Source organism: the organism of the source record quoted next, unplaced genomic scaffold (assembly GCF_019419815.1).
Source record: "Pyrus x bretschneideri cultivar Hongxiangsu unplaced genomic scaffold, Pyrus_bretschneideri_v1 Contig93, whole genome shotgun sequence".
NCBI classification, from domain to species: Eukaryota; Viridiplantae; Streptophyta; class Magnoliopsida; order Rosales; family Rosaceae; genus Pyrus; species Pyrus x bretschneideri.
Genome location: NW_025999835.1, coordinates 595,643 through 667,731, shown reverse-complemented (window position 1 = coordinate 667,731; position 72,089 = coordinate 595,643). Strand labels below are relative to the sequence as shown.

At 36.6% G+C, this 72,089-nt stretch overlaps 6 protein-coding genes, 1 long non-coding RNA gene and 1 pseudogene across 7 annotated transcripts; 7 read left to right on the top strand and 1 right to left on the bottom strand.

Moving 5' to 3' along the window:
• The first annotated feature begins 20,153 nt into the window (after positions 1-20,153).
• On the top strand, positions 20,154-20,872 carry LOC125473720. Its single transcript, XR_007255519.1, has 2 exons — positions 20,154-20,388; positions 20,494-20,872. It is a non-coding gene; the product is annotated as an uncharacterized LOC125473720 (long non-coding RNA).
• An 11,636-nt stretch (positions 20,873-32,508) lies between these two features.
• Positions 32,509-40,150, top strand: LOC103961842 (annotated as a pseudogene).
• A 2,394-nt stretch (positions 40,151-42,544) lies between these two features.
• On the bottom strand, positions 42,545-45,954 carry LOC125473723 (oxygen-dependent coproporphyrinogen-III oxidase, chloroplastic-like). The gene is made up of 8 exons (XM_048576939.1): positions 45,309-45,954; positions 45,128-45,203; positions 44,451-44,545; positions 44,232-44,315; positions 43,369-43,456; positions 43,132-43,256; positions 42,939-43,037; positions 42,545-42,823 (listed from the first exon to the last, which is right to left on the bottom strand). The coding sequence occupies exons 1-8, from the start codon at positions 45,837-45,839 to the stop codon at positions 42,755-42,757; spliced, it is 1,167 nt and encodes a 388-aa protein (XP_048432896.1). The 5' UTR covers positions 45,840-45,954; the 3' UTR covers positions 42,545-42,754.
• Positions 45,955-49,601: 3,647 nt separating this feature from the next.
• LOC103965473 (N-acetyl-D-glucosamine kinase) lies at positions 49,602-53,509 on the top strand. Its single transcript, XM_009378543.3, is given in 8 exon segments — positions 49,602-49,950; positions 50,055-50,068; positions 50,070-50,203; positions 50,367-50,558; positions 51,100-51,228; positions 51,826-51,995; positions 52,701-52,831; positions 53,178-53,509. Coding segments are annotated over 8 exon segments (1,065 nt in total). The 5' UTR covers positions 49,602-49,736; the 3' UTR covers positions 53,259-53,509.
• Positions 53,510-54,429: 920 nt separating this feature from the next.
• On the top strand, positions 54,430-54,931 carry LOC125473701 (non-specific lipid-transfer protein 1-like). The gene is made up of 2 exons (XM_048576900.1): positions 54,430-54,773; positions 54,922-54,931. Exons 1-2 carry the CDS (start codon positions 54,430-54,432, stop codon positions 54,929-54,931), a joined length of 354 nt encoding a protein of 117 aa, XP_048432857.1.
• A 3,276-nt stretch (positions 54,932-58,207) lies between these two features.
• Positions 58,208-65,090, top strand: LOC103965484 (auxin response factor 6). The gene is given in 15 exon segments (XM_018651961.2): positions 58,208-58,700; positions 59,222-59,334; positions 59,992-60,090; positions 60,170-60,226; positions 60,304-60,462; positions 60,566-60,650; positions 61,327-61,417; positions 61,528-61,692; positions 61,767-61,889; positions 62,020-62,095; positions 62,250-62,397; positions 62,498-62,715; positions 62,718-63,713; positions 63,907-64,097; positions 64,522-65,090. Coding segments are annotated over 15 exon segments (2,781 nt in total). The 5' UTR covers positions 58,208-58,645; the 3' UTR covers positions 64,727-65,090.
• A 416-nt stretch (positions 65,091-65,506) lies between these two features.
• On the top strand, positions 65,507-67,026 carry LOC125473677 (wall-associated receptor kinase-like 8). Its single transcript, XM_048576868.1, has one exon. The coding sequence runs from the start codon at positions 65,888-65,890 to the stop codon at positions 66,503-66,505; it is 618 nt and encodes a 205-aa protein (XP_048432825.1). The 5' UTR covers positions 65,507-65,887; the 3' UTR covers positions 66,506-67,026.
• Positions 66,640-69,176, top strand: LOC103965499 (putative wall-associated receptor kinase-like 11). The gene is made up of 3 exons (XM_009378570.3): positions 66,640-66,769; positions 67,523-67,591; positions 67,797-69,176. The coding sequence occupies exons 1-3, from the start codon at positions 66,658-66,660 to the stop codon at positions 69,002-69,004; spliced, it is 1,389 nt and encodes a 462-aa protein (XP_009376845.2). The 5' UTR covers positions 66,640-66,657; the 3' UTR covers positions 69,005-69,176.
• The last annotated feature ends 2,913 nt before the right edge of the window (positions 69,177-72,089 follow it).

Sequence of the window (72,089 nt, the reverse complement as noted above, 5' to 3'; positions counted from 1 at the left end):
ATGCATAAGACTTTGATCCTAGCAGCTGAGTCTATGCACGTTGATCATGATGTTGTCAAGTGTGCTAAAGAGGCCGAAATGGTGTTAGTGGCTCAACTTCGCTCAGCTGCTGAAAAGATCAAGAAGCTCGAATCTGAACTCGCTATTTTGAAGGGGTCTGATGTTTTTGCCCCCACCTCTGTGTGGCTAGAGATCGCTCATCAAGAGGCCGTCAACTTGAAGACTAGGCATAGTGCGACTCAAGCATTGTTGGAGGATGCAGAGAATGAAATCAGTCGTGTTTCTCTAGTGGTCGAGGACTTTGAGCATGTCAATTCGGAGCTACAATCTGCTTGTTTTGCCGAGGACGAGGAGTTTATCTTCATGGATACTGAAGTGTCTCGTCGCAATGAGGTTGCTAGTAAGCTTGAGTCCAAGGAAGTGGATTTGCAACATGTGATGTCTACTAGCGAGAACCTGAAAAAAGAACCAGATAAGCTGCATGGTGCTCACACTGGGTTTGTTGAGGAGAATGTGCAGCTGAAGAATGAGAAAGTTGGTCACAAAGTGGCGCTTGCTTCTTATCAGGCGATTTCTACAAGCTTGGCTATGTAGACCATCTTCAGGGCAAGCTGTCAGATTATGAGTTTTCCTAGAATGACTTCAAGACTTTCTCCATTTCTTCAGTTGATCCGCTTAATTTCTCGTTTGAAGCTGCCTTTGGTGGAGTAGTTAAGGGTTAGCTAGTCCAGGCAGGGATGGCTGAGGATAAGCTGATGGAAGCTTTGGCTACTAGGAACAATACAGCTGCTGAATGCGTGGTAGTCAAGAAACCAGTGGTTGCGCAGGCTACTAAGGAATAGAATTTTTGCTTAGACTTAGGAATTTTCTTCGTTTCCTTTTTTGTTATGCTTTATTTGAATTTTGTTGGCCTTCGAGTCGATTTATCAATTTGCTAGAAATTTAGTAAACAACTTTTCTTGTTTTGGTTCATCCTTCTATTTTGCCGTGCTTTTTGCAAAACTTTATTATTGGACGGTCGATTGGGTCAGCTGTCTTAAGGAAACAGCTGATCCCATGTTGCCATTTAGGTTTAAGTTTTGTCTTCGGGGCTTCTAGAGCTTTACCTGCAAAAGGAAAAATGCGAGATTTTTAACTTATAAAGCCGTCAGCCAGACTCATGCTTATCGTAGAAAGCAAATGAAGTCCACGTAGCTATTATAGTTGTGATACTCAAATTTAGTGGCTTCTTAAGCTTTGGCCCTTCTCGGTCATGTTGTGAGATTTTTAACTTATAGAGCCGTCGACTGGACTCATGCTTCTCTTTTTTAGAAGTAGAGGAGGTCCATATAGCTACTATAGTTGTGACATTCGACTTTAGTGGCTTTTTGAGCTTCGGCTCTCATGGGGCATGTTGCGAGATTTTTAACTTATAGAGCCATCAGCCGAACTCATGCTTCTCGTAGAAAGCAGAAGAGGTCTGCGTAGCTGCTATAGTCATAACATTCGACTTTGTCCCAACAAAACTTAAACCGTAGACCGTCGGCTGGAAGCACTGCTTTTAAGTAAGTAGACGAGTCCGCGTAGTCATAGCAGGTGTAAGTCTCGGCTTACGGATTACCTTGGGCTACTAGCCATTAGGTCGTCGGCCGAACGTCTTACTTACAGAAGCAGAAAACCCGCATGGCCACTTCAGGCATCGTCCTTGGCTCTAGGAGGTGTTTTAGGTGTGAAGTGTAGGTGGAATCGCGCCTCAGAAGCCACATCCTTCTGAGTTGCAACTTGATTCTGCAGGTCACTTAACTGGTATTGCAACACTTTAAAACCAAGTTACATTCATGAAGACTTGCACATTGAGGATGGACCATCTTGTCACGTGAACTCTTTCATGGGCAGGTGTCCTACACTTAGCGTCTTTTCTGGTTAGAGACCTGGGAACCTGTGGGATTGAATCCTTCAGTCGCCTAAGTCTATTCCAAGGGAATTACTATCTTGGCCAATTATAGGAGTCTTCTATCTCAAGTAGTCGCTGTATTCAGCATGAACTGAGCAGTCCCACCACCTATCCACGTCTAGATATTCCAGATTAGTTTACCCTCTCACGTTAGAGAGTTGACGTCATGTCTGCCAGGCAAAGGGCATCTTCTGCTTGTCACAGGGTTGGTCGGTTTGTTTATACATTTAGCTTGGGCTTGTGAATAATTCCTTCAATATTCATTAAGAATAAAGGCTTTTATTAACATTGCTCATAGGCAATAATAGCATAACAATTGATAATCCTCAGTATGCGAGGTCTTGTTTGTCGAGGTGCATGAGTCTTCAAACTTTTTACATCTTGAACGGTGTCCAAGGAATGGTGGGAGGTCACATGTAGTACTTTCTCAAGTTGTAGGCATTCCACTGCTTGTCGATTTCTTTGTCACTCATGGTGGTAAGGGTGTAGCTGCCACTTCCGCATACTCGGCTGATCTTGTACAGACCTTTCCAGATAGGAGCCATCTTTTTTTAGCCTTCTCGTCGGGCAATGATGAAGGCCTTTCTGAGGACTAACTCTCCTAGCTAGAATTGTCAGATTTTCACCCTCTTGTTATAGCTGGAGAAGAGTTTGTTAAATTTAAAAAGTGTTGATCAAAAATTATTTTTTATTTTCTTAAGGATAAGTTTACAAGGTTATTGGGGATAAGTTTACAGAAGCAGCGTACGTGCTGCCACTGCTGCATTGTTGCACTGTTACAGTGTTGTTTATTGGGGGATAAGTTTACAAGCTGATGCAGTGTTGCTATAGGGGTCAAAAAAATTTGAAGTAAGGATAAGCATACAATGTCATTGGGGTCAAGGGATGCCAATGCCCCCGCATTGGCTCCGCTTGTGTGTGTGTGTGTTTGTGTGTGTGTATTTGTTATCGTAGTACCAACTTAACTGCTTATATTGGAAGGGTGAAGCGTGTTAAAAGAATAAAAGAAAAGCAAGAGGAAGACAAAGCGGCTGTGACTCAACATTCTTTCAAGTTAGTTTAATGACTGTGTAACTTCCTCAATGATTTCTCTCTCCATTTTGAACTAAATGTTTTTCCTTATGGTGATCCAACCGTAGTTTGAAGACGATTGAACCTTCTATTGCATCCTCAAGGACAATTGATAGGATGAAACCCCTCAGATCTGCAAGTTCATCAGTGAAGGTTTGCTTAAGAGTTGCCTATTGTGAATGTTTATTGCTAATTATGTCTTTTAGATTGTATTGGAAATCCACTAACTAATGCTTCAAGTTCTATCGAAGTCATCTTGACTCTTAAGCTTTTAGCTACCCATTGAGAGTGAATCCTACATTGATAGGAGGGACCTTGCATGGGTTTATAAGTAAGTTGGATTACTCCCCATATTTGCAATTGGTTTATGGTTTATGGTGGAACCTCAACTTTTTTCATGGTATCAAAGCATGTTGTTGTACGTGTCAAATGATCAAACGCACTCCACATCACTCCAGTGTGTTGTCCACGTATTAGACTTAAAAATTCGCCAGACGTAAGGAGGCGTGTTAAGAATGAATACCACATTGGTAGAATGAGGGATCTTGCATAGGCTTATAAGTAAGTTAGGCAACTCCCCATATTGCCTAATTGGTTTTATAGTGGAACATCAACTTCTTCACTACCATGTCACCCTGTTGTGTTGTCCTACATGTTGGACTTGAAAATTCGTCACACATGAATGGCGTGTTGAGAATAAATCCCACTTTGATAAATGAGAGACTTTGCATGTGTTTATAAGTAAGTTGGACTACTCCGCATATTGCCAATTAGTTTTATGATGGAACGTCAACTTTCTTTACCTGCCATGTTACTGTAGGAGGTTTTTCAAACAAAGTTATTACTGAATCTTTGTTAGTAAATGGTTTGCGATGTGATTGAACTTGACTTCTGATATGTAGTGATCGAGTGACAAGCCATACCTACTAGTAAAATTGACTGTTTGATATAACTCTCAAATGAAAATAAACAGAGATTGATATTAATGAATGTCCTTTCTCCTATCTGATTGATGAGAAATTACCAGGACTTGTTTTATGGCTATTCTGTTATTTTGTTATACTGTAACAAATTGTTCCCACTGTTTCCTCAATACTGGTTTAGGAATGTCTCGAGTCAGATCTCAAACCCAATGTTGTCCGTTAGAGGCCAAATGCTGGTTGCACCTAGAATAAGTTGTAACTTTCATGTTGTTCAGATCTGATTGCTGAAACCAATGCCATTTAAGCCGATTGATTGCATTTGACTCTGAAATACATGTTTGCATGCAGTCATATTTGATTTGCCGACTTTGACCTCTCAGATGGTTGATTTTGTCAAATTTTTCCCTCCTATGCTCAAAACGTAGAGGATCCGATCACGAGCCTTTGCACATATTTTCATATTTTTCGCACTTGTAAATTAATTATTATAATTTTCTAACGTGTTTTTTACTTTTAAATTACTTGATACTCCTATTTTTAATGTGTTTATAATTTTTTAATCTCATTCTTTGTCTATAGTATACCATAAAAATAAATAAATAAATAAAACTTAAATTTTTAAAAATTATTTAGAATAATAATACAATAATACATATTTGATATACAATATGTACATACACTATGACTATTGTATTCTATAGTAAGTTTTTTAAGTAATTTAAAAAATTAAAATCATCAAAATAACTTTTTTCTTAACGTGTCAAAACAAGTTACCCACATGTCATCTGCGTATAAACCTATTAAGGACTCGTTATTAACAGTTCTTATTGTGTGACTCGATCCCGATTAGTTATCATGCTGACCCAAAGCATGATAGGTTTCTTGGGAGATAAATGGGATTACTCTATGTTGAGCTTGGACTTCGGTGTCCAAAGTAAACGAAAGTCTCCATTATCGAATAGTTTCATGGGCCTTGTGTACCTTCCTAGCTTTCCACACATCAACCCCTCAAGCAAGTACTGTGAAACCACATGTCTTGGATCATGTGAGTTTGGTAGGTGTTGGGTTTAAACGAATGAGTTCGACACGACGTGATATATTTCCTTGTTTGGCTTGTTATGATAATTAATCAACTTGTGTAAAACTTGCTTAACTACTAACTTTTATATAAATAAGCATAATATAAATAGGATTATCATGAAATTGTAAGACAATCCTAGAACGTTTGGGCAGTGCCGGTTCTGGGAGTAGCCCGAGTAGGCGGGTGCCTAGGGCCCCCACTTCGTGGGGGGCCCCAAAATTTTTTTTTTTTATTTATATATAGAGAAGTGTTATTAACACTTTAAAAATCTCGTCCTACACTTTTTACAAGTATATTTTTTTTCCAAATATAGAAAGTTTGGAACGTACTCTACTAGAATTTTGGAATGCCAATAACAATTTTATATATATAATTTTGTAGTTTGAGTAAAATATCTCAATATGAAATTATAAATAAAAAAATTTGGAACTTGTTGTGTAGCTTTTGGCCTTGGGAAGGATCGGAAGGACCAAAATATTTCTTAAGTATGTGTATATAATATATATATATATATATATATATATATATATTTAGAGTTTGAACTTAATAAAATATTTAAGTATAAAATCATATAATAGTCTTGAAAGTTGAAACTTGGTGTACAAAGTGTCTTGGGTGGGGTGCAGAGCTTCAGCAACAATTCAACCTTTTCTTTGGGATTTAACGCAGCAACTAGCGAGGCAATCTGTACCTCTGCTCTTGCCGGTCCTGCCCTGCGAATGCAGAGAATCAGTTCTTTCCCACTTGTAGAGGATAGGTAACCTCATTGATCAATGCTTCTATTCTCTTATGCCTTTTTTTTCTACAATTTAATTTGTAAGTGTTTGTAAATATAATTAGGATTTTTTATTTTTCTAGGGTTTAAGATTTGTTTATTTTAATGCTTATTGTTGATGCGAAATTAGAGTATTCACTTGTCAAGTGTCCATATTGCAGTTATAAAATTCGAACTTGTGGATGCACTTAACAAAGTGGTTAAACCCCTTCAAGAAGATAATTGGATTATGGATGCACTTAACAAGGTTGGTTACTTTTGCTTCCTAACTAGTTTTGGTTCAAGATAATTCAAAGTTTCAATATTGAATTTTATCGTATTTTTTATGCGCCTCATTTTGTGTTGTGTCATTTGTATCAAACTTTTGTGTTGGGTAATGGGTGAAATTTGAATTTTAGTTTGTTTCTCTAGTCAATTTGTTGTTTACAGAATATTGAGTTGATTGTTGATTGTGGGGTTGTGATTTCCTGATTGAAAAGGAGTTGATTATCATGTCTTCTATTAGAAATAGTAAGCCCACTGACAGAAACAGAAAGTATCTCTTTGGATCTCAAAAAAGAAGAAATAAGGAAAAGGAAGAAGCATTAATAAAGTCTCAAGCTGGATCTCTTAGTAAGTTTTTCAAGAAACAGATGACAGTTCAGTGAGTGAGGAACAAGGAAATCATGACAATAATGGGGAAAAAGATGAATTCATGACTGAGACTAATAACAAAGAGCAAGATGAGCGATGTGAGCCTATATCTGACGGTAGTAGTAAAGAGCAAGAAGATGAACCTCTGATTGAGACTGACATTGAAGAACATGATCAAGCTAATGAGAACGATAAAGATAATGAAATTGTCTTTCCTTTGAATATTGATGATCCAGGGAATTGAGATAAGATTGATCAAAATCTTAGGGACATGTTAGTGGAAAGAGGTCCTAAAAGAGTTGATGATGTCGTATTTCCAAAAGATAATTCAAATAGGCATTTTTCTTCTGTACATTACATTAGAAAATTGCCTAATGGGGAGACGCAAGATAGGAAGTGGCTAGTGTACTCATGTTCTTTGGATACAGTAATTTGTTTTTGTTGCAAGTTATTCAAGCAAATTGGAATCAAGACTTACCTGGATAATGAGGGTTTTAAAGATTGGAAGAATATTGGTCACAGGCTTACAACTCGTGAAACTAGCAAGGAACACATTCACTACATGAGTGAATGGATTGAATTGGAAAGAAGATTGCAAAAATGTAAAACAATTGATGAAAGTGTGCAACAACAAATCAGCAAAGAGAAAGAACATTGGAGACAAGTGTTATGGAGGATAATTGATGTTGTGAAAAGACTTGCAAAAGTTACTTTGGCATTTCGTGGAGACAATGAGAAGCTTTATGAAAAGAATAATGGAAATTTTTTAAATATGATTGAAATGATTGCTAATTTAATCCTACAATGCAAGAGCATATTTGGCGTATTGATACACATTAGACTCATTACCATTATCTTGGTCACAAGATTCAAAATGAATTAATACAACTGTTGGCAAGTGAGGTCAAAAGTGAAATCGTAGCAAGAATCAGAGAAGCAAAGTATTTTTCAGTGATACTTGATTGCACTCCAGATGCGAGTCACGAAGATCAAATGTCTCTTATAATAAGGTGTGTGGATGTTACAAAAACTCCAATAAAGGTTGAAGAATTCTTTTTGGAATTTCTGAATGTACATGACTTAACAGGACATTCACTATTTGATGTGCTTTTAGGTGCATTGAGCACTCTTGAACTTGATGTTGATGACATAAGGGGACAAAGTTATGACAATGGTTCAAATATGAAAGGCAAAAATAAAGGCGTGCAAAGCAGAGTACTTGAAATAAATCCTAGAGCATTCTACACTCCATGTGGCTGTCATAGCCTTAATCTTGCACTTTGTGATATTGTCAACTATTGTCCTAAAGCTATGTCTTTTTTTGGAGTGGTACAACGTATATATACATTATTCTCATCCTTAACAAAGCAATGGAAAGTTTTTATAGATCATGTGCAAGGAAGTCACACCCTTAAACCATTGTCACAATCTTGTTGGGAAAATCATATTGAAAGTGTTAAACCCATAAGAGAAAGTGCTCAACAGATAAGAGATGCTTTGATTCACTTGGCAAATACTAGTAAAGATCCTAAGTCAAAAAGTGAAGCCGAATCCCTAGCAATCCATGAGCTGGAGAATTTTGAGTTCTTGTTATGTATGGTTATTTGGCATGAATTGTTGTTTGCTATTAATACTGTTAGCAAAACTCTTCAAAAAGAAGACATGCATATTGATGTTGCTATTGATCAATTGAAAGGACTTATATCTGTTCTTGATCGGTATAAAGAAACTGGATTTGAAGAGGCAATGAGTGAAGCTAAGAAAATAGCAAGTGAGATGGAGATTGAACCTGTTTTTCGTGAGAAACGCATCATTCGAAGAGAGAAACAGTTTGATGAAAGTGCTCGTGAAGTGGCAACACAATCAGTAATTGAAGCTTTTAGAGTTGATTACTTCATTTATATAGTTGATCAAGCTCAGACTTCACTTCATGTCAGGTTTGAACAATTTCAGAAATACGAAGAAACTTTTGGGCTTTTATTTAATTTGAAGAAGTTAAAAGATGTAGACAATGATAGCTTAAAGAGTTTTTGTACCAATCTTGAAGGATTTCTGAAACATGGTGAGCATTCTGATATTAACGGAAATGACTTATTTATAGAGCTAAGAATCTTGAGAGAAACTTTGCCGAAGGAAATAAATCGAGCAATGGAAGTCCTAAAATATATAAGACAAATGGATGGTTGTTTCCCGAATGCATGGGTTGCTTATCGTATTTTGTTAACCATACCAGTTACAGTGGCCTCTGCAGAAAGAAGTTTCTCAAAATTAAAGTTGATAAAATCGTATCTTCGATCAACTATGTCACAAGAAAGATTAAATGGGATGGCTATTTTGTCAATTGAAAAAGAATTAGTTGAAGAGTTAGATTATGTAAACTTAATTAGTACATTTACGTCTAAAAACATGAGACATGTAATATTTAAGTAATGTTTGCATATCTTGCTTCTTTGAATATGAATTCTATTGATTTTAGATGTAGAAATGAACTTTTTCATGTATTTAGCGAAACCTTTTCTTAGACATATAAATGTACAACGAGTCGGGTGTCAAAGAACTTTAGGGCCCCCATTCGAAGGCTCGCCTAGGGCCCCTAATTTCTCAGGGCTGGCCCTGCGTTTGGGCTTTCAATCCTCTTGGATCTTCTGGGGAATTGTGTGAAATTTTGGGCCTCAGCATGTTTCCCTTCTCCGGTCATCCTAACAGGCCAACCCCATCACCAATTCTTCTCTTCTCCGACAACCCACCTCCAATCCCTCTGTTCTGTATTAACTGTGACTTGTCATCCTTCTTCGAGGACAACAATGATTACTGAGGACGGCCACCCACAATGAATCGACGTCGTCGTTCCAGAGTGTATTGCCCCACGATTGCTAAAGTCTAGAGCTTGGATTTTGCAAATGATGGCAAAGTCAGCAAAGTAGCCGTGGTCGCAGACTTGTTGTGGTTGTGGAGGATGGAAGAGAACTTGGAGGACATGAGGGGGATGGTGGTGGGGCCAACGGAGGATAGATGAATTGGTGGGTAATATCTACCATGGAAAAAATGAGAGGAAGAATATGTTGTTTGGTTAGGAACATAAGATGAAGGATGTGTGTTTGGGGTATTCCAATAGCAATTGTTGGGAGAGGTTTCAAATGATATGTGTCTGTCTGTATTCAATTCATCCACGTAAGGGTTGAGTAAAATTAGTGTGCTGATTGGTCAACACTCAAATAATCTCCTTAAATTAGTATATAAAGGTAGACCTGGTAATTTCTTACCCGACACGAAAATAACGGGTTTCGGATTAACACGATAACTAATCGAGTCGTTATCGGGTCACACGATAAGAATCCGATAATAACAGGTCCTTAACAGGTTTATGATAGGAGCATATTCATGCGACTTAAATGGCTTGTTCTCGTGCATTTACGTTATGTTTCTCTAGTTATTTTAGTCCTTTATGCTTCTTTTGTGTGTTTTCAGGTTCTAAGGGCTTAAGGAAGAAAAAAGATGCATTTTGGAGCAAAATTGGGCTTGGAATGGATGGCATATGATTGGAGCCAAAATGTTGGACGAATTTGAAGGCCTTGTATTCACTTTGGACATAAAACAAAGGGCCTAGCCCATTCTCTCTTAAACCAAGCCCTTTGCCATGCATTTCCTTCCAATTCCAAAGCCCACAATCAATTCAAATGCCATGCAAATCCATATTCAACACCCTAAACTACAAGCATGCATCATCTCACCAAGCAATCAAACAAGCCACATGCATGTCCCTTTAATCATTCAACCACATTCCCACTTTCCTAGCTAACCCTACATGCATTCTTTATTCACTCTTCATCATTGCACCACAAATCATTCACCCACATGCACTCATATTCCCATTTCCTTTCCAACATCTCACATGCATTTCCACCTTCCTACTTCATCATTTCACCACATTCTCCCTCTTTAATTCCACATGCATTCACTTCATCATTACACCACCACTCATTCTTTAATTCCACATGCAATTCTTCATCATTCCTTCACACAAATGCTTAAACAAACATCCATATGTTCCCTCCACTCCTCCTATAAATACCCTTGCATTCCCATTCATTCAAATCATCTCATTCACAACACAACAACACACCACAAACACATTCCTTTCTCCCTTAGAATCCAAAAACCATCTTCCATTTCCACCAATCCTCATCCATTTCCATAATTCCCCAACACTTCCATCCCCCCAACCAACCTATCCTTAAACCTTGTGCTACAACAACGAGGAAGAGAAGAGTGCCTAAACGTTCATACAATTCAAGTTTTGAGTTGTTGGAATGTTTAGGTGTTTCTTTGATTTCAAAGTTTCATTTTAATTCTCTTTGTTTTGTACGTATGAGAAATGGAAGAAAAGAGTGCTTAAACGTTCATACAATTCAAAGTTTTGAGTTGTTGGAATGTTTAGGTGTTTCTTTGATTTCAAAGTTATGAGGAACTAAACCCCCTTTAGCTAGGGGGTGATTCGAAACTATGTTTATGTTTGTAATATGATTTGATTACTTTTAATTACGTTTCATAAGTTGTGAATTCAATTTGTTTAACTGTTTGATTGATAACCTATTTATGTATGTTTATTAAGAATGAACGCTTAATTTTCATGCATGAATTTGACGCTAGAATATAAGTGAGTTTCACGTAATAGTTATGAACTTATATTCACAAGTAGTGGAGATTGCTTATAAACAATCGTGTTAAACATATTCTTGGCATAAGTTTCATGCAATCATAGTAACGAATGCCTCGTCAACACTTATAGTTTTCATGATGCTTAATGATTCTTGCTTGTATCTCTATTATGCAATTCATGTAGGGAACTTGTGAGGAATGCTTTGGATTGTCGTATGCAATCATCCAATTCATTAACTTAAGGAAAACTTGACGGTTAATTTAAGCGGACCTAATTAACCCGGGGCGTTGAGAATTCATGGTTTATTGAAATGCAATTAGAAATCTTTTTATTATGCAAGTGTAACATGTGTGGAGATAAACCCCTTGGCTAGCATCCATTCATTCCATTTCATTAATTTCATATTTACATTATGTTTTAATTGCAATTTGTTCATTTAGTTTAATTCCGTCCAAAACTCAATCCCCCTTTACTTTATTGTTCAATTTAGTTAGAAATCATTTTAGTTTGTGTTTTTAAAGCATTTTGAGTCTTTTGTTTTGTCTTAGTGTTTTAACGTTTAGTTTCACATTCTTTGAGTCTAGTTTAGTGTTTTATCTTGTTTTTACGTTTTTGAAGTCAAATCCAAGTGGTTAACAATCCCTCCTAATCCCCGGTCCAGAACGATCCCTACTTACATCCATACTACAATTGTCAAAAAGAGGGTTTAATTTGTGCGCGTATAATTCTCGCATCAAATTTTCTCGCATCAAATTTTGGCGCCGTTGCCGGGGATTAGCAACTTTGCTAATCCCTTGGATTGTTTTATTTTCGTTTGTGTGTATATATTTTTAGTTTTATTTTGTTGATTTTAGAAGCACAACATGGCATTTGATAATGCTTATCTTTTGTCACAGCTCATGGAAAGGTCCCAAATGCAAAACGTTGATATAGTTGATCTTCAATCAAGGAATAACGTGTTTTCCAATACTTACAATTCGGATTGGAGTGATCATTCAACTTCTATGTGGTGGGAACCTCAAAATGTTCAACAAGAAAGATATTGGGAGCCACCTCATATTCAATATGCCCAACCAAACTCAAATTCGTCAATAGATTATAATCAAATTCTTAATGAATTAAACTCTTTGGTGCAGGGTTCACAAAATCAAGCTAAGGAGACTCACCAAGAAACATATTGGCAACCATATGAGGATTCATATGCACCACCACAGCCTTCCCCTCAATCTTCATATCCAAATTCAGGTATATCAAATTATTATAATGAAGTTATTCAACAACTGAATTCTGTGGAGCAGGGCAGGGAAGCTCAACCATTTCAACAAGACGCATTTTGGCGACCAATTGAGGATTTCTATCAAGCAAAAAAGTTGGCTGAGTGGAACAGTCAATTTAGGCAGAATGCAGAATGCATGGAACAAATTCAAGAACAAATGGTTGAAGATGAGCCCATGGATGAATTGCTACTGCTCGAAGAGGAGGAGGATGCACAAGGCACGGCAAGGGAAGAACAACCCTTGCCGCAACCTCCCAATATTCCTACACCACCCCATTCAAGTAAGGTTATTCCAAATTTAATTATTTCTAACTTTGTTCCCCCAAATGCACCCTTCCCTGGCAGGTTCATGCAATCCATGAAAGATGAGGGGAAGAAAGACATCTTGGACACCTTTCCAACAATTCACGAGGAAAAAGTGGTTGAGGAGCATCTTGAATTCATCAAGGAGGAAATTGGAGTGGATCACACAGCCACAACCTTCAAAATGTCCAATCTGAATGAAAACATCCCTTGTGCATTTGTTGAATGTGCTGCGACTTTAGAGCCAATATTGCAGCCCATAGGTAAGCCACCAACTCAAAATCCAAAGTCGTTTTTGACTAATATGTTGTTGATGTCAATGATTAGGGCACCCACTCTTGAAATTCAACCATTGCCGGAACATTTCAAGTATCATCATCCATTCAATGATCAACTCCATGCCGTGGGTTCCATTAAGGCATGATTGTGTTCTTCGTCCGGCTACAAGACGTTAAAGAAAGCGCTATTTGGGAGGCAACCCAATACAGTAAATAAAACTTTTGCTTGTTCATTGATTTTTTTCGATAAATTACAATTGTATCTAAACATGGCAGAAAGATGGAGCCTTTACAAAGGTTGTGTACGTGAGGCCCCACTACGTGGCAACACTCTCGGAGCAAGAGGTCTCGGAGCAGGAGGCATCGGAGCAGGAGGCATAGGAGCAGGAGGCATCGGAGCAGGAGGCATAGGAGCGGGAGGCACCGAGGATAGATCATTCAAGGCCCCAAACCTTGGTGGAACGCTGGATGACCCAGGAAAGAGGTGCCTCTGGAAGAAAGCTGCAAACCGTTGACGGTCATCAAGCTCATCAAGCTTCCTCTTCATGCCTGATGAATAATTATTTGCAAGCACGTGCAAAGTTCTATTCTCGTGCTTAAGTTGTTTTATCTCTTGCTTCAGGTTCTCCACCTCCGCCATCAATGATTCAACCTGACGGGAGCGAGCAAGGAGGCGTTGGCCCATGTTTGACACAGAACCAGCGCACTGAACGCTGAGAGCCAGGGACTCTTGAACGGCCAACTCATCGGACCGTCCTGAAAGCAGCTGACTATCTCTGGGAGTGAGGAGGTTCCGAGCTACTATCGTAGCTGTTGTGGCGTCCTGCATCACGGAATCTTCACCTGTAAGAGGACCGTTAGAAGATAAGAAAGAAGGGCGCCATACGTTACCTTGAAGCGGCACGCCCGTATCACTGCGGAGACTCAATTCTAAGCTAAGGTTTGATGGGTTTGCCATTTTTTTTAAAAAAAGTGTTCAAAGAGAAGGGGTGGACGGAGTAAATTTTCAAAGGGCCGGAAACGAGTTTCAAGAATGGGAAATCTTTAGAGTGTGTAAGTTGGCGGTGATCGATAGCTCTATAAAAAGCCAAGGCAACGCGTCCACCGATTCAAAAAGCCGGAATTTGAGGCGTAAAGTTCGGCGACGCTCCCTCAGCTTTTCAGAAAACGCGTTCAACACGTGGAGGCCATCATCGCAGCTACACGTCTTTAGCCGACAAGCGCAAAGTTCGGCGACGCTTTCTCTGCTTTTCAGAAAGCGCCTGCTCAGAAATCGAAGAGGCGTCTTCAAATATCGAAGAGTCGTCACTATTTCAAAAGGCCGGATTTGCGGGATCAAAACGTTTGTCGACAAGGGTAAGAGAACAGTACCACCACTTGCTATCCCTATATTTGTCGACTTTCATCTTTTATGGCAAGGCAAACCTGAAGAAAATGCCCAACTCTTTCTCACCTCTGAGGGCGCACTCCCAGCAAAGCCTTTCGAAACACTCACTTGTTTCTTCTTCCCCAAAGATGATACCAGATGCCTGGAGTACAGATGACCCAGGAGGAAGCAGCACAACAAATACATGTGCTGATTCATTCACCGCTTCTTCAAAAGCAAAGGTATCTCATATCATCAAGGTCAAAAGCAAAAGTATCCCATATCATGCTCTTTCCCTGTCTTTTCCTTTGTCTTTGTTATTAATCGCATAGCAAAGTGAAAGAAGCAATCAGCCGGCACTTGGAGTCTATCTAGACTCTATTCCCTGGTTGCTTACCTAGCTTTGCTGAGCTATCCTCTAACCCTCTTCAATACGAATTGGAGAGATTGAACAAAGAAATAGATAAGAGAATGAAGCTCAGACCTTCGGGGGAGACCAAAGGAAGCCTGCTGCCCAGTTCAAGAGTAGCACAAAGGAAAATCAACGATGGGAGCAGCGCAGTTCAAGAGTAAGCCTGTGGAATCACAAAGATCCAAGCCTCACTGCAATCACCAAGGAGAAGATGGAACGAAAACTCCATAACCAGATTTGCATCTCTAAACTCTTCTCTTTGTTAGATACATTCTGCCATGTTTAGTATGTTTAATTGCTGTTTATATGTTTGTTTGTGTTTAGTGTGGTTTTTAACATTGAGGACAATGTTTGATTTAAGTGTGGGGGAGATACTAAAGTGTTTTGATGCAAATTCGTAGGGTTTTATCCACCATAACTTCAAATGTTGTTTCTTGCTGTTTTTAAGTGTGTTTAGTGTGTTTTGACTTAAAAATTCGAAAATCACATAAAAATTTGAAAAACATGTTTTGAAAAGCCTAAAAAGAGTGTTTTGAGTCGTTTTTGTGTCGTAGGTACCTTCCAACACAATGATAAGGATTTGGTTTGTAAGTGCATGACTGTTAAAAAGAGTTATAAACATAGAGAAAAGTTTGATTTACTCTTGGTATATGCTTGGTTATGGTTATAATGTATGACTTCACATGCAATCATAAAAGAAAAATTCGTTTTTGTAACATGCTTGAAGGAAGGAACTCAAACAAACGCTACAACCCTGAGAGACTTGAGCCTATAACGTTCTTTGGAGAGTATAATCTGTGATTTCTTGTTTTCTAAAGTCGTTGCATGATCTCATTATTCTTTGCTTGGTTACTACTTAGAAGGCGTTTCATCATATAGTTCCAAATGCTAGAACTCATGCCCATTTCATTCAAAGCATATTATTGATTTGCATAACACATATTCAAGATGAAGTTGTGTAGTGACCACCATCAAAGCCAAAAAGCCATGTGCCCTTAACTCATTTTGTGTTTAAGTTTAACCCCATTGAGCCGTGTTAGCCCATGTTCTTTGTTAACCCACTTTATCCTCACCTAACCTAGAATATGACCGTCCTTACCCTTGTTCTTGAAGCATAGTAAGCAATGAATTCCTTTTGATTAAGGTATTGTAAGAAAATGAGTGTGGGGGAAGGAATGCTTGTTCTTACGTTTATATGTATGTTTTGAGATTCAAAAAAAAAAAAAAAAAAAAAAAAAAGTGAAAATAAGTAAGAATGAACTCACGAGCGTTGATGGTTGAAGAAAGGGTCCAAAAAGTGAATATGGCCCTAAAGTTTTGTGTGACTTTCCCTTGGGTGTTCAAAGTTGACTTCTGCGTTCTTAAGGGAATTCTAAGTGCCTGATTCAATACTTTGCTCACTATTGCTTTAAGAATGTTTGTTTACCCTTCACCTTTCATTGTTAGCCAATACCCTAGCCCCGTTACAACCCTTTGACTTCTATCTTGAGTGTTATGTATTTCAATTGTGGAGTTTGAATTTGGTATGAGCATATGGTGTCACTGGTTCTCGCGTCTAAGTAGTAGCATTCCATTCATGAGATCATATCTAAACATGCTTATTAACTCCAGAAATTGCGTTCTTTGTGATACATATATGTGAGTGTCGTTTTCATGTTTACATCAATCTTCTCACATATGACTAGATTAGGGTGTGTAGTTAGAAATTCTGAGTGAAAATCGAGTGCATATCTTGTAAGGAATTGAGCAAATTCTCTAAGGCATGTTACTACATTCAAAACATGGTTTTAAATGCTTAATTGTGAACTAGTATATGGTGACTATGATTAAGAATGTACTTAAGTGTGAAGATGACTAAAATCTGTGGGAATGATGATTTTTAACTTGTCATGTGCATTGGAAATCCCTAAGACGGTTGTTGGAAGGTTTAGGTGTGTTTTACTTGTTTTGTTTCGTTTCGTTTTGTTTTGTTTTTCTTTCTGTTTTGCTCGAGGACTAGCAAAAGATAAGTGTGGGGGAGTTTGATAGGAGCATATTCATGCGACTTAAATGGCTTGTTCTCGTGCATTTACGTTATGTTTCTCTAGTTATTTTAGTCCTTTATGCTTCTTTTGTGTGTTTTCAGGTTCTAAGGGCTTAAGGAAGAAAAAAGATGCATTTTGGAGCAAAATTGGGCTTGGAATGGATGGCATATGATTGGAGCCAAAATGTTGGACGAATTTGAAGGCCTTGTATTCACTTTGGACATAAAACAAAGGGCCTAGCCCATTCTCTCTTAAACCAAGCCCTTTGCCATGCATTTCCTTCCAATTCCAAAGCCCACAATCAATTCAAATGCCATGCAAATCCATATTCAACACCCTAAACTACAAGCATGCATCATCTCACCAAGCAATCAAACAAGCCACATGCATGTCCCTTTAATCATTCAACCACATTCCCACTTTCCTAGCTAACCCTACATGCATTCTTTATTCACTCTTCATCATTGCACCACAAATCATTCACCCACATGCACTCATATTCCCATTTCCTTTCCAACATCTCACATGCATTTCCACCTTCCTACTTCATCATTTCACCACATTCTCCCTCTTTAATTCCACATGCATTCACTTCATCATTACACCACCACTCATTCTTTAATTCCACATGCAATTCTTCATCATTCCTTCACACAAATGCTTAAACAAACATCCATATGTTCCCTCCACTCCTCCTATAAATACCCTTGCATTCCCATTCATTCAAATCATCTCATTCACAACACAACAACACACCACAAACACATTCCTTTCTCCCTTAGAATCCAAAAACCATCTTCCATTTCCACCAATCCTCATCCATTTCCATAATTCCCCAACACTTCCATCCCCCCAACCAACCTATCCTTAAACCTTGTGCTACAACAACGAGGAAGAGAAGAGTGCCTAAACGTTCATACAATTCAAGTTTTGAGTTGTTGGAATGTTTAGGTGTTTCTTTGATTTCAAAGTTTCATTTTAATTCTCTTTGTTTTGTACGTATGAGAAATGGAAGAAAAGAGTGCTTAAACGTTCATACAATTCAAAGTTTTGAGTTGTTGGAATGTTTAGGTGTTTCTTTGATTTCAAAGTTATGAGGAACTAAACCCCCTTTAGCTAGGGGGTGATTCGAAACTATGTTTATGTTTGTAATATGATTTGATTACTTTTAATTACGTTTCATAAGTTGTGAATTCAATTTGTTTAACTGTTTGATTGATAACCTATTTATGTATGTTTATTAAGAATGAACGCTTAATTTTCATGCATGAATTTGACGCTAGAATATAAGTGAGTTTCACGTAATAGTTATGAACTTATATTCACAAGTAGTGGAGATTGCTTATAAACAATCGTGTTAAACATATTCTTGGCATAAGTTTCATGCAATCATAGTAACGAATGCCTCGTCAACACTTATAGTTTTCATGATGCTTAATGATTCTTGCTTGTATCTCTATTATGCAATTCATGTAGGGAACTTGTGAGGAATGCTTTGGATTGTCGTATGCAATCATCCAATTCATTAACTTAAGGAAAACTTGACGGTTAATTTAAGCGGACCTAATTAACCCGGGGCGTTGAGAATTCATGGTTTATTGAAATGCAATTAGAAATCTTTTTATTATGCAAGTGTAACATGTGTGGAGATAAACCCCTTGGCTAGCATCCATTCATTCCATTTCATTAATTTCATATTTACATTATGTTTTAATTGCAATTTGTTCATTTAGTTTAATTCCGTCCAAAACTCAATCCCCTTTACTTTATTGTTCAATTTAGTTAGAAATCATTTTAGTTTGTGTTTTTAAAGCATTTTGAGTCTTTTGTTTTGTCTTAGTGTTTTAACGTTTAGTTTCACATTCTTTGAGTCTAGTTTAGTGTTTTATCTTGTTTTTACGTTTTTGAAGTCAAATCCAAGTGGTTAACAATCCCTCCTAATCCCCGGTCCAGAACGATCCCTACTTACATCCATACTACAATTGTCAAAAAGAGGGTTTAATTTGTGCGCGTATAATTCTCGCATCAATTTACACGATAATGACACGCGGGTAACCTATTTCGACACGATAAGAAAAAAGTTATTTTGATGATTTTAATTTTTTAAACTATTAAAACAATTACTATAAAATACAATAGATATACTGGATATGTATATATAGTTTATTAATTATTATTGTATTTATTATTCTATATAAATTTTAAAAATTTAAATTATTTATTTATTTTATAGTATACTATAGGTAAAAAGTGAGATTAAAAAAATTATAATAATTAATTTACAAGTGCGAAAAATGTGAAAAAATATGCAAACGCTTGTAATTGCATCCTCTACACTTTGAGAATGGGTACATCGTCGTTTGAATTTTTAAAACCATACAAACCCTCAGGAATAATATTTTTAAGGGAGTTCAAAATAAATAAAATTCATAATCATTAATGTATAAGTCTGAAAAATGTGAAAGCATATATAAACCCTCGTAATTGCATCATCTACACTTAAATGATGGTTACATAGTTGTTTAGATTTTTAAAATCCTCCAAATCTCATGAATAGTGTTTTTTTATTTGAGTGCAAAATTAATAATTATTATTGTAGAAGTTTGAAAATGTAAAAAAAATGTATAGAACCACTCATAATGACAAGCTTTACAACTTTCTTGAAAGGGTCAACTCCGAAATCTGACACCATAATCCATAAACCTTAGATTTAAATTTAACCGTTCATTGTTATTTACGCTTTATTCTACTCATCGAATTTCATTTTTTAGATTTTCTTTTTTGTAAAGTAATCTTTAAGCTGATGTAGAAAAATGAACAGTTCGGATCGTTGATTTAACATTCTGATATTTATGGCTAACTAAAATATGAGAAGATGTTATATAGTTTCTAGAGACTTTATAAACTTTGATCTATATTTTCACTAATGGTAAAACTCTGAACGTAATATTAACGATCCGAACCATTCATCTTCTTGCATCTTCTAAGAGATCATGTTTTCAAAAAAGAAAATCCGAAAAAAAAAAAAAATTTGGTGAGAAGAATGGAGCATAAATGTAAACGATAATCAACGGTTAAATTTAGATCTATAGTTTTTGTGATTATAGTGGCGTATTTTGGAGTTGAGTCTTTCATGAAAATTGTAAAGTTTGTCATTACGAGCGTTTGTATATATTTTTTATATTTTTCAGATTTTTACATTAATTAAAAAACCTTACTTAAACAATAGCCATAGATTTAATCTCATTTATGTGAGATTAAATCTTTACCATTGGGTTCTATCTCACTTATATTATTATATTTTTTGGGACAAAAATACCCCTCCCCTTTTCAATATTTTCACCATCTAATCCTAGAAAAACCTGATCTTCTATAATCTCATCACATTTCACAGCCATACTCCGCAGCCGCAGTCGTAGGGGGACGGAATCTCAACGTCTCTACATCTCCACATCTTCCTCACTTTGCCCCTCCCATCTACTTCATCTTCCTCGCTTCACCTATCCCACTAATCTTGTCTCGAGTTTTTCGCCCTTCGGAGAAAACCCAAATACCACAGCCCAATTGAAAATCGGCCTGCGAGATCAAGGGTCGGTCGTCCTCAACGTTGAAGATCAGCAGTAGCAGCAGCGGCTTTGCTCTCAACGTTGAAAGTATAGTTTTTGCTTTTACGCACAAGTGTTCAATCGTATTTTGATAGATTATGTTCGGACCCTAGATATCTAGGCTGATTACTGTCAAATGTTTTTGAAATGCAGAGCTCAAAGGCGGTGAAAAGAAACGAAGAAGAAACTATCTAAGTTTTCCTATAAATTTCCAAATCATGTTACTACGTTGTTGAATTATGATGAATCCCTGTCCGCCATTGTGTCCTGTCCGCCATAGTGTATATAGTGTGAGCAGGGCGTCTGTGTATAGAATTCTTCTTTTTTGTTTAGGAGATCCGGTCACCAAGATGGGTTAATTGTTCATCATAGTTCTTGTTATCTTGAATCAGGGTCTTTTTTTTTTTTTTTCTGGTTTGCAATACACTGCGTGTGGAAGCATGGTCAATTTACTGGTTGAGATTCGAGACTGCTGTTTGCACTCATTTACAAAGTTTTCTGTCATAAGAAGTTGTTAGCCTTGATATTCTCATGATGCCTTTTGCTTTCTACTTACCCAAATCATGGCTCTTGCTCTTATTGTTTATGAAAGAACATATTTTTCTTATCGGGTAACGAGTTGGGTCATATTATCTGATAGTATTAACGAGTTAATTACGGGTCGGATTATATTACCCGTTTATTTTAACGGGTATTACACGACATGATCCGTTAAGCTATCAGGTATGACACGAAAACGACACGAACACGAGAAACACGACACGAATGCCAAGGTTGACAAAATATAGAATCGTAAAGGGTAAAATAGGCATAGAAAAAATTGAAAGTCGGTGAAAAATTTATTGTGAAAATATATAATTTTTAGGTTTTCGCTAAATACACTATCATGTAGACATGACATTTGTGTCGTATTTTTCGTGTTCATGTCATTTTTGTGTCATACCCGATATCTTAACGGGTCGTTTCATGTAATATTTGTTAAAATAAAGAGGTATTATGACCTGATACAGACTTGATCCGTTAATATTAACGGGTAATATGACCCAACCCGTTACTCGTTAAAGAAATTATATTTTAAACTAATAAATAATCAAATGAAAAACATAATACTAAATTAGTATATATATACCACATTGTAAGATTAATATTACTTCAAAACATAAAAACACATTTGTCTTTTAGGTGTCACATAAATATTAATTAGTGTAGAAGTATGGAAAGTATTGAAAAATATATAACTGCTCGTAATGACAAAATTTACAATTTTCGTGAAAAACTCAACTTTGAAATTCATCACTATAATCACATAAACCATACATAGATATTTAATCGTTGATTGTCGTTTACAATTACGCTCCATTCTTTTTAACAATTTTTTTTTCTTTTCAAAATTTTTTTTTTTTTTAAACATGATCATTTAGAGGATGAAGGAAGCTGAACAGTTCTAACCGTTGATATTATGTTCAGAGTTTTATCATTGGTGAAAATATTGTTCAGAGTTTATAAAGTCTCTTGAACCTATATAACATCAACTCCTATTTCAGTTAATCGTAAATATCCAAACGTGATATGAACGATCTAAATCGTTCATTTTCTACATCTGCTAAAAGAACATGTTTTCAAAAATGAAAATCTAAAAAAATGAAATTCGATGAGTAGAATAAATGGTACAACAATTGACGGTTAAATATAAATCTAAGGTTTATTGATTATGGTGTCGGATTTTGGGATTGACCCCTTTACGAAAGTTGTAAAACTTGTCATTAAGATTGATTGTGTGTGTATATTTTACAATTTTCACACTTCTACAATAATTATTATTATTAATTTTGCACTCAAATAAAAAAACAATATTCATGAGGGTTTGGATGGTTTTAAAAATCTAAACAACGATGTAACCATCGTCTGCACATGGATGCTGCAATCATGATCATTTATATATACTTTGACATTTCTCACACTTGTACATATATAATTATGATTTTTTATTTATTTTGAACTCCCCTAAAAATAATATTCACGAGGTCTTATAGGGTTTTAAAAATTCAAATGATGATGTACCCATCTCAAAGCATAAAAGATGCGATCACGAGCGTTTGCTTATTTTTCACATTTTTCGCACTTGTAAATTAATTATTATATTATTTTTTTAATGTGTTTGATATTTTTGAATTACTTTGATATTTTAATTTTTTAATGTATTTTATGATGTTTTAATCTCACTTTTAAGAGGATAGAACATTTATGAGTCTGACTGTATAAGAGTGTAAAAAACTTTGTAAGGTTGTTGACTCTAAAATTAAAAGTCTGTATTTTTGCCTATACTAATCCTATACTAGTTGATTTGAATTTTGGACAACATGTCAAATAAAATTTATCCCAGTAACGATAGTAAGAAACTCTCATAATAAGAATAAATAAATAAAACTTAATTTTTTTTAACTTATATAGAATAATAATATAATGATGCATATTTAATATACAATATATAGACTATGGCGATTGTATTTTATAGTAAATTTTTTTAGTAGTTTAACTTTAAGCCATCAAAATAATTTTTTCTTAACGGGTTGAAACGGGTTACCAGCATGTAAACGCATTAAGGACTCATTATTAACGGCTACTTAATGAGTGACCCAATAACAACCCAATTAGTTATCGTATTGACTCAAAACCTAATATTTTCGTGTCTTTTTAATGGATTGTGTAAGAAAGCTCTAATACGACATGATATTTTCGTGTCATTTTAATGGTTCGTGTAAGAAATTTTCAGGTCTACAAAATCAACCTTTCTAACTTAGAGAATTAGAATGCCTTACAATTTTTCTATAGTTTTTTTTTTAGTACAAAGACATATTTTACACTTTTTTTTTGTGGTGGGGGGGGGGAGGAGATGGGGGTTCGGCTAAGCCACACAATGGGCAACCTAAATTGGTATCGAATTCACTATCCACAAGATTCGAACCTAAGACCTCTCACTTACAAGTTATAAGTAAAGAGGAGTACTGACACACCCCGACCCGGAATGTCCACTAGGACTCCGAATCGAGCTGTGTTGGCTGACACCTAGAAGGTGACAAAGCCATAAAGTGTAGTGATGTGGAAAAATGTGAATAAATTTAAACCTAAAAGTGCCTAAATACAAGAGTGCGCAGTGAGTGGGAATGAACCCATTTTAGACGTGATGACAGAGCATAAGTATAGTACAATAAAATAGGGTGAGAATCAGACCATCGATGGTAATTATCTACACCAAGATTTGCCAATAATCCTCGTCGGTACGAAACTTTGCTACTAGAACCTAGAAGGGCAAAAAATAAGGGTGAGTGGGCTTGAAAATAAAGTTTTAATAAAAACCTTTGAAACATTATAACCGTAAAACAAGTATAGTTTCCAGAAAAATCATACTACGTATAAGTATGAAATCAAATGCATGCTAACAGTAAATCAAGAAGTACGCCACAACACTGTAACTCAATAGCAATACAAATATAGGCATGTGCTCAACAATCTATACTAGCACGCAAGTCGGAGTCACCTAATGTGACCGTGAAGGATAGCGTTATTCATTGTCACATACGAGTTGAAATTGCCTATTGCAATATGTACGACAAGGTTAGCACCTAACTTGGATCCAAGATAAGCGTGCAATGCTGATGTGAACATCACGTGAAGGACTAGCCTGGCCCTAGGCTGAGCACTAACACCTAGGTGTAGCAATGATGAGCCGACTATATGAATATAAGCATGCCATACAATTCAATCATTTCAACCAATACCATAAACTTACCTGAACTTACCTGCACATCCCGTAGGATAACTTTTTCTTTCACAACAATACAATATTTATGAGCAGGTAAAATTCATATGAAAATGCCATAATCAAATATAAATCTCAACTATCACAGCATTTTTAAAATTAGGCAAATCATGGCATAATATGCATAAATCAATTTAAAAGCATTTTTGGAAACTATCAATCACACACACACACACACACATACTATAAAAAGGAAAAAACCCACTCACCTGAGGTCTGCGCCACAACTCCCTAGCACGAACATCGAGGCATCACGAACGATCAGCGTCTAGAACAATTATCAAATCACGTTTCATAATCCTTATCGATAGAACATGTAACTTACATAAAACGTGATTTGATAATCCTTATTTGAAACCCATTGACCAAAAGTTAACCGTCAGTCAAAGGTCGACGATAAGGTCCATAACTCTACGTAACTCAATTCGGAAGATCCGCACCTCGGATTTCTGATCCGTAACTTCCAAAGATCCACATTATGCTTCTAGAACATCATACTAAAGTTTCATTACGATCCAACAGTTGGATCTTCCCGAATTGGATTTGTTTTCATAAAATAAAACGTTGACCACCAATTGAATTTGCAATTGTCACATCCCGACTCCGCTGTAGCACGATATTGTCCGCTTTGGGCCACGCCCTCACGGATTTCTTCCTGGGCAAGAAAACCTCACTACACAAAATGCATCATGTTAGGAAGAGAGGAGCATGAACATATAAAGCCAAGGACTAACCCTTACCCCGCCGATGTGGGATACTACAATCCACCACCCTTAGGGAAACTGTCGTCCTCGTCGGAACATCTGAACGGACAGTGAGTATGGCTCTGATAAGTACCACCAGACTGTAGTTTTGAGTGATATTTATCCCCTTTAAAGATTTCATTAAGGTGCTTTAACCAATTGTCACCTCAATAACTTTCTTTTTCTTTAATTTCCATGTCATTAACTCAAATGCATTTATATAGAGGCATAGCTTAGCAACTAATTGCCTATAATATAAGAAGGTTTAAATGTTAAAATGGTCCCTGTGTTTTAGCCATTGTGTCAATTTAGTCCCTGTGTTTTTAATTTTGCAAATTTGGTTCTTTTGTTTATCTTCATTGGCCAATTAAGGACATTTACATCTAATTTCTATAAAAAAAAAATTACAAATAACCATTAACTTATTTATAAAAATATTTATTTGATGTAAAATATTTAAAAATGAAATAAAATTAAAATTAAAAGAAAATTTATTCTTCTCCCAACTCCCCGACATCCTCCCTAACATTACTCCCTATTATGTCATAACCTTAATCATTTTTCAGATTGAAAGTTTTATCTCTTATATGTGTTACTTCTTATTGATTTTCATTTTTCTATAAAGAGAAAGGGTAATTATATCTTATATAATTTTCCTTATGAATTTTTTAAAAGATATTGAATGAAATGTCCTTAATTGGCTAACATAGACAAACACAATGACTAAATTAGCCAAATCGAAAACACGAGGATTCAATTGGCTATATAGCTATAACACAGGGATCGTATAAGAATGTTAAAATGTTAAAATGGTCCTTGTGTTTTAGTCATTATGTCAATTTAGTCCTAGTGTTTTCAATTTGGTCAATTTGGTCCCTGTGTTTATCTCTGTTAGTCAATTAAGGACATTTACATCTAATTTCTATAAAAAATAATTTATAAATAACTATTAACTTATTTATAGAATTATTTATTTGATGTAAAATATTTAAAATTGAAATAAAATTAAAAATTAAAAGAAAAATTATTCTCCTCCCAACTCCGTGACCTCCTCCCTAACATTACCCCCTCTCTTTTTTATGTCACAACCTTAATCATTTTTCAGATTGGAAGTTTTATTTCTTATATGTGTTATTTTTCATTGATTTTCATTTTTCTATAAAGAGAAAGGGTAATTATATCTTATATAATTTTTCTTATGAATTTTTTAAAAGATATTGAATGAAATGTCCTTAATTGGCTAACATAGACAAACATGAGAACTAAATTGTCCAAATCGAAAACACGAGGATTAAATTGGCTATATAGCTATAAACAAGGACCATTTTGACATTTAAGCCATATAAGACCATCTCAAAGGAGATGTCAAATTTTAAACGTAAAATTTGAATTTGACAGCTTATGTGGCACTTTGACATCTTTTAAAATTTTGTTCTCCACCCAATATGTCAAATTAAACTATTATTTTACTACACTATTTTATTTTAATAATTATATTATATATTTTAAATTTACATATATAAATAATTGATAATAAAAATTATTCGAATTAGACTGCAAATATTCTAAAAGTGAAATCAAAACCCCAAATCTGAAGTCTTTGATTGTTTGATTCACAGGAGGAGAGAAGAAGGAGAGAAAGCGTGACGTGATGAAGAAGGGAGCACAGAGACCAACTGATTCCACAACGATCTACGGAGTTTTAGGCCTTTGCGGCGTCTCGTTGTTTAAAAACAAAGGAAAGCAAGTTAGAGTCTGAGAGGTGGGTGGAAATTCTAGGCTTCTAGGAAGAAGACGTTCTGGAAATTGGACAAGATTTAATTTTGAAATTGGATTTGGGTCATTGGAGTTTCTTGATTTTTTTGCACAAGATTAATTTTGACCGTGATTTGTGTTTTAGAAAGTGCAGAACACAGAGAAGGAGCCCAATCTCAATCCTTGTAGCTGTTCTCGATCTTGAGGATGCAAATCGATAAAAAGAAATTCATATTAACCCAGCCACTTTCATCGCCATGTTTTAGATTGAGATCTTGAGGTTGATTTTTGTGTTTGGTTCTAAGAAAAGGGAAGAAGAAGGCGAGGAGAATCGAGTAAGAGAGGAGATAAAAATTTCGGTTGGAGAATATTACTGCCAATCCATGTCATAGCCACATAGGAATTGAAATTTCGGTTGGAGAAGATTATTGTGGTCTTTTTTTTTTACTGTTGTAGCCTATGTGGACATTTTAACATCTCCTTTGGAGATGCTCTAAGAATTTAATTTCGTCAATCCTCTTCTACGCAATAAATGACTTTCGTTTTAATAAATAAGATAAATTTTTTATTAAATTTGTCATTATCAGTACTAAAAAAGAAAGAGAACTTTTTATTAGAAAAGTCTCAATGAACAAAAGTCATTAACACATATTTTTCCTAAAAAACTTCATTAACTTTGTAAAGTTTTACGTATAGATACATAAAAAATATTCAAAATTTATGGTACATTGTACATTTGAAATTTTTTTTATCAATTTTTAGTACAGTTTAGATTCCAAATGTACTAAGAAATCAAATATGCCAAAAATCTAAATGTACCATAAAAAGAAATGTGCCTATTGTCAGGTAACATTTTTGGTACGTTTAAATTCTAAATGTACCAAGTAACCAAATGCGCCAAAAATCCAAATATACCATAAAACCAAATGTGTCCATTTTCAGGTACCCTTGTGTATGTACAGATTCTAAATATATCAAGAAACCAAACGTACAAAACATCCAAATATATCATAAAACCAAGGGAACCTTCACGAAAAGCTCCCGGTACTAATCACTTTAACGAAAAACCACATTTTTATACTAAAAAATCAATCCTGGTACTATTCACTTTACCCTTTATTTTGACCTTATCGTTCAAACTCAAAGTTATCAATTCTTTTTCATTAATTTTCTTTAAAACCAAATGTGTATGTTGTTAGGTAACTGTTTTGTTATGGTTAGATACCAAAAAACCAAATCTACAAAAAAAAAAATCAAATGCACCATAAAACCAAATGTGTCCGAAACAAGACGTAGCTATCTAATCAAACATACTTGTATTATTTTTGGGGGTATTTTCATTTAGATAATCAAATCTACAACTTTTTTTATACATATTCTACTCAAATCACAAAAATAAAAATTATAATAAACAACAAAAAGAATCTGCCAGCACCTGTAACAAGAGATGGATAATAAATGGATATATATAGGGATAATAAGGAAAAAAATAAGAACACAAAATGCCCAATGATTCAGTGAAGAAGTCGTGAAAACCGAAACTTCTAAACAAAATTGAACTCTAAGGCCATCTCCAACCAAGGACTGGTCAAATGACTCATTTTAGCCCTCTGGCCCTCTAAGATATTAATATTTTAATGAACAATACAAGACCATATTTGCCTCCATCTCCAACCGAGGGCCAAAGGGCTAAACATAATTTATTATTTAAATTTAAAAACTACAACAACTTAAATTCAAATCCAACAATTAAATTTAAAAACTACAACTTATATTTAAAAACTACAACTTAAATTTAAAAACTACAAATCAAAATTTAAAAACAACATTAACTTGAATTTAAAAACTACAACAACTTAAATTTAGTATCCATAATCAACATCATCTTCATCATCTGCCATTGTAGGAGTATAGTCAGAGGTAAACAACTGACGCCAATTCAAAATTTCTTTTTTTTTTCTATCAAAATAGACCTTACTCATTGGAGTGTAATTCGAAGTGTTTCTTTCCATATTCTTATCATCCATCTCTTCTCGTATTTGTTTGGCCCGTTCTTCATGCCTACTTTTCCTTTCTTCCGCCTCAAGGGCATTTTGCTCTGCCATTAATCACAATGAGGCCGCCGACTTCATGTTGAGCAGCGTAATCATAATTTGCCTTGCCCTTTTCCTTCAACCTTCGCGTCTTGTTTTGTCCCATAGCCCTAGGTATGGAACCTTCACCCGAAGACAGATTTTCTACCCTTGTTTGTTGAATGGTTGGAGATCCATCTTCATCCATATCTACAGCTGAGGATGCAGTTCTGAACACCAGCGTAGGAGCTCTATGTGGTGGATCTTCAAATAACCCCCGCCCTTTACAAATTTCCCAACAACTGTGAAACTGAAAAGGTGTCGAGTTGCTCTCCATATACAATTCATCTGCTTGGCATACCTAGAAAAAAATTAAAGGAAATTAATTTATGAAATTAAATGTAATATAATTAAATATTTAAAATAAATTGTGAAAACACTTACTTCGTCGTAGTAATTAGCGCCGCTTTTATGTCTACCTGCGGCTACTAACAATGCTTGATGTCATTTGTTCAAACTTGACTGAAGATGTTTCTTCCATCTTGAAGAACAACTCTCGTGGTTTCGAATATTCACTGGAGTGGACCCTTCATAGAACTCTAAGTATTTTTTGGACACATGAGTCCAAACACCGTCATTTGTTTGACAATTCCCCCTCACACTATCTTTCGACTGATAGGATTAAAAGCACACCACAAAGTAGCACACAAATTTCCTATTGATTTTCCTTATTAACACTAAGATTTGTCAATTGTAGCATATGAAAATAAGGGTTTTTCCCACAAAAGATTGTTTTATCCAACTACTTAAAAGTCACAAAAACTGGGTTACTGTCCATACTGACCAGCCATTGAAAAATAATTATTAGACTGACTTATAATTATCTAAAGTCTACGAAATTTTATATGCAGACAATAGACACACAGAGATGCACTCACAAAAAACTTTGGGATTTTTGGAGTTGATTTGCTATTTAAATTAAATCGAACAAAAACAGATTTTAAGTAGTTCACAAATTAAGAAAAACGAGTTAGGGGAATTGCTATCCACCACCAAATAATCATACAAACATGTTATGTTTCATTCAAATTCCTTTTATTCCAAATGAAGATGCTCAAGTTGGCTCAGTGTTAGAACTTAACCTATTACTCTTTCTTATGTAGTATGTTAAGAGAATGGCGTTTTCAACTTAACTTAGTCCCTAGCATGCAATCTAGAATGGCGTGTTCATAGATTTAACAAGTAGAAATCATTAAGAACGAAAAGAGTTTGAGTCATCACAAGGCATCGTAAGTACTAGCATTGTCTTACTTATCCTAGAAATTGATTCACATGTTAATCGCAATTAACAAGTACTACTCTAGAACATGTGTAGGTCCTCATTCAACAAGGGCAGGCACACACATATTCATAGCATTAGAATCCTAGATATGCTTACTAAGTATGCATCTGTATAAAACACATAAAGAATTCATCAATGAGACAAGTAGTGAACTAATTTTCATCCATTCATAAAAGTAATTCAAATGAAATGTCATAACAAACTTGCAATCATATTTGGGGCTTCAAAACAGCCCCTAACTACTAAAAATTAGTTACACATAATCCTTAAATAAAACCCAAAGAAATACATAAGTTTGAGAAGATAAAACCTAAAGAAGAGAATGTCAAGATTTCTTCCTTCCTCTCCTTCCTTCCCCAACGCTACTACCTTGTCTTTTTTCCTTCCTTTCCGCTGCAACTTGCAACCTTCTTTTTTTCTTTCTTTTCTATTTTTTTCTGTCCTTTGCCACTTCAACCTGTAGCCTTTTTTTTCTTGCTTGCTACCCTAGTTTCTTCTCCATAACTCACCCCTACTAACAGCCATTTAGTGATGACAATAAGTGAGGGGAAATGGGAAAACAATTGTAACTCTTTAGGTAGCCTTCATACCCATTACTCCCACTTAATTTTCCATTCCCTCTGATATTTGAATAGGTGTCAGCTAGCTTGTTCTTGGCTGTATCTGTTTTGGCTGCTAGATTTGTTGGATTTATTGCTTTCAATGCTTTCTTGTCAGTTACAAACTACTCAGCCTCTTAGGAACCTTTTAGTGTTAAAACGGCCGTAACGTCTTCTAGAAACATGATATTAGCAATCTGTGAAATGCTCCAGAAAGTAGACATCCGTAGCTTTCCAAGCATATAAGGTTCATTCTCTAATTCATTATGAGCTGTCCGCAACTTGCTTCCAAAGTTAGTTGATCCGCACAGGCAGTTTTGACGAATTTGTTACTTAAAATTCCACTTGTGCTATTTTTCTTTTCTTTGCTTGACAAATCCCACAAAACACAAAAACAAAGTAAATAGCTCAAAAATATAAGGAACTAACTAAGAAAGACAAGTGAATTTGATGTAAAATATATATAAATATTAGCTTATCACTGACACCTATCTATAAGCCTTACAAAGAGCTTCATCTTGTTTTCGGGTCCAAGCCCTACCTTTCATTACAAACGAGGCCATTTGAAAATTATTTTAAAAAATTGAAGGATAGATTTTTGAAAGAGGAAAGAAAATATGAGAATTGAAATGGTGTAGGAATGGTGAAAATTTTGTGAGGAATGGTGAATGAATGGTTTAGGTGTTTATAAGAAAAAATTAGAATTTTTGAGAATTTCAAAAAAAAAAAAAAAGGCCAAAAAACCTATTAAAAAAAATTGAATCCAACGGTAACTAGTGCCAGCTAGCGGTTGGATTCAAATTTCTTTTTAAGCATTCATGTCGATTATAACTGACAGGATTAATGTTTTTTTTTTTTGCCAACCCATGCAACCAGCCCTCCATTCCTTTGGCCCTTTCAGATTCCTTGGGGCCCTCTCAGATTCCATGAGCCCTCTGGCCTAGCCCTCAGTTGGAGACAATTTTCGAACTATTTTCGGCCGTCTAGCCCTCTAGACCCTTCGGTTAGAAATGACCTAATGTCAATAATGGAAATTAATCACCAAAATTTTAGGAAAATATTTAATCAAATTTTCAAAAGAAGCATATGTTTAGTTTAAGAAATTAAAAAACGAGGTGCTTATTAAAATGCACCTAGCATTTGCCTACACACTTTGTGTGTATAAACATATTTGTTTAGAAAATGAGGGGAGAGAGAGAGAGAGAGAGAGAGAGAGAGAAAGAGAACGCAGGGGAGTGGGAGGTTTTTTTTTTTTTTTTTTTAATATTGAAGGTATTTTAACACCATCTATAGGTGAGGCTTCAATAAAAAACAGTAAAATTTGGACCTATAAAATTACATTATTGCCCATCATTTTTTTTTTTTTGTGATAGAAGACTAAGTAGTCTTTTCATCCTCTTTTGAATGACAAAGAGGATTTCATTAATTAGTAGTTTAAGAAATTAAAAAACGAGGTACGTATTAAAATGCACCTAGGCCGATACAACTCAAAATACCTACCCATTTAACCCAGCAAACGCTCTAGCCTCCTCATTTCTCCCATATTATCTCTTTATCGTCCTCCCTTCCTCCCTTCACCTGCCCTGCTGATAACCACAGGTATACGGTTTTACACATATGTTGTTGATTCCATTATTTTTCTCTTCATCTTTTCTAGATTGTTTAGATAAATTATACCTATATTTTTTTTGGGAGTGATGTTTCTGCGCTTTTTTTTGTTGCTAGAACACTATCATTGATGATTGATGACTATTTATCTGACTATTCTTTCCTCATCCCGATTGTCAGATTTTATGAAATTTTTGCATGAACAATAAGAAGCCCTAGCTCTCGCGGCATGCTGATTGTATGTATAAGCTTTAGGGATTTTCTACTTTTCTTTCAATTTTTATTCTAATACTTTTCGTGGATCTTTTGCAGTTACAGGAGAAAGATTTGATCATCTAATTAACATGGCAGAAGGTGGCCTGCCGGAGCGACAGACGCAACTGATCCCAACGGATCATGGTGCCTGTATTTTCACAAATGATATCATCATCGAGATACTGTCATGGCGTAACTTAATCTCAAATCCTTATTTTGTCAGAAAGCAGCTCAGCCATGCAGTTAGACGCATCAACAACAACAACAACGACAACTTGAGGCTACTAACGTTTACAAGTACAAGCAATCTCAAGTCCATAGACTATGAATCTTTATTGACATTATTAGCGAAGAACAAGCACGAAAATGTTAGTCGTGTAGTTGTTCCACGCTGCAGAAAGCACAAATTACCACTAGTAGAGCATCAAAGAAGATTCGTGCAGATTATGGGTTCTAGCAATGTCTTGATATGTCTACAGATAAAACTGCTTGGACGTTGTCTTGTGGAACACTTGTACTGGAAATGCCAACAAGTTACCAAAACCTACTTCTTCAGTTCTTCTTCCATCATTTTATGGGTTCGGTTATGATTCTGCGACTGATGATTACAAGGTCATTTGTGAAAATCTAACTCCCAATCGTCAATATGAAATTTTTCTTTTTACACTGAAGATGGGTTCATAGAGGAGTGTTGAAGGCCTCGATCATGTTGAATTGATTGGACGGGGTTCGTTGTTGAACGGGGCCCTGCATTGGCTAGACAGGAAACGCGGTGAAGGTAGCCAAATAGATTCAAAATTAAGAATGATATCTTTCGATTTGGCTGAGGAAAACTTTCAGGAGCTAGTGCGGTTATCCATTGTTATTGAAGAACAATCGATGATTTGGGCGGATGTTGGGGATTATAGAGGTTCTCACTTTTGTGTTTTCTTACCCATTTCTGCTGCAGAAACAGGAGTATGGAAATATTGTTAGGATTTTTCCATGATGTGAGTAATAATAAAACCATAGTTTAGAGTACGTAAAGAAAACAAATGGACTTATATTAATATTGGACTTGTAGTAATTTAATTATGATAAATTACAGAGGAGAGAAACAATAGAACTTGAACTTTTGAATTAGAGTTGGTTTCAAACTCTAAAAAAACTGACATGTAACTGTTGCCATGATAGGAGGGGCAGTTATCATTTTAGACAATAAATATAGCTTGGTCCCTCTTCTCAGATTACCATGTTCATATAGCACTAGTCCTATTGAAAGTGAGAACTATTACGAATCTAAGAGAAGAGAAGAACCTTGATGCTAGTTGTCATGGCGAATCCTGCAAGTAAGCTTATTGTCTTGTACACTTAAATGGAATGCTTTTACTGAGTGATGATTTCATGTTGATGTAGTTTATGGTTTGGTTGATGATGTTGATAAACAATGAATGTTTACATGTGGTATCAAAGCAGGTCAATCTGAACCATAAACTCATACTGACAATGATATATTTCAATTTAATTCATGATCCGCTGCAAGATTATTAAATCTTTCCTTGTGTTTTATACTGTAACCAATATTACTGCAAATGGTCTGATGAATTAACTGCTACAATGAGCATTCTATGTCATTACAATTTTTTCTCAATTGGTTGCTTGAGTTCCAATCAAATGAGAACAAATTGAAATTGTTCATTTGAGGGCAATATATAAATATTTATACTATCTGTTGATGAATCTGCAAAACGATATGAATGAATCACCAAAGTGATGTGCATACTATTAAGGTTTTACAATTTCAATGTAGTAAAGTGGTTATAATTTGTATGCCTTATCAAGTAGAGAACTTTCCAAAGAAATAATCTACTGGGACTAGCTATGAATTATTGTACAGTGAAACATGGAACTTGCAATGTCTGTAACCCTACTTGCCCAAAGGCATTGTATTTACATAATTTCCAGTGTTTATGTTTTGCTGTGCATGATTGGAAGTTCATCTTTTGTATATATATAGACAGTTTTATGCTCAAAAGTGTGACTGGTTCTATAGTTGTTGGATGACAAAGAATATTAAGTTTCTTTTCTTTGTCACAAAACTCATGAATTTCGAATGAAATTTCTGTCAAAAATTGCAGGTTTCAATATGCTCAACTTGATGAACATTGAGAAACTTAACGGCAATAACTTTAAGACTTGGAAGCAACAAATTGAAATGCATCTGGGGATGCTTGAACTCAGTGTTGCTTTCTCCCAGCCTCAACCAACAGCCTTGACTGAAGATAGTACTGCTACAGAAGAGGAGACATTTGCCAAATGGGAAAGGGCTAATCAAATGTCGTTGTTAATCATGCAAAATGCAATGGAGGAGCATATTCGAGGTGGTATTCCAAAGTGTGACTTGGCCAAGTCGTACATGGCCAAGATTGAGGAAAAGTTTAAAAGGTCTGATAAGGTTGAGACTGGTGTTTATCTTTCAGAGTTAATTAATGCTAAGCATGATGGCGTTGGGAGTGTTAGAGAGCATTTGCTCAAACTTGTCAACCTCTCTAAAAAACTGAATGCAATGGACATTGCCATAGCTGACCAATTCCTTGTTCATTTGGCTTTATTCTCACTGCCAAATGATTATGAGCAAATTAAGGTGAGCTATAATACTCAAAAGGAAACATGGAATATCAATGAACTGATTTCCATCTGCTACCAAGAAGAAGAGAGAATGAAGAAGTCAAAAATTGACAGCGTCAATCTGATTCATGTTGGAAAAGGAAAGAATAAAGCTACTGGAACTTCTAAGTTTGACAAAGGGAAGTCGAATTGCACAAGTTCCAAACCAAATGTTGCACAAGGGTCAAAGAAATATGGTTCAGCTTCTGTAGGACCTAATAAAGGTGATACTCCTTCCACGAGTTCTGGTCTTAAGATAAATAAACCCCACTTCAAGAGGTGTCATCATTGCAATTCTGTCGAGCACTTAAGGAAGGATTGTGCAGGATTCAAAGCATGGCTCATAAATGTTTTTGTAACAGTCGAACCAAACATGGTTTGTATTCCTCAAAATTCTTGGTGGTTTGATACCGGTTATTCCGTGCATATAACCAATTCTTTACAAGGATTTCAAAGCCAGGAGAGCCAAAATAAAGAGCATTACAGTGTTTATGTTGGAAATGGAAGTTGTGTCAATGTTGAGTCTGTTGGTCAAGTTATGTTATAACTCTCTTCAGGTTATGTTTTGGTGTTAAATAATGTCCTTTATGTACCTTCAATGAGAAGGAATTTGTTGTCAGCTACTAAGTTTGTACAAGATGGTTTTTCATATGTTGGTGATGACTTAAGTATTCGTTTTTATTTAAAGGATCAGTTGGATAATTTGTTGGGTTATGCTTCTCTTAATTCTGATCTTTGGCAAATTCAGTGTACCTATTTTCATGAATGTCATAATGTTAGCCATTCAGCCGCAAAGAGAATGCTCACTAATGATAATTCTTCTATGTTATGGCATAGGAGACTTGGATATATATCCCAGGAAAGAATGATGAGATTGGTGAAACTAGGTTCATTGCCAAATCTAAGTTTTCACGACTTAGAAAATTGTATTGACTGTTATAAGGGTAAAACCACTTCATCAAATAACAAGTCAAATTCGAAAAGAAGCAGTGATCTTTTAAAACTTATTCATACTGACGTTTGTGGTCCATTTCCAACTAGAACGATTTGTGGCAACTCTTATTTTGTGCTCTTTATAGATGATTTCTCTCGGTATACATATCTTTATTTGATTTCTGAAAAAACACAGGTTTTAAATTGTTTTAAAATCTTTAAACTTGAAGTGAAAAACAATTGGAAAAACACATTAAGGTTGTACGATCAGATCGTGAAGGAGAATATTTTGGTAGGTTTACAGAAGCTGGCCAACAAAAGGGACCCTTTGCCATGTATTTGCAGCAAGAAGGCATAGTTGCTCAGTATACTACACCTAGTACACCCTCCCAAAATGGAGTTGCATAACGTAGAAATCGAACCCTAAAGGAGATGGTTAGGAGTATGTTTTCCCATTCACAACTCCCTGAGTTTCTTTGGGGAGAGGCTATAAGAACATCTAATTACATACTAAATCGTGTACCAAGTAAAGCTGTTTGTTCAACTCCTTTTGAACTTTGAACAGGAAGAAAGCCCAGTTTTTCACATTTCCATACCTGGGGTTGTCAATGTGAAGCTCGTTCATAGAATCCCCATGAGAAGAAATTGGATATGAGGACTACAAGTTGTTACTTTGTAGGGTATCCTGAGAAATCCAAGGGCTATCGTTTTTATTGCCCTAATGCACACACTCGTTTGGCAGAAAGCAACAATGCCAAGTTCATTGAAGATGGTGGAGCTTTGTACTCATATTCAAGGAATAGTTATGTGTTTGAACAAATGGAAGAGAATAATCAGTCATTTATAAATGGTACGAGTGTTCTAACCTTGGCAACAACTATTCCATCAAACAGTGTAGTTTCATAAGTCTGTGGGCAATTTACTCCATTGCATGAGCATCAAGATATCAGTTCACGACACTGACAAATGTTAATCCCTTAAGCAATTTCAAGTCAACATGCAGCAGCACCACCAATACCTAGTGGACATGCAAAATCATCTAATCCAACAACACTGATGCAGGCAGCTGTTCCTCTTAGGAAATCACAAAGAACCAGAAAGTCAGCATTATCAAATGATTACGTGACTTATTTGAACGAAGTGGAGTATGATTTTGGTGATATTGATGATCCCACCACGTATAATGCAGCCATAGAAAGTCCACAAGCCTCCTTATGGCATGCTGCCATGAAAGATGAGTTGAATTCCATGAAAGCAAATGGTGTCTAGAGCTTGGTTGAAGGAATATATGATATGAAGCCAATTGGGAACAAATGGGTGTTTAAGACCAAAAGAGACAGCAATGGGAATGTTGAACAGCATAAGGCCAGGTTGGTGGCTAAAGGTTTTACACAGAAAAATGGACTGGACTACACAGAAACGTTTTCACCTGTTTCCACCAAGGATTCCTTTAGAGTTATCATGGCTCTCACATCTCACTTTGACCTTGAGTTGCATCAAATGGACGTCAAAACTGCTTTTTTGAATGGCAATCTTGATGAAACCATTTATATGAAACAGCCACAGAGATTCATTGAAAGGGGGAATGAGAGTTATGTATGCAAGCTCAATAAGTCGATCTATGGACTTAAGCAAGCCTCTAGACAATGGTACAAGAAAATTGATCAGGTAGTGACTTCACTTGGCTTTGTAGAGAATAAAATTGACAACTGTATATATGAAGTGGATAAGATTAGATTTCATTTTCATGGTTTTATATGTTGATGACATACTTTTGGCTAGTTAAGTATGTTATCCAACAGTTTTGACATGAAGGATTTGGGTGAAGCACACTTTGTTTTGGGCATTGAAATTGTGAGGAATAGGTCAAGGAGAACCATTGGTCTTTCTCAAAAGAACTATATTTACAAAGTTCTTAAGAGATTCAACATGGCAAATTGCAGCAATGGTGATGCACCTATAGGCAAAGGAGATAAACTATCCTTGGCTCAGTGTCTAGTTACAAACCTTGAGATTGAAGACATGAAAAGTAAGCCTTATGCTTCATTAGTGGGAAGTGTGATGTATGCACAAGAGTGCACTAGACCAGACTTGGCTTTTGCATTGAGTGTCTTAGGGAGATTTCAATTGAATCCCGGTGTGGCACATTGGAATGCAGGAAAGAAAGTTCTAAGGTACTTGAAGAAGACCCGAGATTATGTTTTGGGGTTTCATAAAATAGAAAATCTAGAAGTGGCTACACTGATGCTGACTTAGGTGGTTGTGTGGATGATAGGATGTCAACAAGTGGATATATTTTTATGATGTGTGGAGGAGCAGTCTCATGGAGGAGTAAGAAGCAAACTACAAGGGCTGTGTCAACAATGGAATCAGAATACATTGGTTGTTTCGAGGCAATGAAGCAAAGTAATTGGCTAAGAAACTTAATTCGTGAAATGGAGGTTGTAAGGAGCATTGAAAAGCCTTTAAAGATCTATTGTGACAATGCTGCAGCTGTTTTCTTTGCTAAAAACAATAGAAGATCAAAGGCATCAAGGCTCATGGACATCAAATATTTGAAAGTACAAGACAAGGTCAAGGAGAAAATAATCAAGATAGAACATATTGGGACTTTCAACATGATTGCAGACCTATTGACAAAGGCCTTACATGTGACAGCTTTCCAACGACATGTAACTAATATGGGTTTGCAAGGATGTCTTGATAATGTTTGAATGTGGGAGTAAGGTATGATAACTTTACTTATATTGATGATTTGATGTTTATAAAGCTATGATGTTTGGTATAGCTTCAGACAACATTTCTTATATGTACTCTGCATTTTTGGTTATTTCATGTGCTTCATGGAATGTTACGTAATGCAGAAATAATGAAGGATACATAAAGGTATCAAGAGGACCGATCGAATGTGGGAGCAATACTGGTACCATTTAGCTCTCTACTGAAGCTCTCCAATTTACGATGCTTTCACTTGATTTGATCAGTCTGTAATTCTGGAGTACTCATATGATGTATTATGTATGAAGTTTTCTTGAGTTCAACTGATGAGTTATGGTGGATGATTGTAAAAGTCATTATGATTAATAAAAGTCAGTGATCACCTTCATTTGCTTGAACATATATGTTGTGTATGGTTTAATTATACTCATGTGGGAGAATGTTAGGATTTTTCCATGATGTGAGTAATAATAAAACCATAGTTTAGAGTATGTAAAGAAAACAAATGGACTTATATTAATATTGAGCTTTTAGTAATTTAATTATGATAAATTACAGAGGAGGGAAACAATAGAACTCAAACTTTTGAATTAGAGTTGGTTTCAAACTCTAAAAAAACTGACATGTAACTGCTACCATGATAGGAGGGGTAGTTGTCATTTTAGACAATAAATATAGCTTGGTCCCTCTTCTCATATTACCATGTTCATATAGCACTAGTCCTATTGAAAGTGAGAACTATTACGAATCTAAGAGAAGAGAAGAACCTTGCTGCTAGTTGTCATGGCGAATCCTGCAAGTAAGCTTATTGTCTTGTACACTTAAATGGAATACTTTTACTGAGTGATGATTTCGGGTTGATGTAGTTTATGGTTTGGTTGATGATGTTGATAAACAATGAATGTTTACAAATATGGGTAATGGTAGAATTCGGATTCGAGGAATCTAGGACCAAACTGATAGTGCTGAACGAGATACCCTATATAAATCCACAGCTTTTATATGTGTTGGAGGATGATAAAGTTTTCATCGGCTGCAAGTAGCGGTGACTTAATATTATACGATGCAATGGAAAAAAGATATAGGAGTGCTATTAAGCCTAAAAAGTCTCTGTCTCTTCAATTAGCTATGTATTGTATGTAGAGACTTTGCTTTCGCCAGGTAACTAGGAGGTAGTGCAAGCATCCAAAACTCAGCTGAGGGATATGATCTACTGCTTGACAGAACATTTGATGCAAAAGGCTGGTCAGCGTGATCCTTCAGGATGCTTGCAGAATCTAGTAAACAGAAGGAACTCAAGATACTTCAGTAATGGCTAAGGATACTTCGTCACTTTTGTCGAATTACTTCGAAACTTTGTAAGAAGTATCTCCATTAATTAACTTGTTATCAAGCTGATGAATTTCATACAAACAGAGGGGATAAAAGAGGATGGCAAAACTTGAGATTACAACCATGATTTCATTCCCATGCACATAAAAATGATCTAAATCCTATGTCTTCTTAGAATTAAGAACCCTAAAATACCTTGCGTTCAGAGAATGACCTTCCTGTCTACGTATTAATTTCCCTCAATTTATTTCCCTCCTCTCTGACGAAGATGATTGAAGGGTGGTAGACGGCCGATAAGGAGGGGAAATTTGGAAAAATAACTAAAATTTAGAATCCATGGAGAAAGATTTTTATCACAAATGGTCCCTTAAGATTGACCAAACTCATTAATTTGGTCCCTCACTTTCAAAATCAAGTAGTTCCTGACATTCACTACCTCGCATCAATTTGGTCTTTCAGTTAAGAATTCATCAACTATTCTATTAGTTTGTATGTGGAAGCTACAAATCCAATCAAATGTTGCACATGTATATTACACAAGATAAGGGTTTTTATCGCAAATGATCCCTGACATTGATCCAACTCTTCATTTTGGTCTCTAAGTTTCAAAAATCGATAAATTTGGTCTCTGACTTTCACTATCACGCATCAATTTATTCCCTCAGTTAATGTGGTCCCACTAATCCAATTATATGGCTCAACGTGGATTAACTATAAGAAACTTTTTTTTTTTTTAGTGAACCAAAAGAAAAGTATTCCGCGTTGACATTTTTCTCGCATCCCACAACCCCAATTGGAAAATAAATTCAATTTAAATTTGATAGGATTTAGGATTATAACCAACTAGAGAGAATGAGGAGTGAGTTCAAGAGGTCAAGTACTTTAGTGGTGTCATGGTGCCTTCCTTTTAATAGTTTCTTATAGTTAATTCATGCGACGCCATATGATTGGATTAGTGGGACAAAAAATTTTGACGAAACTTTAACAGAATGATTAAATTGATGTGTAGTATTGAATGTCAGGGACCAAATTTATCGATTTTTGAAACACAGAGACCAAAATGAGAAGTTGGATCAATGTCAGGGACCATTTGCGATAAAACTCTTATTTTGTGTAATCCACGTGTCACCATTTCATTGGATTTGTGGCTCCCACATACAAACTAACAAAATAGTTGACGGAATCTTAACAAAATGACCAAATTGATGTGCGATAATGAATGTCAGGGACGACATTGATTGATTTTGAAAGTGAGGGACCAAAATGATGAGTTTGATCAATCTCATAGACCATTTGCGATAAAAATCCCATGTAAAATTATAGCCACAATTTTAAGTTTATAATAATTATAACAAAAAATTGATATAAAAATACTAATATACCCTTAAAATAGAAATTGACAGATAAGGAAAGTGTTTGAATACAGATCCAAAAAAACTCGAACGCAAGGATATTCTCAGTTTGATTTGTGCGTGATAAACGAAACTTGTTATCTGGTTAAGATGGTGGGGAGGTTTAATTTGTTTATCCAAACATCTTGCTCTTGTTTTCGAGGCAGAATGTCCTAAACAAAGGATTGAACATCATGGGTATCCTAGTTTTTTGGACGTGGTTTCCTCTCCTCGTTTCGTGTTTGCCCAGTGAGAGGGTTATGTTTGTGCTAGCAGCATTTGCATTAATATCGCTCAAGCACATCCAGTTCACATCGAGTCATTTCTCCGGCAACACCTATCGAACATCATTTGTTTCCGCGAATGCCTCATGGACAACTGAGGAAGATTGCTCCAATTGTGAATGCTCATGTCTGATACCTCTTAGAGAGCATGTCTACATAGATTTATTGCGGCACCACCCCACCACACACGTTGATTCGTTTACATTTCGCAATTTTTTTTTACAAGTTTGGGGCATCTAACTAGCATAAAAAAGTAGATGATTATCTATAAGCTGGGTTTTGTCGATTTTGAATTTAGTGTAACTTTTTATTTGGCATTTCTCTTCTGCATTATATGATTTCGGTATGTTTTGTCTTTGAACTTGTAGTGGAAATGGATTTAATTATCCATTTTCGGAGTTTTTATTTTGATACAATTGTTGTGTAAGGGTATATTAGTACTTTCCTACGAAATCCGGCAAACTATGTGAATGGAGTTGAAGCAAGGGTGGTAGAGGTGCACAGCGTTTGGAGAAACAGAAAGTTGAATAAGATATTCAGCAAGCTAGCTGTAAGAAGAGAAGTAAGAAGAGAAAGCAAATCTCACTAACAAGACGTAGAGAAAATTCCGTATTCATTTCCGAGCCTCGTTTCCATTGGAAAAACAGTACATCGATCAACTTGTATATATTCAGAATATATTGCAGGATGTAAACAAGTTCGAAAATGGTTAATCATCCCGAGATTTATTCAACAAGAGTTTCTAATCTTACAAAAGTTGACAATTCACAACTTACATTGCCTTGTACATGTATTACACTTTGATCAAGATACCGACTGCTAACCTCTAACTCTCAAACTATTAAAGAAACAAATCAAACGGATTATGATAGAAAAAAAAACGAAGATCAGACAATTAAAGATAAATTTCAAAACATTAAACCCATTCCCTTGGGTTGATGCAAGCATCTAATAGTTTCCATTCTTCGCTTCCCTCTTCTGGTTTCTGCACAGCAAACAATAAATTCACTCCCTCAATGATGACTTCAAAACTTCAAACTGTTCCGTTTTTCAGTAGAATCAGAAGTAAAATATCGTAAAGAGAGATCCAGTAAGCTTACATGGTCATATTCCCATCGAGAAGTCAGTGGAAGAGAGACGAGAATACTCTCAATTCGACCTCCTGTCTTTAGTCCAAAAGTTGTTCCGCGGTCATAAACCTTTTGTTTAAAAGAAGAATATGAATTAGACCTCATTTACTTAAGTCCTGATGATATGAAATTCTTCTAATGTCTTCCGGACTTATTTTCATACCAAATTGAACTCGACGTAGCGCCCTCTTCGCAATTGCTGCCATGCCTTCTGCTCATCTGTAAATGGCAGGTCCTTTCTTTTCTCTATAATTGGCAGGTAAGCAGGGACCACAGAATTTGCACATTCTTCACGTCAACATAAGTGTGCACAGGAAGAGGATTTTGTCACTCAACTAGAAAGAAATAATTAATGGAAAATACACAAGGAGAAAGAACATTGGATATTTCTAAGCAATACCTGTGGCAAAGGAAAGAAGCATCTCCTGATCATAATCGTTTAGATCATCAAAAAATATTCCTCCAAGTCCTCGCCTCTCATCTCGATGCTGCATACAGATAAGATTGTCAAATATCAAACAAAATAGTACCAGGAAAACATAGCAACTTGGCATCTGAACGAGTCCAAAATCCCAAGTACTTTTATCCCATTTAGTCAGCATCATGATTATAACCAAATCAGTAGTTTAAGAGTAAATGATTGGGAAGTGGCAATAGGATTTTACTCTTCATTTGATTGGGAAGACTGCCTGAGGGGGGCAAAATCATAGCATGCATGACCATGTTACATGTTAGTGCACATTACACAACCCAAAACCAAAACTATAAACCTTGAGTTATTAACATTGAAGACATATAATATGCTTTGATACTATAAGGATAAAGTTAAGCTAACCAGTAGCATATGACTACAACAACATCGTCAGGCAGGAGCTTAAGATGAAGCGTGAAAACATACAGACATCATATAACCGAGTAGTTTTAGTATTGAATGTTTGTATGTGTCCATCAAGATTTTCGTGATGGGTAAACCTCATCCAAATTGTAACAATTGGAGTAATTTGACACACAACAACAATCACAATCCCACAATCAATTGCATTACAATGAGAATGTCAACATACGCATTTCACAAAATAATATCACCAATATTTTATAAGCAAACAGGAACAAGAATGCAGTTATTTGGCCTGCAGGCACGTCTTTTGTTAGTTCCTAAGAAGTTAGCCAAATTGACTGTTAAGAGTTTAGAAAACATCAATGCATCATCAACACCATATTATAAATTCATAACACAACAGTAAAACAGGTCTAGTAAAATACCTTGATATAGAAATAATCATCACACCATTTCTTGAACCGAGGATAGAAGGCAGGATCAAATTTGTCGCAAGCACTTTTCTGAACCTACAGAGTTTAGGCTAACATTAGTATGCAGTTGGTTAACGCCTCCCAGCAATTTTCATAAGAATGAGAATGTTCAAAAAGCGGAGCTTTAATCACAAAACACCATGAGGAAAGTTGTCTGCTTTGAGTACATACTGAATGAAAATGCTTAACATCCTCCTCAAAAATATAAGCAGGTGTCAAGTCAGTTCCACCCCCAAACCACCATTGCCTAGGTGCTCCGGGAGCATCTGCACAAATGTGACAAATCAAGATAGACTCCAAACAGTGTTCCTTTTCATAAACTATTTTACACAAGTATTACTCATAATCTCAACACAAGTTTACGAATGTGACAAATCATGATATAAGAAACGTGCAAATTTTTCAGATGTTGACAATAAGAAATATCTTACCGCCGGTAGTAAGTATAGTAATTGTTTCTGCTATTGTAACTGCTAGCAGATTAAACGTTAATTAATCCATAAAAGGTATTACTCATACTATCAACATATCATTTCTACCATGTGAGCATAATCTACTGCCCAGTCACAAGGCAGCAGGTTCTGGCTTCTGGGTTTCACAATTTTCATTATAATTCTACTTTTGCACATTTATATCCAATTCGACCTCATCTTTGGCAACATGTCAAATCCTTTCATTTGCATTATCCTACACAAGTATGAGCTAAAATGCTATACCAATTTGAGATCATCTACTACATCAGTACTTTGAAAAACGATGGATTCAAGCCTGCCTGCCAACTAACACCACCTAACTAAGCAATGTACAATCGACGAAAAAGTAATGAGCAATTAGATTCACATTCATACCTTGTGGAGCATCAGTTTCGAAATACCGATAATTGAAGTGCAAAGTAGGCGCAAACGGGTTCTTCGGATGCAAAACCTGAAAGCAATCAAAAACCAAAATGCAACCCCACATATTACAAACACAAAATAAGAAAACCCAACATTTCTTTGTTCACAAACAGAGCAGAACTCACGAAATTACCGAGCTAACTCCGGCGGCGAAGAAGGGAACCGGGCCAGGCTTGTGATCAGCTGCGGCGGCGCCCTTGGCAGCTCGGTAGGCCTCGGGAGGCATAACGCCGTACACAACAGAGACATTGACACCAGCCTTCTCCCAAACAGCACCGTCCTGGAGAACCCTGCTGATGCCTCCGCCGCCGCCGGGTCTCGACCACACATCCTCTTTAAACGTGGCACCGCCGTCAGCCGCCTCAATGGCGGCGCAGACGGTGTCCTGGGCGTCTCTTATCATTTTCTCGAAGCGGCCCCGGACGGAGGACGAGGAGGAGTTCTCGCGGAGGAAGGTGTCGGGGCGGTGGGCCTCTGGAGTCTCTTTCTCGATGACGGCACATCGGACGGCGGAGGAGGGGGCGGAGTGGAGTGAGTGGCGACGGGGGTTAATGGCGAAAAAGTGTTTTCTGGGGGAGAAAGGCGGGAGCTTTGGCTTTGGGGAGGGAGGTGGGGAGAGGAGAGTGAAGGAGGAGGAAGCTGAGAGCGCCGCCGGCGGTGGCATTGTGGGTGTTTGGAAACGACTTTTGGATCGGATTTTCTAAAGGCTGTGCGTTTCTGGCATTGGAAATTGAGAGTGAGGGATATGAATTGGGTGGGATAAGGCCGGTCAGTCAAAACCAAATCCAGATCGATCAGATACTATTTGTTCAGTGCCCATTGGATTAGATCATCCAGTATTACTGTGGGAGTTTGGTCTTTTACCGTTGGCTATTTAATTCAATGTTTGGACAAGTCAAAGAGAATGAAAGTTGAAATTGAGCTCCATTATCAAAGGAAAATGGTAGTAAATCTGCTATGCAATATTTATGTAATTTGCTAAATGTTGAATTTTGTATCGATAATGTATTAATTATGTGCCGATAGTATATCAATAATATGTCATTATATCTTAACATCACGTGACAAACTTGTTAACCGTTCATCAACAACATGTTCACAAAATTGCTACGTGTCTCCAATTGTATGTGTGAGCAACACACACATTGAAAAAAGAGAGCTTGTCCAAAATAAAATTGAAATATTCACAGAAATTCGTATTTATTTTATTTTTGAAAAAGTAAGGCTCAACTTTTTAAGATTTTTATAACTTCGTTTTTATAATCAGAATCGTTCACATTAAAAATTATTCTCTAATGATCATATTCGTAATTATTTTATCAGATCCATCCATATGTTTTTGTATAGTTTGTTAACTAAATGATTTCATATTTTGCTTATTTTTTGGGTAAATGATTTTTGCTTAAGTATCTTTAGATCTGTTTAATTTTAAAGAAACAAGTTAATTCCTTTTTTAAGTATATATTTACACTAGGATAACTACCAATTTGCCAATTATGAAATGTGTCGACATAACAATTATCGAACTCGCAATACCATAAGTTGAATTTAAGAGGAGGCAAACTTAAGACTCTTATTGACAAGTCGAACTTACTAAAGAAAAAGAATAGGAAAATCATGTTTTATATTATATTTTGTAAATTACATGATATCGCGGTTTATTGTTGGATACCTTTTTTAATGATTTAAACGAAGAAATCAATCATCAAATGTTACATCATATGGTATGCAAAATATAATTCAGATAGATGATCTCTCTACAATCACCTCTTACTCAAAAATCTAAAAAAAAACAAAAAACAAAAATTAAACGAAACAATTATCTCCGTAAATCCCAATCCGATACGCTAATGGAAGCAGCAGCGGCGGATCCCATCAGGGTTCAAAGCCTGGCCCAAGCCGGTCTGACTCAAAATTAAGGAGATGGGCTGATTATTGTTGGTCAGAAAGAAAGGATAGTGAGAACTAAACAAAAGTCTCTCACAAATTTTCTTTATATTATTAAAGGCATTTTGTTATTATAAGGACAAAAAAATAAAAGCAGAGTCACACGTCATGAGAGTTTTGAATTAAAATAACATGTCCTTAATAATAAAAAAGATGTCCTTAACGATAACGAAAGTTGTCTAAGAGTTTTTGAATAAAAATAGTCGCTATTTATTAATTTTCTATTTTTATTATGTAGTGTCAAGTTTTCTTGAGCAACGCTTTTTTGTTTGACTTTCTGTGAGTCTATTCAAAGATTTGAAGGATTTTGTAGGATTAAATTTGGCGTCGAGAAGCGCCTTGTAGCATGCTTTTGTTTTATTAAAGAGATTGTCAACCGTTGTCAATTGATGTCGATGCCTATATTCATATTGAATATATGCAGTCCAACTACCATGTCATTACGGAATTATCATTCGCTAAATGACATTTTTAATAGATAAGAACATTGCTTGAATCCCAGGAGACTCAATGACAGCGGGATGAATGTGTTGCATGGTATTCTTTTTGCTTTTACGTTTCTCAAATGATGCTGAAGTCAATCAAGTGGTACCGGTCGCAATATGTTATGTTATGTATAGGAATATTAACTTTTTCACCTAGGATAGTTGTGCTTATCTGTCTAGTCAACTGTCTGATCATTTAGTTTTCTGTTTACTCGACATATTGGTTTAGGGCATGTTGTTTTAGTAGGGAATTAATAATTCGTTTGTGGTGACTTGAAGACAAACTGACATAGGCACCTCATTTTGTTTTCTTTGGCTTAGTTTTTGTTCATTCCGGATCAAGTAGGGCGAGTGATTGGACACTAAACATTGGTTGATATGGTTCTAAGTTGTCTGGACGCGTAGCCAACCAAGTTAAGTCGTCCTGCTGAGGCATGCGCTTTTACTTGCAGTTGGACATAACACGCTAAAAAACGGACATATTGCTTGATCTGTCAATATACGAGAAGTCACATTGTCGATCGTACGCCTGCTTTTACAGTTTGAGCAAAGGGTTAAGCCATAATTTCCTAATCAACTTTGTCTTCGATCGAGCTGCTAAACTTATGATGTCATAGACAAACACTATTTCTGGATATTGGCATTACATCAATCCTCAGTTGTACTTGTTTTCTTTTTATCTCTTTTCGTTGTTCTTATGTGTTTTGTTTAGGAATATATTAAGCTTGGGTCCCAAGGAACACAATGAAGCTTGGTCATTGTCCTTTCTGGTTTGTCTTAATAATTGGCTTTAACTGAGATTACAAACAACTGTGACATTGGGAGGAACCTGCAGTATTTAATTCAGCCACTATGAAACTCGCTTTCACTGCTGGGTTTGGCTTTGGATCAATACTCAAGGGACCGATTTAGGTTGGTCCGGGTTTTGTGTAACTAAGAATGCCGTTCTTAGGGTTAGTTTTGAGTTCCGCTTCTCTGTAAGCTGACATCCGAATCGCCAACATGAGCTTACGTAGGATTCCTGTCGATTTGAAGTGTATTTCTTGCATTTGGAGTTGTTTTTTTTTCTTCTGGAATTGAATGAACCAGTCGAGCAAGGATATCAGTTTTGTATATTCTCTAACAGTTGATTATCTTGCCTGAATAACCAATGGAAAGTACAGAAGTGCTGTGCATAGGGCATCGATATTTCGTTTTCCTTCGCGGCTTTTCGTATACCATGACAAGACATAGTCTCCACCTTTGCATTCTTGCGGTAGAATGCAAACAGTGGCCTCGAAGATTGGTTATTCTCACTACCAATACTAGGATATATCCACAACCTTGAGTCGGAATGATTTACTCGTGACACCTAACTATCAGTTGACACGGATTTGAATTTACGTAAGAATTTACAGATCGCGCATCAACAAGAACTGCTGGTAGTAAAACTCGAACTTTGATGAGACAATACATAAGGCAGAGACCGTACCAACTAAGCTAACCCTCGTTGGCAACAATGGCCTCTGTTTAGGAACCAAATAATTTAAAATAATTTGAGCTTTTACATGGAAGGTATAAACGCATATGATTGTATACAACTGATATACATCTTCGGACGGCAATTGTTTAAATAAATATTGAATTAAAATATTGGGTAATCTAATTTACAATGGGTTGTGAAACATGTTTTGGATTTGCAATTATTGAAAGCGTCAAAAATCAACGCACGATACGACTAAAATATCCCCAAAACAAATAATTAAACAAAAATATTTGAAAGAATTTGACACAAGTAAAGAAAAAGAATCTATCACAATTAGAAACCCTAAAAAATGAAGAAAAAATCTTCAACTAAAATCCACACTATCAATAATAATCATGATTAGCAAATAAATTAAAATAAATTAATAAAAAAATTAGCCGTCCGAGAAAAAAAACAAAATTGTAAAAATATTTAATTTTTTTAACAGTGTCTCCCCAACCTTGCCCTCCTTGTTCTGTTCCGTTTATCCCCTTCTGTCTCTGACGCAGAGAGACCGAGCTCCCATTGGCGCCTTTTAACCCCTCGGATTCGTCCAGAGAAACGCCGAATTCCAATCCCATCGGGTTCCAGTCCAATCTAATCCGACCCACAGTGAAAAATCCAGATGAAGCGCTACAGGAACGGAGAAATCTGGGACTTCGAGCACCAAATGCCGGTGGCCGCCGGCGCTGGCGGTGTTATATTGGGTTTGGACGGAGGAACCACCTCCACCGTCTGCATTTGCCTGCCGATTTTGCCCTTCTCCGACCCTTTCCCCGACCCGGTTCCCGTCCTCGCTCGAGCTGTCGCTGGCTGCACCAACCACAACAGCGTTGGCGGTAATTGTTCTTCATTTCTTGGGGTGTTCAATTGATTTTTACTGTTTTTAAGTTTTGATGATGGTTTTTTACCCTATTGGAATCACTTTTTGGTGAAATTGTAGAGGCCGCTGCGAGGAGAAACATTGGAGCAGGTGATGGCGGAAGCGTTGGCCATTTCTGGTTCGAACCGATCGGTGGTTCGGGCTGTTTGTTTGGCGCTTTCCGGTGTCAACCACCCCACTGATCAGCAGAGGATATTGGATTGGCTGAGGTAACACTTTCCAGTCTATAACATTTCCGACATTGTTCCCATTTGTGTGCTTTCCAATTGGTTTCTTCATAGGACCCTTTTGGCCCTTCAGGTTTTTGACACATATCAATGTCGAACTAATGTTGTTTTGTACTAAGGGTTTGATTTTTCTTGGTGTGAACAGGGATATATTTCCCAGCCATGTGAGGTTGTATGTTCAGAATGATGCTGTTGCAGCTCTAGCTTGTGGGACTTTGGGGAAGCTTCATGGGTGTGTTCTAATTGCCGGCACGGGGACCATTGCGTACGGGTTCACAGAAGACGGTAGAGAAGCTCGGGCAGCCGGTGCAGGTCCTACCTTAGGTGATTGGGGAAGGTATAACCTTGTTGCTTTGTTCTTATTTCTTCTCTATCTCATTCTCTCCCTCAGGATGCTCCTAATTTATAAAAATTATAGGGGATAGCATGGTTAATGCTTTATCCACTTTATAGAGGATACCTTGTTGCTTGAACCATCCTAACCGCGAAGCATATAGAAATATATAAGGGTCGTGAGAAGAAAGCAATTAATGAGGAAGTTAAAGCGGGAACCTTTTGGTCCTTATCTGACTTCTTGATCATATTTGGACTTAATGCTTAGTTTGAACTGTCATATAGCTCTTTCCGTATTTCATTTTTCATCTTTCCCTTTCCTGCTCATCATTTGTTATCATTATGCTCATCCTATTATGTTTATTATATGTTGTCATGGCCGTATGTAAATCAGGTAGATATGCTAAATACACTTATCAGTTTTAAGCAGAATTTCTGTAGTCAATTGCAATTAGGATGTGATCAGTAAGGATAAAGGTGTCTTGTTCTCCACACCCCTTCTCTTTCCAGCAGTTTTATTGAAGGTAATATTTTGTTACTTGTAGTGGATACGGTATAGCTGCACAGGCATTAACTGCGGTGGTAAGGGCCAATGATGGTCGTGGTCCAGATACAAAGCTTACATCTAGTATTTTAGAGGAGCTTGGTCTTTCTTCTCCAGATGAACTCATCGGGTATCTATCTGAAACTTATAAATGTCATCATCACATACATGGGTGAAGTTACTAGTTGTCATTTTCCGATCTTACTGCCTGCAGCAAAACATTTACTCAGTTTTGGCGAAAATAGATGACAAGGTTTGTTCCATCCCTTGAATGGTCCTGGTTATGTGATGCAAATATGTGAGACGGTTTCCACTCGTTGTAGCTAAAATCTAGTGTAAATGTATATGATAAAAGTCTTCTCGTTCTGTTGAAGTACAATCATTTCATATTTTGAGACTGATCTTGTTAGATAAATAATTACACGCCCTAAATAATTACTGCCTTGAAATAATTTTTTTTAAAAAATTGGACAGTCTCTTGAAAATGCAATTATGTGTATTTTTTGTGTTCGCTTGTCATGCATGCTTGGTAGAAGTACATTTTATTTAAAAGGAATTTTTGTGTTTTATGTATGTCTCTGTGAACCTTGTTGAGAAAAATGAATTGAGAACCCAGTCAGTCATACACCTGAAACGTAAAATACAAGATAGGTTGCTATAAATGAGTACCAGGGGTTTAATTGTATGGGGTATCAGATAACAACTATAATTTTCTATTGGATTTTAGGTGGACGTATGCAGACCCATCATGGGCTCGCATTGCAGCACTTGTTCCAGTTGTTGTTTCTTGTGCAGAGGCCGGTGATGAAGTTGCGAATAAGATTCTGTTTGATTCAGTCGAGGAGTTAGGGTTGAGTGTGAAAGCAGTTGTTCAAAGACTTGGCTTGTGTGGTCCAGGTGTGACATACTGAACAAATAACTTCAAATTGTTAAAGGAAAATCTTTCTTGCCAGCCGACCTCACTTAGTGGGATACGCTTGGTTATTGTTTGAAAATCTTTCTTGGATTTCTTCGATGCATAATAAGCCATGACTCGTGAGGTTAAGCATGACCTCAAAGAACATTAATCATTTAGTGGTAGGGTAGTGATACTATTTAAATACCCCATTGCAGAAAAGAAAAGGATTAATACAGTGCATACTGGGAGCAAAACATTTTTTTCCCATGGCCTCTATGATTATTGAGTGTGTAGGGCCTTGATGCGGTTCACTCTATGGGTTTAACTGTCATTATAGTTGATTGACACCTATAGGTGTTATGTTCCCTCTCTCTTGGGCTCTATCGCTTCCCAGTAGCAGCGGTATGGCTTATTGAAAGTACGCCTAGTCGACCTTCCATCTTAACATGCAATGTTTTTTGAAGTAAGATGGTGTGGCATCTGTATGGTCATGCCTTGCTGTCTTATTTAATTTTTAAGTTTAATGCCTTTGTTCTATGCCCATTCTTTGTGCATATGGGGTTGTATTATTGCCGAGTTCATGAGGGATATTCTTTATGCGTTTCAGACTCAAGGAGTTTATGTATTTTTAAGTAATAATTGATTGGTAGGCAGTCCCTACCGTGCATGCTAATTTCATTTTTTTGTATTAAAATTAAATGCAGAGGGAAAAGATTCTTTTCCGCTCGTCATGGTTGGTGGTGTTCTTGAAGCAAACAAAAGGTGGGATATAGGAACGGAAGTCATCAAATGCATCTCCAAGGATTACCCAGGGGCAGTTCCAATTAGGCCTAAGGTAAACACATCTTATGCCTCACTTCAATCAACTTTTACATTTTCAGCAAATAAGATTTAAATGGTGAGCCAACTACTTTCGGTTGATGGCTTCTTAAGTAGTCCCTAGTGTCGGGCTTCCCTCTCGTTGAATTCTACGCTTTCCTCTGAATAAAACGTTAAAGCAGCTTCATCAAACTGATAACTAGAGAGTACATGAAAAATCGATAACACACAAGTAGTCTGCGGAAGGAACAAATTTCAGCTAGTAGATGACAATTGTTTCTCTAATACACATATTATCTTGTAGAATTTCTAACATTTTACTTACAACACTGCGGTATTTGTTTTCGTAAATCAACCATCAGGTTGAGCCTGCAGTTGGAGCAGCATTGCTAGCATGGAATTGTTGCATGAAAGAATCTCTGAAGGAAGCCTTCAAGAGCTGACTGTTGTTGTTTTACCTAGTCTATGAATTGTATAGTCGAAATGATCACGACGAAGTGAAAGAGAAACAAGCAGATCAAAATTGAAAATGAAATCATCATCAATATTTTTTCGGGGTTAAGAAGTGATTATCAATTTTTTTATCTGCATAGAATTCGGTTTTTCATGTAAAAGTATCAGTGTTAATAGTGAAGTAAAGAAAATGGTTGCAAGTGAAGCAAAAGCTCCTCGTGTGTTTTTGTTGTTTGTTCAATTTTTTGTCTCCTAATAGCGGTTGGTAAGATTTGTTTGGCGGGTCTTATTTAATTAGAGAGATGATTTAAATGTGATTTTCGAAATATGGTCTCTCTAACGCCACGCTTTTATAATACAATTGCAAAACCTGCTCATCATTGGTTAGCAGTCTCCTTGTTCTGTAATTAAAAGCAGACCACATACACGAACACAATAAAATCTTTAAATTTCCTTAACCTTATTCGGTTTGAAAATCGCATTCTATACATTCTGATTCGGCAGATAGTGTTTAGGGTTGGTTGAGATTGCTTTTGCACGCATTTGTTGAAAGTGCTTTTATTAGAAGTATATTGAAATTTTCATTAAAAATGCAAGTTTTTCTGAGAGAGTACCTAGCATATGCTTCTTGAATAAGCATCTGACAGCACTAGATTAGAAAGTGCTTCTATGACGCCTATGTACTTTTAGTATTATTGTCAAGAAAGTTTGTTTATAAAACGGAGTATTTTGGTGGTCAGAAAACTTTTTTAGCCATTCCATAAGCAATTTTAAACATGCCCTTACTTAACGATAATATGGATAATAAACAATTTGTTTAACACTTGTCAATAAAACCAAATCTACTCTCATTTTCGAAGAAAATTGTAACGACCATGGCATGCATGAAAAGCCTAACACAGTGAAGATGTAGACAGCATGCAAAGGATGCTCAACCTTCCCATATCAGAGCAAGAAAAGCACAAGTTCATTCCTTAACGGCTTCTGATCTTCACACCAAAAATCCCGTCATCGTTTTGGATCATATCCTTCTTTGGCAGCTATAAATACCCCTCAAACCCTACATACCAAAACCTACATTAACAATTTAAGCTCACGATTAAGGTAACTAAACACTCTAGCACTTCATTAATCGATCTCGAAAATCAAAAGTACTGAAAAATGAAGGGCGTCGTTATAGCGGCAGTGGTGGTGCTGCTGGCCATGTTGGTCTTTGCTGAACCGGGCCATGCCACGGTCACTTGCCAACAAGCAGTGTCATCTGTGACTCCTTGCCTTCAATATCTTACCAGCGGCTCTGGCACCCCTCCCGTGGCATGTTGCAGTGGTGTTTCGGGTCTGAGACAGCTCACTCAAACCACCGAAGATAGGCGCACAGCCTGCCAGTGCCTCATGGACGCAGCAAATCAAAACCAAGACATTAAGGAAGCTGCTGCGGCTGGCCTTCCCGCGGCATGCCGAGTTCAGATCAACGTTCCAATTTCTAGGAGCGTCGACTGCAACAAGTAAGTAATTCATGTACTGTATTACAAAATTCTTACTAATAATTGTTGTGTAATCCGCCTGGCCATGTGATTAGGACGTGCTACGTGTTTCGATGTGTGATCATCACGTGCTTGCTACTGCTAATGTCTTTTGCTTTTGTATGAACAGTATTGAGTAAAATGAAGGCCGCAGATTGAGTTGAAATAAAGAGAGAGAAGCATGGGGGATGCTGCTGCTATCTTCTTCAACGGCTGCATTGGCTAGCTTTTGGTTGAATGTCGTCAAGTTATGGTTCTCACTAGAGAGCCATGCTATGCCTACTAGTTTATTCAACCTACTTGTTATGTACGAGATAACATTGTATTTAATAAAATAAAGAAATCTTAGTTGTCCGTTGGATATCTCACTCTATATATAGACACAGAGTTTTTAAATGAAAAAATTCTCATGTCTTGAAAAAATAGAGTTTAGTTGTTGGATCTACTCTTCATCGAACTTTAATTATTCAAACCAATTACTTTGAAGGCCCTTTATATATATGACCAATATTTAGACTGTCCCATATCACCTGCACATATGAACACTTTACCAATGAAAGTGAATTTAAGCGTGAAAAATAGTCAAACCAATGTATCATGCGTTGCATTCCATGTATAATTTTGTTACAGCAACGAACTTGTTTTGGGACACAGCAGGAAGTTTTCTTGTTTTCCCTAACATTGGGAAGTTTTCAGTGTTTTGAGATATGGATTCAAGTAAGAAGTAGCTAGAGAGCATGCAATGCGCTCCCAAAATCACACCAATTGAACACATCCACCATTACCAACTATAAATACACCTCAAACCGACCTGCCAAAACCACAACTAGAAGCTAACAATTGAAGCTCAGGATTAGGGTAAACACTAGAGTACTGATTGATCTCAAAACCCCTAAAAACTGAAGGGTGTTGCTATAGCGGCGGTTGTGGTGGTGGTGGCGGTGCTGGCCATGTTGGCCTTGGTTGAACTGGGGAAAGCCGAGGTCCTTGGCGTGAAAGCAGTGACTGTAAGTTCATGCATTCCATATTTCACCCATGGCACAGGTAGCCCGCCCGGCAGAATGTTGCCATGGTGTGAAAGATCTTACATGGCTGACTCAAACCACATATACAAGCGTGAAGCCTGCGAGTGTGGAATTAACGCGTGATGCGTTATTAATGACGGTGGTTGTAAGGAAGATAATTTTTTATTATGTTAATTTGAACCCAAGGCTACAGGTTGAGTTAAAATAAAGGAAAATTAATGGATAAAATAAAATAAAGGGTAAAATGGATAGTACTAGGATTAACTTTTTAATGTAAAAATATGATTTTTTTCTTTTTTTAAATAAACACTACCGGAAGTTTTTTGTTAAAATTCTTTTAAAATACAGCAAAAAGCATGGGGAATCGATGCATCTATAATCTCAATGGCACACATAGCCTTTGTTGAATGTGGTCAAGATATGGTTCTCACGGGAGAGCCATGCTATACTTAGTTTATGCCAAGCTACTTGTTAATAAAATAATTTTCTATTAAATATCTGTTGCATGATCTTTTTTAGAATCATATTATATTGTAGTACATAAGATAGCGTCAAATCTCTTATAATTTAAGAGAAATTCTTTGAGGTATAGGTATCATTGAACTTGCACACAATGAAAAAAGCCTACCTACACTTATGTGATAAACTTTCATTATACACGTATTCCTTGCAAAATACATAACTTCTTAAACAATTTTTACGATTGAAAAGTAATTTTCACACAAAAAATGAGCTTAACCAATGATCACGTTGAAGCTGTATGTACCAAAACAAGGACATATAATTTGGTAGTAAAATACAAGAAGTCTTTCAAACATTAATTTGTGGCAGCTAGGATTGAATTGACAACTAAGGTTTTAAGTACTTGACAGATGACACATTGAACTATGACCAGCAACCATCACAAATTCACAACCATTTTTATTATTTCAGAACACCCTTTAAAGGAAATTGCCTCTTGTGGGCGCACAAGGAGAAGTTATATTAATTTGTAAGCATTTAAACTCAATCCAAGCACAAATTAAGCCTCCCTAACAAATATTCATAGAAGTTGGATCCATGCTTTTGTGGGGAAAACAATAGGAGATAAGAGGCCTCCCTATAAATGTAATCCCATTTATTGAATTCATATGGACAACCAAATGATAACCTAATCATCTTTCCCCCCAATAATTTTTTTTCTTCCAAAAAGTTAACATGAAAAAGACTGGCTATTTCCAAATGAGGCAAAAAGAGAAAGAATTGTTTGGAATTGGGCAAGATGGGTATTCTCTTGTGTCACTAGATGATTAAGGATTGTTTATTTTTTTTTTAGAGGACTATTAGATCTATTGTAATGTCTTGTCTTTTTATTACATTATAATATCACTTGTTAAAAAAAGTTAAAAAATTAAGATGTTATTTTTTCATTCACTATTATTCCTAATCCAACCCTCCACTCACTATCAAGGCCTTCCTTCACGATTTTATTCTAGTTAGAATTTCAGAATCGAATCACTTCCAAAATTATAACTTTTATTTCTTCCCTCTCTTCAAAAAATTCCAAAATCAAGCAGACCGCGCCTAAAACCACTGTTGAATCTAATATTATGAGTTAAGTAAAACACTAAAAACACGTTCATTTAATCTACACGCTTGATATCGAACCGAGAGTTTAGGCCTAGTTTGGTACTGAGGTGATTCTGAAAAAAGCTGGTATAAAAAAAAGCTAGAAGCTGTTTTTGTGTTTGGTAAACATTCAGCTTCATCTTTTTTTCACAGTTTTGGGTGAAAAAAAAGCCAAAAACAAGGAGCTGCAAAACCCAGCTTTGAAAAACTAGTTTTTTTTCACATCTGTTTTACATAAAAGTTTACCAAACACTATAATACTGTTTTTTTTTTCAAAAGCACTTTTACAAAAAAAGTTTACCAAACACTCTGCTGCTTTATTTTGCAGCTGCTTATTCTCACAGCACAATAGAAGCAGATTTTTTGCAAAGCACAACAATACCAAACTATCCCTTAGTCACGACATGGATAGTGAGCAAGAATGTAAAAAGAGGGAAAATAATATGATACAACAGGGAAGGAAAGTGGGGTTAGATTTTTGGTCCTGTTTCCATTTGCTTTTTCTGACAGCCATCCCTATGAACATTACATTACCCCACCAGCAATAATTACCACTGTATTAATTGATCGTAGACCAAACACGCCCTCAACGAAGACCAATAAAGCTCTCTCTCTCTCTCTGACGTCCAACTCTCTCTCTCTCTCTCTCTCTCTCTCTCTCTCATCAGCAGCTTCTCAAGCAAGAGCAAACAAGCTCTCTCAAGCTCAAAGTTCATCTCTTTCGGCAGTCAAATCGGAGCTTCTGAAAATGTCGCTCTCAGCTCAGTAAGAGTTCCCCAATTCTCTGTTTTACTTCACTTGCTAAGTTGCTCTTCAATTTCTGAGATCTGGGTTGTCTAGGGTTTCTCTGGAGCTTGCTAAAGTCGATAAATTTCTGAGCTTTGGAGGTGAGAGTTAGGGTTTAGGGTTGCAATTAGAGTAAATGTGGAGGGTTTTGTTAGGGTAAATAAGATCTGGGGCGTATGAGGGTGACGGGAGTTGTGTTTTGTATTGGCACTGGCTTTGGATGAGATTTTCCCAAAAGGGTAGATTAAATCTTCTGGTTTTATTTTGGGGTGGGGGTGGGCATTTTTTCTCAGCATTTGATGAAATAGTGGCGAAGGGGCTCAGTAATGGGTGTTAATAAGAAGTAAGGAGGGACGGTACTTGAATCTTTGAGTTGGGTTTCAAGGGGGTTTCAGCAGGCGGTGAAAGGAGGCTGTTTTTTCGGCTTTTCAAACCATGAGGCTTTCGTCTTCGTCATCATCTCCGGGGTTTAACCATCAGCTTCAGGAAGGCATGCATTTTTTTCCCTTTATTTGCTTTTTCCATTTTTTTTCGTCTGAAATTTAATATTTTTGTCAAAGCGTTTGTTATTTCACTCTGAGGCATTGTCCTGCATGATTTTATGCTATTTTTGTTTGGGGTTTTGTCTAAAGTTATTGACCCTACGTTTTAGGCAATCTTTATGAGGTCATTGAACAGACCTAGTCTGTATTTATTTCACCTGTGCATTTCTTAATTAGGTAGTTATTTCAGGGTAAAGAAAGTGACATTCTATGCATGCATTACTTTTGTGTTTGAGAAATTAAGTTTGGTGACTTTAAACAAGGCGTAATTGTACAATTATCTTAATTATCTTAACTGCGCATAATGCTTGATGGGGTTAGGAATGGAAGTTTTGTTCCTGTAAAAAGAATTAACAACGTTCCTTTAACACTAAACCTAGGCTTTCATTTCTATCTGCAACGGTTTGGATTTTGATTATATGGATGTTTATGTCATGCATACTCACACAAGCATAGAACCTGTATGCAGGGGAGAAGAAATGTTTGAATTCTGAGCTATGGCATGCCTGTGCTGGCCCTCTGGTGTCTCTGCCTCTTCTTGGATGTCGTGTAGTCTACTTTCCACAGGGCCACAGCGAGCAGGTCAGCAACTGCATCATTATCTCACTTATTGTTGAATTTTTCTTTTGCTTTCTGAATGGTATTTGCAGAAAACAATTGTTTGGTTTGCAGTTTGTAGAATAGGGACGTTTGTTTGTTGATTTAGGGACTTAGCCTCTTGTTACCATTGTTTAGTTTTTGTCTAATAAGTTTGAATTGGGTGTCAACTCTGTGTTTTGTGTCGCCCTGTGTCTTGATTATTGAAAGCAGATCTTAAATTGAGTAATTATTCTTGTGGTCTGGAATCTGGATAATAAAATTACTATACATATGAATGTCAGCATGTTGTTTAATCACATGTATATTTTCATTTGTAAAGGATGGTTTACTCCTATACAAAAATCAATAGATAAATAAATAAAGGGCGAGTTACAGTTTTTTTCTTCAGGTATTTGCTTCATTTTTGTTTGATATTGAGCATCCCGTATAGCTATAACTTTGTATTAAGCATTTTATACAAATCATTACCTCAATTACTATAATAGAGTCCATAATTTTTTTAGTACACTTTGCTTAAACAGCTGAAATGTTTAATATCTAACTAATCATCTCGTCTAATATCTAATCATTTCGTCCTGAACACTAACTTTACAGAATGTATTCATTTTTTGTTTTTAATTCTTGGTATTTCTTATACAGGTTGCTGCATCAACCAACAAAGAAGTGGATGCCCACTTTCCCAATTACCCCAACTTGCCTCCACAACTAATTTGTCAGCTACACAATGTGACAATGCACGTAAGTGTCAGCCTATTTGCATCTTCTCTGTACCAATTTCCTAGGCTGCTCCTTGAAATTTTAATTTTCTATGGTACAGGCAGATGTGGAGACGGATGAAGTATATGCTCAAATGACCCTACAACCATTAAATCCGGTAATGCACTTGGCTGTGTTTAAATTTTGATTTGTGAGTCAAGTAATTTTCATGTCCTGACATAAACTATTTTGTAGCAAGAGCAAAAAGATGTATACCTACTGCCTGCAGAGTTGGGTGCTGCCAGCAAACAGCCAACCAACTATTTTTGTAAAACTTTGACTGCAAGTGATACTAGCACGCATGGAGGATTCTCAGTTCCCCGCCGTGCAGCTGAAAAAGTCTTTCCTCCTCTTGTAGGTGTCCTTTTCTTCAACTCATTTGATCATCACTTTTCGATTCTTTATATTTTCATATCGTAAACTTGGTTTCGTTCATTTTACTTTTACTGTTCCTCAGGATTACGCGCAGCAGCCCCCTGCCCAGGAACTAATTGCAAGGGATCTACATGATAATGAATGGAAATTCAGACATATATTTCGAGGTGAGTGTGGATTACTTTAGATTTCTCTTTTTTATCTGCTGTTATTATCTTTTATCGTTTTTCACATATCATTCTTCAGTTACCTGCTCTAGCTTAGATGCCAAAGTAAGGTAACTGAGAGCAGTGGTACGTCATAGTTCAGACACTCCTTGGTTTTAAATGTCAAAAATGAAAATTTTGGAGAAATGTTTTTATTTACAGGCATCAGCTGTATCCATGTCATATGATTGTATCACTGGAAATCTATAAAATGAACCAACCTGCTATACTAATTGCATATACACCAAATGACGATGTGGAAAATAAATGACTTGAAGTATCCTTCTTTCCTCCATACTTGTCTATCTAGCAAATCAGTGGGGCACATAATATCCAAGGAAATTGATGGGTAGGACCAGTGAGATATTTTTTTGGTCAGAGGAACAGTGACTTTAGAGCTTATTTTGTTTTGGTCAGAGGAATAGTGACTTTAGAGCTTATTGACCAATGATGTTAGAACTTTCTGTTTCTAATTGCCCTTGTCATACTTGAAGGCAAGAATTTCAAAGATCTTGATCACATTGTTTCTACTTTCTTTACCTAGTTTCTCTTATTTATTTATTTTTTTTTTCCAACTTATACTGTTCTGAACATGTAATTATGGCTTCTAATTGCATTTTTCCATGTTATTGTGCAGGCCAGCCCAAGAGGCATCTTCTCACGACAGGATGGAGCGTGTTTGTTAGTGCTAAACGACTTGTTGCTGGTGATTCGGTCCTCTTTATCTGGTAATTTTAAACTGTTATTCTGTTATTGGAGGGGTGATGGGGGTTGTATTTATTATGTTAAGAATTTTTGTAATCATTTTTCTCATCACTAATATGTTGTCTTCAATCAGGAATGAAAAGAATCAGTTGCTCTTAGGTATTCGGCGAGCAAATCGTCCACAGACTGTCATGCCCTCATCAGTTTTGTCAAGTGACAGCATGCACATTGGTCTTCTTGCTGCTGCAGCTCATGCAGCTGCAACAAATAGTCGCTTTACTATTTTTTATAATCCAAGGTGAGTATCTGCAACTTCTCCAGATTATAAATACTACCATTTACATCTTATTCCTCAATTTTCTTACAACGCAGGGCTAGTCCATCTGAATTTGTGATACCCCTGGCCAAGTATGTTAAAGCTGTCTATCATACTCGGGTTTCTGTGGGCATGCGATTTAGGATGCTGTTTGAGACAGAAGAGTCTAGTGTCCGTCGGTAGGTTATGTTATCTTCTTAGTTCGATTTCAATATGTAGTTTATGGTTCACATTTAATTAACTGGTTATTCATACTTGTATTATATAGGTTATTGACCTTTCTTATTTATTTTGTTTGTTTTCCTTCAGATACATGGGTACAATAACTGGCATCAGTGACTTAGATTCTGTTCGCTGGCCAAATTCCCATTGGCGCTCTGTGAAGGTTTGTTGAGAGCATTTGCTGATTTTGATGTTTATTTAAATTCCACTATATTTCTATTATAAGTTTGACAATTTTTTTTTTTTGCGGTGGGGCCAGGTTTTTTTAACTTTTTCAAACTTTGTAAGGTTTGTAAACGTGTTTTCTGCTAATGCAGGTTGGCTGGGATGAATCCACTGCTGGGGAGAGGCAGCCAAGGGTATCATTGTGGGAGATTGAACCACTAACAACATTCCCAATGTATCCATCCCCATTCCCCCTCAGACTAAAGCGACCATGGGCATCGGGCGTTCCCTCTTTCCATGGTATCTTTGTTTTTTTTTGCTTGAAGAGTGCTTGGTGTCTTTTCTCAAATTGTTTTGTTTCTTTTGCCCCCTCAGATACTTAGTGGTATATTCATTTCAGGTCTAAAAGACGGTGATATGGGCATTAATTCTCCACTGATGTGGCTGCAAGGAGGGCTCGGAGATCAGGGGATGCAATCTTTGAACTTCCAGGGATTTGGAGTTTCTCCTTGGATGCAACCAAGGCTTGATGCGTCTATGGCAGGTCTACAACCCGATGTATACCAAGCAATGGCAGCTGCTGCACTTCAAGAAATGAGGGCAGTTGATTCTCAAAATGTTCTTCACAGTCTCTTCTGCCCTTCCAGCAATCTTCAAGTGTTTCTAATGGGGCAGCTGCTGTGCTTCAAAGACAGGTCTTGCCTCAGTCTCAGTCTCAAAATGCTTTTCTTCAGAGCTTTCAAGAAAACCAAGCTCCAGCTCAGGCTCAGGTCTTGCAACAACAGTCGCAGCGTTACCATCCCTATAGTGATCAGAGGCAACAGCAGCTGCAGCAGCAGCAGCAGCATCAGCATCATCATCAGCAGCAGCAACAACAGCAGCTGAATCAGCAGCAGCAGCAACATCAGCTTCAACAATCCCGTCATATGCAACAATTGTCTGTTCAGCAGCAGATCCCGAATGCTATGTCTGCTCTTCCTAATTTTGCCTCAATCACTCCATCCCAGTCTGCATCTATGCAGTCTATCTCTTCGCAATCTCAGCAGCAGAGCTTTCCTGACCCTGTTGGAAATCCTATACCTTCATCTGATGTTCCCCCTATACATAGTATATTAGGTTCGCTATCACAGGATGGAACATCCCACTTACTTCACTTAAGCGGATCCAACTCTGCAATTTCTTCTTCCTTGTTATCTAAGCAGACCACTGGTGAACCGCAGCTATCATCTGGAGCTGCTCAATGTGTACTTCCACAGGTGGAACAGTTGAGAACACCACAGTCAAGTTTCTCTGAGATCACTGCCTTGCCTCCATTTCCTGGTAGAGAATACTCTGCATTCCAAGGCGGTACTGATCCCCAAAGCAATCTTTTGTTTGGGGTGAACATTGATTCATCATCTCTTATGCTGCATAATGGGATTCCAAACCTGAGAAATATTGGCAATGGAAATGATTCAGTGTCCGTGCCCTTTGGTGCTTCCAATTATGCCAGTGGCACAGGCAATGATTTTCCACTTAATTCCGACATGACTACATCAAGTTGTGTAGATGAATCAGGTTTCTTGCAGTCTTCAGAAAATGTGGACCAAGTAAATCCAACTGGAACCTTTGTGAAGGTAAGATGGGATAATTTTGATAGTTATTTACAAGCATATTTATCTTGAACATGATGGTCTGATGTATGGACCATTGTCGGTGATTGTATTTGGCAAGGCAAATGCTTCATGATCAGTGTTTGCTTTTTCAAACCTAGCACTTGTCATCGATAGCTCTTGTTTTTTTACATATTAAAATGGTGCAATTTGACAGGTTCACAAGTTAGGGTCCTTTGGGAGGTCACTGGATATTTCTAAATTCAGCAGCTATGATGATCTGCGCAGTGAGCTCGCACGTATGTTTGGCCTTGAAGGCCAACTGGAGGACCCTCAGAGATCAGGCTGGCAGCTTGTATTTGTTGACAGGGAGAATGATGTTCTTCTCCTTGGTGACGACCCTTGGCAGTAAGTACCAAATTGTCATGATTTTTCTTGTATTTGTCAATTATTGTTACACTCTTGGCTGTTTGCATAAGCAGTGCTAAAGGTAGAGCTTCCCACGAGTCTCAATCATTACTGATAGTTTGTAAAATGTGTCATGCCAAATCACTGTGCGAATGCGAAGTTTTAATGTTAAGCAGCTACTATTAACATTTTATGCTGTATGTCAATTTGTAGAGAGCAAAAACGATAAATATTAGACCAATGCTTCAAGGTTCAAAGTGTCCTAGGACTAGTTTACATCATCTAAAGTCTTTGACTATTTTCTCACCTTTTCGAGATTTTAAGTCATTATTGTGCATTTCTATATGACATTTGGCTTCTGGAGTTTTGAAACTATTCTTGTCATGATTCGCTGGAGGTATAATGATTCTTTGTTTATCTTCAGGGAGTTTGTGAACAATGTGTATTACATCAAGATACTCTCGCCTCTGGAAGTGCAACAAATGGGAAAGGAAGGCCTCAACAGTGTGGCGTCTGTCCCAAACAATAAACTTTCCAATGGTAGCAACACCACCGTTGACTACGTGGGTCGACAGGACTTGAGAAACTCAAGGAATGGGATTGCATCTTTGGGATCACTCGACTACTAAATGCCAATGCTTTGCTAAAAATGGAAAATTAAGCAAATTGGCGGTGAATGGTGAGTGTTATACTATGCTGGTAGTGTTTTCGTAAATGGATCGTTAGCATTGTTTTACCCTTTTATGTGGTCAGTGAGATGTACTGCTTAGGCAAAGTCTATTTGAAGCTTGCATGTCAGCTTATAATTATATACTGTAAATTATAGTAGGAAGGAACCTTGTTTCTGAAACTACCGCTGCAACATGTAGAACAACACACGTACTGTAAGAGTTTGATGTCCGATTCCGATGGCACTTTGTATGCTATCTTGTCCTGTAATTTATTATTTATTGAAGTCGAAAGCATATCATGAATCAGACTGGTTAAGTTCAATTACTATATTGAGAATCATGAGGTAGGTTTCATTTTAAGTTGTGTGCGTGTGTGTGTGTATAGCCGAAACTAGTTTATTGGTTTAACGCTAAGTCATTAAAGGAGTCTAATCATCAACTGTCACGTTTTGTGGTCTACAAAATATGGTGCAAATAGATGGTTTCTCTTTAACATCATCCATCGAACATATTATAGTCGTGTCGGTATCAAACATCTTAAGAATCCGTCTTTTAAGAATTTTCAAAGTTTGAGTGTTGACTGTAAAGATGACTACTAATCATGTATTAATTAGTCAAGTATAGCTGCTACTATAGTTGTTGTGTACGAATATATCCTTGTGTGGACAAATCTTCCTTGAAAAATTAAACATCACCGAGCACCTGGAAGCAGCAAACAGCTTTCTGCGAAACATTGCAAATGAGAAAAACAAGCCTGCACCACCTTAATTCCTACTGTTATTTGTATGCACGTGTCATATTTCCTCATCAACCAAACAGCAAAGTTTTATCCAACTAAATGAGATCGGCCGTAAAAAACCACCACCGTGCTCAATTGTGTGTCAAATCTTCTGTTAGCATATTTTCTCGTTTACCATTTCAATGAAAATAATGACAAGCTTATTGTTTTTTCAAATGACTCCAACGACTTCGGTGGGTGTAGAAATACTAGTTCTCTGGATCTAAAAGGTTGAGACTTGGCTTATCACGCGGTTTGTTTATTCCAAGCTTCACTATACACGGCACGGCTCAATATATAGGAAGGTAAAGAAGAGAAGAGGAAGAACAAGCAGAAAAAAAATGGAGGTTGTGCAGTTTCTCATTCAAATTACGCTGTTTTTGTGGTCTTTGAGCAATGCAATACCAGCAGTAGCCTCGCAGCCCAGTTTAGCTAAGCAAGGTTGTCAAAGAGATTGTGGTATGGATACGATACCTATCCCATATCCTTTTGGAATTGGAGCAGGTTGTTTCATGAACGAATGGTTCGAAATAACCTGTGACAATTCCACAAATAATTACCCTCGCATACCCATACCTCGCTTGAACCATGCCAGTCTGAAACAACTTGAAGTGCTGAACTTATCTATGGATGGCACACTAAGTGTCAGAAACCCGATTACCTTCTTTAGTGATTGCGGAAGGCCACTTGCAGAGCAAGCACCCAACTTGACAGGAAGCCCGTTCGTGTTCTCTAAAAGGAACAGGCTCGTTTCAGTGAGCTGTGGTGGAAATACCTCGATGAAGTTGATGAATGGCTCGACAGTTGGATGGTGCTCGGCGACTTGTGGTGACAAGGGTGGTTTACTTGATCAAGCTTATGGGCCTAATAACTGCAATGGTAGTAACTGCTGCCAGATCACCATTCCCGGCAATCTTACAAACTTCAACACTAGCTTTCAAGAAGTGAATGATCCTTGAAAGCGAGTGATACCACCTCTGGATCCGGAAGTTGCAAGTATGCATTCTTGATAGACGAAGCATGGACGTCTCCTGTTGTTGACCCATATAATTGGTAGGCGTCCCTGCAGTGCTCGAATGGAACTGGAGTCAATTTACGAAATCGGATATATATGGAACCTTTTGCGATGCTAATAAGTTCGAGCACGGTCTGCACAAGTAACAACACTTGCGTCTGCGCAAAAGGCCTTGAAGGAAACCCCTACGTCGTTGGTGGATGTCAAGGTACATGTCTAGCTATCATTTTATTCAAACTTCAAAACGATGTACAAACTTCTTTTCTTTTCTACTTTCTAGACATCTAGGCTATGTTTGGGCGTGGGATTTCCAAGACCCAAGAGATTATTGATGTCAAATTAGTAAGAGATGAACCTCAAAATGTTAGATACGAGGGATTAGAAATGCCCTTCATAATTATTATAAAAGCGTGGATGATGGATTTCCTCCCTGTTAGGATTTGCAAATCCCTCTCACATGCCTTTTAATACTCATGAACAGCCTTTTTAATCCCCTAAATCCAACATTTTGTGATTCATTCTTCACTAGTTTGGCCTCAGTTCCTTGGGACTCAAAAATTCCTCACCAAAAGATAGCCCTAAGGTTCTATTTGATTTTTATTTTAAAAAAGCAGGAAGCTTAATGTTTGGTATATGTTTTCACCTTTCAAATAGCAAGAACATTGAATAGTACTTGAGAGTTGTTCGGTAATAGTTTTCATTTTTGATTTCGTATGAAATTCTTTTTGAAATGAAATTACACTTGGAATCATAATTTGAATTTGAGGTTATAAACGAAAAGGAATGTGACAAAGAGCCCGTAACATTTTTCCAGTGAATGTTACGCATCAGGATGAATTTTTTGGTGAACTTTGGGCCGGACCTTCCGGACAAGAAACACCTCGTTGAGGCTTTCATTTGAAATTATATGCATTTTACATCCCCATTGAACTTTTTATGTTCCTCTGTCTCTGAAATGCAGATACTGATGAATGCAAATATCGGTCTGGGTCGATTAAATGCCTATCACGGGCTAATGTGGCCATTATAGGTACAGTGTTACTCTCTTCAAATCCAAAAACAAGATAACCTGTGATTATGGCAGCTGGTATTAGCATTTCTAGCGTTTGCTCCTCCAATATTACACAACTTTTTTTTGTTTCAAACCATCCCTGCATTAATTAGATTATATACGAGAAGGAACAATGTATCTGACCAATTTTTTTTTTTTTTTTTCTTCCAATTGAGCTATTCAGTTATCAGCTGCATTGTTGGCCTACTGTTTATACACATTGGAGCATGGTGGTCGCACAAAGTCATAATGAAAAGGAAAGACATCAACCGCAAGCAGAAGTTTTTTCAACAAAATGGCGGTTTCTTGTTGGAGCAGCAACTATCTTCCGGTGAAGCTAACGTTGATAAAGTTAAATTGTTCAGTGCAGAGGAGTTGGAAAAAGCCACGGACCTTTTCAGTGCAGAGAGAATTCTTGGTCAGGGAGGCCAAGGTACCGTATACAAAGGAATGTTAGCAAATGGGAGAATCGTTGCTGTCAAGAAGTCGAAAAGTGTAGTTAGTGGAGACGAAGTGAGACAATTCATCAATGAAATTGTCATTCTGTCACAAGTTATTCAAAAGAATGTGGTTAAATTAATGGGCTGCTGTTTGGAGACCGAAGTACCCCTTTTGGTTTACGAGTTTATACAGAATGGAACACTCTCTCATTATATTCAGCACCAGAATGAGGAGTTTCCTCTTACATGGGAGATGCGGTTACGAGTTGCAACCGAAGTTGCAGGAGCACTATCATACTTACACTCGGCAGTTTCCCGTCCTATTTACCACCGAGACATCAAGTCTTCGAACATACTGTTGGATGATAAATACAGAGCCAAAGTGGCAGACTTTGGGACATCAAGATCTGTCGCCATTGACAAAACACACCTTACCATGACACAGGTAAATGGAACATTCGGTTATTTGGACCCGGAGTACTTTCAGACTAGCCAATTTACGGACAAGAGTGACGTTTATAGCTATGGAGTGGTCCTTGTTGAGCTATTGACAGGAAGAAAACCAATTTTTAAGACAGAGTCACAAGAACCCATGAGCCTATCACATTATTTTCTTCTTTCCATGGACGAGAATCGTTTGTTCGATATTCTTGATGCCCGAGTTGTGAAAGATGCCAGGAAGGAAGAGATCATGGTAGTTGCTAATCTTGCAAAAAGTTGCTTGAATTTGAATGGAAAAAAGCGTCCTACTATGAAAGAAGTAGAAGCGGAGCTGCAGGGAATTCATTTATCATTGAAAAATTTTGACGTCCAACAAAATTTTGACGTTGATCATGTCCAAACTCGAATGAACGAGGTTTGGGATGTTGATTCGGCATCGACCCATGAACCTAGCACATCATTTTCTTCACCATTTGATGTGGAACCGCTTTTGTTTATCAGGACAGAGTGAAAAATAAATGTTGTTTTTATTGCGATCTGTGTGCATTAGATGTAGGGTTAGTTTAAGATTGTTGTGCTATTTACAAATCTCCCTAGCATTACCCTTAAAAAAAAAAAGTTTCTGTTGTGCTTTGAGAATAGTCATTTGTAAAATAAAACAGTTGAGGATTTGATAAACTTTATTTTGAAAGGTGTTTAGAGTAACAAGTTGTCACCTAATATTTGTTGTTAAGTGTGAGGGCTGGTTTTGTTCAAAAAAAATAAAAATAAAAATAAAATAAAAGTAGTGTGTGAGGCCTGCTAAACTGTACCTATTTTTAGGGTATGAATCTCACATTAGAGAAAAAAAAATGATTTTATTTATGTTTTTAGGTAGTTACTCCCTATATTGCTAATTAATTTTATAATAAAATCTCAACTTTTTCATGTATAAAAACATGAATGATAGATTTTCATTGTATTTGAATCCTCTGCTGAGCTCAGGGAGTTATAATAATTGTAGCCGTTGGATCAAAATCCAACGGTCCGTGTTATTTGCTCAGGAGACACAGCCTTTTGAGCTCAAGAGAGGATCCAAATCCATTTTTACTTACCGTTCCAAGAGAGTTTATCACATCCCAGTCCGTATAGTAAGATATTGTCCGCTTTGGGCTAGGCCCTCACGGTTTTTTTCTTGGGGTTCCATCCAAAACGCGTCTCACTATAGGAAGGTGGGTATGTACATATAAGGCACATCACATCTCCCCGCGATGTGGAATCTTACAGATTTTCAAGATTACAATGTATTGTATCCTTCATGGAGACAATCCTTCCTTAAAACTTACTAATAGAAAATAATGTAGAGATTATTTACCTGTATGTATCTCTTTCCATTCACCCCTTAATTTTTGTAATGTTCTAAGAAAATGGAAAGTAATGAAAAAGTTAATTAGGACATAATGTCTTAGCTAATATTATTAATCAAGTAGTGGTTTATGAGACACAGCCTACAAGCAACTATTTCAACAAGAATCCTTGGCAGTCAGGTGCACAAAGCATATACTGAAGCAATCAACAATATTAAATGCTAAAGTGTTAAAAAGGATTAAATATACTGAAGCATTTTTAGGTGATTCCTCTCTCCGAGTGCCCAACTGTCCTACAAATTAATCAGCACAACTGTTTACCTACATACTATAGAATTATTGCAGCTGCTTAGGGATCACAATTTTAACCGTTAAACTCGATAATCATGGATAATCATCCGAATGGATTAGATTTGGGTATGAAAATTCGGGTATATTTTGGGTATGGAAAAACCATGAATATTATTCGGTTATGGTTTTGGATATGGTTATAGGGGTCCCTAATCCATATCCGTACTCGAATCCGAATCGAATAATATATAATATAATTATACATAATATTAAAGTATTATATAATATATGTATGTGTGTGTGTATATATATATTCATTATTCACCGAATCCATTATCTTGAGAATACAAAAATTGCATTGTGTGAGTTGCATTTTATGGCCAAGTTCAATAGTTTTGATATGAATCAAAATCTATGAGAATTTAATGGTATTTATGAGCGATATCAAAGATCAACCAACATTATCAATGTTTAGCTTTAATTTTCATGGTCCACAAGATCCATTAATTAAATCATTTTATACATCAAATATTTAATAACGAAATTAATATTTACTAAATTATCATGCGTCAATTGAACGAATATATTTTTTGTACTAACGAAGATGGATATAACCGTTAACCGATGGAGAATCCGTTATCCAGTGGATATGGTTATGGATAATACTCGATGTTTAATTTGTGGTTATGGATATGATTAACTTTCGTGGTTATGGGGATGGATATAGCATTTCTGTCTCCAAACCGATTCGTTGCCATCCCTACAGCCACCTCTTAAATAATGAACTGGAAGAAGAGGTTTGCATGCATCCCTGGTGACCTCCTTCTAGAGAGATTTTTTTTCATGTTCATAAAACATAAACTAGTATATCATGTATCATAATATAAATAGAGATAAGATTATACTATTCAGTGCCTTTCATTTGTAATATGACATGTAATTAATGTATGCATCGGCTTATGTTCCAAGTATATTGAAAAATCTCTTCCCTCTAACCAACAAAACAAACCTCCCTCTTGTCACGCCAAATAAACGACCCGACCCAAACATTGTGCTTCCTTTGAAAGTTCAAACCCTTCAGGGGTTTAGGTTTTGTTTAGGGTTCAGGATTCATGGATTTTAAATTTATATTCCCTCTAATCAGGGGTAACTTGTTTCTCTCATTCATCAATAAAATCTCCATCGAGATTTCTTTGTTAGAAAACAAATGGAGCCCCTTCGAAACAATAATTACAAATAATTCGCAATACAATTCTTACACTCACCTTCGGACCTTCTTCTAACTAACAAAATAATTCCTTTCTAGGTTATTGTATCTTTATTTCTTCTTTTTCAATATATTCACAATAATGTTTTTTCCATGATAGCATTAATGCTGGAGTGAAAGCACTTGACATTTTATTGTTTTAATAAAATAAAAAAAGAAAAACTAACAAAATAAACCTTGCTGATCACGTTAGGTCAAGCAAATAATGGACCACGTTTGGAGAGCTAGTCCAAATAATTAGCAATACAATTTTTCAAAACAGTAGTCGCCCGTTGAAAGACTATACAGAAATAATATAATATGATATCATAATCCAATCCCGATTTTTAATTAGGATCATTTTGGTTCCGGTCCCTAATCAACCTAGTTGTTATAATGAAACCTTATTATTTATTTATTTATTTTTAAATAATAAAACCTTATTTGTTTAAATAGTTTTATCAAGCTATTTACAAGTGATGCTGATGTTGAGGCGGTGTTGGATTTAACTCCATTGCTAGTTGTTTCCGCTTTCTTGAATGGCATTCAACCAATACTCTCAGGTATCGAAATATGATAGAAGATGTAGTGCAGATGAACAATCCAGGTCTTCTCATACAAATGTTTACAATCATTTCTAATTTCAAATGTGTAGAATTTAGGTGTGGCAATTGGAAGCGGATGGCAAGATGTCGTGGCTTATGTCAACCTCG

Coding starts and splice junctions, on each gene's coding strand:
- LOC103965499 (XM_009378570.3), top strand. CDS start 66,658: ATGGAACCTTTTGCGATGCTAATAAGTTCGAGCACGGTCTGCACAAGT. Junction 66,770..67,522: donor CGTCGTTGGTGGATGTCAAG/GTACATGTCTAG, acceptor TCTGAAATGCAG/ATACTGATGAATGCAAATAT. Junction 67,592..67,796: donor GGCTAATGTGGCCATTATAG/GTACAGTGTTAC, acceptor TGAGCTATTCAG/TTATCAGCTGCATTGTTGGC.
- LOC125473723 (XM_048576939.1), bottom strand. CDS start 45,839: ATGCCACCGCCGGCGGCGCTCTCAGCTTCCTCCTCCTTCACTCTCCTC. Junction 44,316..44,450: donor ATGTTAAGCATTTTCATTCA/GTATGTACTCAA, acceptor TAAACTCTGTAG/GTTCAGAAAAGTGCTTGCGA. Junction 42,824..42,938: donor CTCGATGGGAATATGACCAT/GTAAGCTTACTG, acceptor TTTGCTGTGCAG/AAACCAGAAGAGGGAAGCGA.
- LOC125473701 (XM_048576900.1), top strand. CDS start 54,430: ATGAAGGGCGTCGTTATAGCGGCAGTGGTGGTGCTGCTGGCCATGTTG.
- LOC125473677 (XM_048576868.1), top strand. CDS start 65,888: ATGGAGGTTGTGCAGTTTCTCATTCAAATTACGCTGTTTTTGTGGTCT.